The following is a 54,395-nucleotide window of genomic DNA, read 5'->3' on the forward strand; positions in this document are numbered from 1 at the left end:
CCGGCCCGCTCCGAGCCCTGCCCGGCCCCTGCGAGCCCTGCCCGGCCCCTGCGAGCCCTGCCCGGCCCCTGCGGGCGGTACCGCGTTCCCTGAACGCCGAGAGGGAGGCAGGGACGCCTCTAAAACATCTCCACGAGCCTCAGTCCGAAGGGGACGCCGTGGTTTGCTTTTCCCAAGGATGCTTTTTTTTCCCGTGGAGTGTTTCTCAGCCTGGGCTCTGCTCGTTCCCCCTGTGCTGGTTTTACAAGACTGGAGCAATTGAATGGTATTTGCTCTGCTTCGTTGCGTCCTTTAGCTCCACTCATTCCTGGGTGCCCTAAGAGCCTCCTGTGTCTTCTTGCTGCTCTGGTCCAGCAGGGATAGCTTACAGAACCCTGGCAATATTGGGGGTTTGATGTACGGCTTTGTGGATGTGACAATGTCTTTGAGTAGAGACAAGGCCTTGGCACAGCTGAAGAGGCTTAAGAGGAGCAGCTTGGGCTAGAAATTACATTTCTAAACTGACACGCATTTCTTCCAGCTGTAATAACACCTGCTTACATCATCTATTTTCAACGTACAGACACTAAACAGCATAAAAATTATCATTCTGTACCAGCTTTATGGTTCCTCAGGTTAACTCCAGGCCTCTGTTGCTAACTAATGCCCCATCCAAATCCTAACAATGTTGTCTGCTAGGTGTGCTTGTCTCTCCCATCGGCTACAAATGCTCCCTCACAGCACCTGGGTTAGCAGCACTTTCTCTTTCCTTCACAATTCCTTGCACAAACAAGTAGAACACACAAAAAGCAAGGCATTAGTTAGAAATGATCAGCTATATTTAGTCAGTGGGTTAGAGTACACTTTATATGGCATGATGAAATAACTTGTTCCCTTAATCAGATGGTAGGAGACAACTGGGACAAATATCCAGCTGCCATTCCTGAACAGCCGGCTCATTCACATGCTCTCCACTTACCACCTTAATGCCATGTTTTGCTGCACACAGAAATAGGTTGTCGTTTCAAATTGTCCCTATTTCTCAATTAATTTTAACAAAATGTTGTACCCGTTGCTCCCCCTCCTTCCCTGGGCACGTGTGGGCTAGAGGAGAGGCCAGAGACAGAGCCCTGTTAATATCACCTTGATATTAATAATTGAGGCTGGCATTTGGGAAGAGGTGCCTGAGAGATGTATTGCAGAGACTCACAGACTGATGTTATCCACCTGGAAGATCAGTAGGAAGATGTTAGCATGTTACCTCACCTCTGCTTCCAATTCCCAGGGTGCACAGGGATTGAATTTGGGGGAGCAGATGGAGGAAAAGGCCCATCCTAAGAAAATAATCTGGTCCAAGAAGTAAGCAGAGAGTGCCTGCTCCAGAAATAACTGCCCACTAAAGCATTTCCTTCCCTTCAGAATTCCCAGCAATCTGATGCCTTCAGAGGAATGAGATTTTCAGGAAGTTTCTGAAACGTTGCTCCTCTGAAGTGTCACATTGCTGGGTGCAATTACGAGACCAAAATGTAGCAGCTCTCTCCAGTGTCACCAAGTCTGTGCTTGCCTTGGAGCACATGGCCCAGGTTCATGGCCTGGGAAATCCTAACCCAGGCCATTGCCCTCTTGACTGAGGCTGGAGAGCAGATGTCCAGGGCTGGGCCAGCTCCAAGGACAGTGCTTGGCCCAATAAAACCAGCACCAGATTCAGTCAGTTCCTTTGTGAGAAAAAAGCCTTCACTACATTGCAAAACCAAGAGCAAAATAATGATTCTGCAAGGAGTGCGAGATCCTGGGATTTGTCCAGATGACTCCAGCTGACTCCTCCAGCCTGGATTTTCCTACAGGAGCAGCACTGGATGAAAGGCAGCGGTAATGGGAAAACCAAAAAGACAATTGGGCAGGAGATCCATAACCACCACATGAAGGTGAAGCAAGGCCCAAAAATGGCTTTGGGTGCTGAGGCGACCTGAAGGCTTTGGACCTCACACTGGCTGAATGCTGAGCAGTGAGGGAGGAGGAAGAGAAGGAAGCTGGGCTGATGCTGAGCAAGGGATCAGAAGAGAACAAGGGTGTTAACATCAGTGGGTGCAGAAGGAGGCAGTGCCAGCATGTACTGGAGCAAGTTGGCAGAGAAAATCAAGGAAGGAGGACACACTGCCTTGGAGGGACACCTGTGCAATGGATGGAGCAAGGGGCCAAAATGAGCCCTTTTTTGACTCTAGATGAACTGAAGACAAAGAAGGATAGGCAAAAAAGAGTTTATTTCTGTCAAACAGTTAAGAGTCACTGAGAGCACTCTCTGGAGAAAAGCTGTGGACTTGGAGAGGACATGGCAGCAGGTGACAATGGGGAACATGATCCAACAGCATCAGGAGATGGATAGATCCAAGCAGCAACAGTGCTTGGATGTGCCACTGTGCTGCAGGGGCCTCAGCTCAGCATATGCTCACAGTGCTGCTTCTGCCCAGTGTAGGCCTCAGGTGGGCTCTGCCGTGGGCTCTTCCCTGCTCTCACCACTGACCAGAGCTGCACCTACCAGAAACAGTCTTGATGAATGTAGATGTCAGAGATCAGCACAGTCCTGGATACAACAGTGCTGCCATGAAACTGTTCCTTGGCAATGGACCTTGCCTTACAGCACCAGTAGGTTAAACTTACCTGATGCCCATGTCCACATCTGGGCCCACAGCAAATCTCCACGTGTGACACACCAGGACAGTGTGTTCCCACACCTGTACCCATTATGGGCCTTGTGCAAGGACTCACTCCTGCAATTCCACTTTGGCCAGTGCCCAGGGCTGGGTGAGAGCAGTGCTGAGTGGTTCTGTGCTGGCAGGAGCCCACAGCTGAGCTCCCTTCCCTGGGAACCAGCAACAGGTCTCTTTCCCAGGCAAGAGCCTTGTCTCAGAGGTTCCCTTTCCCCTGGGAAGCTTCAGTATTGGGGAAAACTGTATAGGGAAAAACATATAGGCAATGAAGGAATGGGACAATACAAGAGAAATGACCACATACATACAGAGTCCAGCTGAGGGCCTTCAGACAGAATTTCAAGTGGTGCATTATTACCTAAGACCAGAGCCCAGCTTGGCCAACAACCATTATTGCAGCCAGACTCTCCTGAGCACTGCCAGTTAAGGACCACATCTGAGAGGAATTCCTGCAATGCAGTGGCCCTTGGGCAGGTCCTCCTGACTCACAGTTTTGCAGTCACGGTGCTGAGGAGGAGGAGGAGAGCGTGAGCCCAAGAAAGAGGAAGAGATGGGAGCTCCAATGGTTCAGAGACAGCGCCATGCCCAAGCCCCCCCCACAAGGCTGGAAAAAGCAGGTATCAGCATTAGCACTCAGGCCACCACCAAGGCAGGCACCTTCAGAAGAGTGTGGGGGTCTAAGGAGGGAAAGGAGAAATACCTCCAAAGGTGGCAAGTGGCTCCTTTACATCTCTCCACACTGATTTTGTATGATTTTCTCTTGCTCTCCTCACCCAGCCTGTCCTAGCCGGGCACAGGGAACAGCTCACTCTACCAGCACTCACCAGCTCCCTCCCCACTGAATACTCCTCCTTGCATGCTTCTTTTAAAACTTTTATTCAACAATATAGAATTCTTTTAATTATAGTATAGAACTGTCCATCACGATACTACATCCCCTGCAACCCCCATGTCCTGGAAGAGACAGGCACAAGCTGGCTAACCATGGTCCATCAGAGGTTGGGGGGGAACAGCCGGAACAGAGGAAGGAACAACTAACCAACAACTGCTTTGCACACCCTTCACATTTCCACGCTTTCTGGGTCAGGAAGAGCTCAACAAGGAAACAGAGGCAGAAGAACCTTTAACACTCGGAGGGAAGGGCTGCGGTCATGGCGAGGCGAGTGCCGTCCAGCCAGGCGTGTGCCCCGCTCTGAGCCCTGCCCGCGCCGCGCAGTCTGCCCGCCGTCGCTCTACCGCGCCGATGGGATGTTTGATTTGGTTCTCATTCTGCTTATGGAAAATTGGGAGCAACAGCATCGGACCTGAGGAGAGACGGGAGGAGGGAAGTGAGCGTCACGGGGCACTGCCGGCTCAGCACGGAGCTCCTCCAGCGCCGTGATGAGGCCCTGGCTGGGCACGCTGCCCCTGTCTGCCAGCCCACCCCCAGCCAGGCCCAGGCTCACCCTCCATGGCCCTCTGGATGTGGGGACAGCAGGGAAACCTCAGCCTGCTTTGGAAGGGGTGAGAAAGGAAGACAGGCCTGAGCAAGGCAAGAGAGAGATGCAGTGCAGCAAAGCAGAAGTGTCACGGACAGCCAGACACGTTTGGACTTTTTTCCATGACCTACTGTTTTGAACTTCCCTCCACTACCACAAACACCTCCCATAATTCCACTGAAAGCTCCCATCATGCCCAGCACACTTGTAACAGACAAGCTGGCAAAGCTGCTTGCTGCATCCATTTCCCACTGCATCCCTCAGTGGCTGCTGGGGCTCAGTTTTGAGCCTTTCCTCTTACAAGGCACTCAGCCAAACCCCTGCTAGAAGGCTGGAGCCAGGCCAGCTTAAAGGCCAGGAACATGCACTAGGACTCTAATAACTTTCTCCAGGAGAAAGATGAAGATGCATGTTCCCCAGTCCTCCTAACTTCCTAGGGACAAAGCACTCTTCCCCAGCTCCTGGCTGCCCCTGAAGTCAGGAGAATGCTTTGCTAAGGTCAGGAGAGAAGGATTTCCTGCTCTGAGTGCTGGAAGAGCCACTGGCTGCAGGGATAAACTGGCACAAGCTGCATCAAACGTCCCAGTGGGGATCAGGAGTCTCCACACCTTCCTCACACCTAGACTAATCTTGCTCAGCTGCTGTTTCCCTTCAGGATGAATCTGTCACTGCTCATCCTACCCTAGAGCTGGGTAGGGATGTGGGGAGATAAGGGGCAGGTTGTTCCAGCCTCTCTGCTTACTGCAACCAGGGAAAGCCATTTCAGTCTCTGGAAAAGCAACTCTCTTCCTCTGCTTGAGAGTACCAGGAAAGAATTCCTGACTCAGGTTTACAGAACAGATACTTTCCCAAGTGCCACCTTGAAATTTTCACTATCAGGTTCAGACACTATCAAGCATTTATACGCAGCACACTCATACACCTTGGTCAACAGTGTTCACCAATCAAAGTTCCCCCACTCAACCCGTTTTTCTTCTCTCCACCTCTTCTGCCTTGCCCCTCCAGAAGCTGGGAATGCCAGCACACAAGAGCTGGAAAACAGACAAGCTTCTCCCATAGCAACCTGGACAGGCCATGAGAAACATCCACTTCTCAATGGAGTAATTCAATAGATACTTAAAATCAGTGCAAAACTCCATATTAAAACCCCAAACCAATCCTGCTGGTAGTGGCACAGTGTAAGAGCACAAGAGACTCCCCTGCCCCTTAGGCCAGGCAGCCAGGATGGTCCCCATGTCCCCAGATGCAAAGAAACAGCTACTCCCTACTCAGCACATCTTTAGACAAAGCCATCCACCCAGGCTGAAAGCAGATGAGCATGGGGGTACAAGTGGAGAACCCTGATTTCCAGCTGTGCATTGGGGACCTGGTCTGACCCACCAGGTAACAGCAGTCAGGTCTGTCCCTCAGGCAGTGCCTGTGTGAGGCCAGTGGAGCACAAGAGCTGAGCCCCACACTGTGCCCAAACCCTCGCACCTCCTCTGTGGCCCTGTGGCAGCGGAGACAATCTGCCACAGAAAAACTCTCAGGGCTGGCAGCAGGAGAACTGCAACCAAAGACTTGAGTGAGAGATCCCAAAAAAACACAGACAAGAGGAGCTGGAAGAGCTGACCTGCCCTCCTGGAGGAGACAAGGCCTCCAGTTCTCAGGCCTTCTGGCTATCCCATAGATTTGAGACGGCAGACGTTCAGACGTATAGATATTTATTGGTTTCAGTGAATTATACAAATGGATTGACCTGCTGTCGATGCCAATAGAACTTTATTGGAATATGGAATGTAAACAGATGTTTCAAATAGAAACATTGCAACCTTATAAAAAATTAACTATTTCAACAATGCCGCAGAAGGAAATTCTGTGTTTAGGTGCTGGTGGGAAAACACTATCTCCAGCGTCTAGGTTTGAGTGTCACCAGAACCACTTGATGAAGTTACACACAGAACAAGTAGAGGAGGCAACTGTGAATTGTGGGGCTATAAAGCCATCGAGGGATCTGATGAAAGAACCCATAAGACGAACCCCCCACCCCCCAACAGGATCGGCACCCCAGAATTCAACAAATGGCTGACTTTGTTAAAACACTGCGTGGGATCCCAAGGCCTGGATCAGTAGCTGCACAGCCCCCGCCCTGCCGCCGCTGTTTGTCGATCCTCCCCCCTCCCTGTGCTCTCCTCCCTGGCCTCTTCTCCACTCCTCCATCCTGCGGTGCTGGATTGAACCGCTCCAGAGCTGTGCTCTGGCACAAGTCTGCGTCTGGCACGAATTCTCATGGGAGCCACGTCATGAGGTACGTGGTTGCACACCTATCACAAGAAATCTTGCAACACTGACTTTCCTGAGCTCAGTGGGAAAGTCTGGATAGTCCCTCCCCTCTCCTGCCACAAGAGCAGCCCTCACATTCACAAGTTTCCAAAGCAGGTCTATTGAGTTTCTTCTCAGAGCGAGCCTTTGTCAAACACACTGGAGGGGGGATCTCCTCTCCCCAGCAACTCGGATCAGTGCCTTTGTTTTAATGCTCCAAACCAATCCTGAGATGCTGCTGGGTTTGTGGGTTGTTTTTTGTCGAACTCCCCCTCCCTCCCCCCCAACCACCCCGGCATTCACAATTGAAACTGGAATTCAAGGGCCAAATTCAAGCCCAGAGTGAGCAGTAAAGACTTGGACCTCAAAACAGAGTTGCACCTGCTGACCCCCAGCCTGAATTTGGTTCATTCAGAGTCTACAAGTCAGAAAGGCAAGTTCAGAAAGAGGCATGCTAAGGGCTGATGGTGGAACGACCAATTTGTCCCCACCAGCGTGGTGGGGAAGGCTGGACTGAGAAGGAAGAGAAGGATCCAGAGATGTGAACCAGAATCAGTTGTGTGGAGCCCTGGGGATATCACTACATATTTAGCTCTTGCAAGACCATTTGCCCAGGGCTTTGGTACCACAGGGTTAGAGTTACATTAACCACAACCACCAGAGAGGAACTGAGGTTTAAGACCCCCCCCAAGGTTAGATTTCTGCCGAGTATAAAGGGGAGGGGAAGGAGGGGGGGGTCCTTGGTTCTTTTCCCTTCACTGTGTGACCGAAGGTTTTGCTTTTATTTGTAAACATCTTGAATTACCCGTCGTTTTCCAGTCCTCATCGTGCTGTTGTCATGCCACTGGAGAGCACAGCGTTTTCTGAGCTGGGCTGGGACTGCTCCTTCACCACTGGATCTGCAGGAGACAGACCAGGCAGGAAAAGGAAACAGTATTTAATAAAGAGGAAACTCCACCCAGGCAAATCCTTCCAGAAAAACTGCCCTCAAAACCCAAAGAGCTGCTAAGGCTTTCGCAAAGTGGGGAGCCAAAATTTGCCCTTGCAACTCCATCCCTGCTGGCCCCAGCTACTCCACAGACTCACAGAAATAGGGGTGATCCATGGCCTCCTTGGCAGTCAGCCTCTGTTGATGGTCATATCGCAGCAGCTTGTCCAGGAGGTCAAGGACTTCAGGACTGACCAGGTGTCTGTTCTCACTGTGGATGAAGTTCTCCCAGCGCTTCCGGGAATGCCTGCAAAGGGTCCAGCTGTCACTGCACTGCACTACCCCCATGTCCCATGGTAATCACCTGCCACCAGCCACTTCTGAGCATAGGTGGCTGTGATAAACAGCCCACAGCTCTTTCTTACACAAACTACTGCCCAGCAAACACCTGCCAAAGGTGGAAAATCCTCTTGTTTATGTACACAATTGTATGGGATCTCCTGTGCCAGGAAAGGCACAACATTGCACATTCTCTTCTGTCTACAACAACTCGACAACAGCATGTAGCAGGCAGGGTGATACCCTTGGGACTAGAACTGCTCTGCTTGCCAGCCAGCCTCACAGAAGCTGTCCTCACTATTCCATCCATTCCACTTGTCCTTTTCAGAAATCTCAACTGTAAGACTCTGAGCCACTCAGCCCACACTTAACTGCAGTGTCTACACCCTGCACTTTAAGGATGTGAAGAAGCAGGAGAGAAGAAATAGGGGATGGCTCATGAATCATGGGAGAGACAAAAGGAAAGAGCCTGCCTTTCAGTGACTTCCTGAGATGACATGAGCAGCTAGATGTGAAGCCTGCAAGCAGCATTGTTATCCAGATCGAGCAGGCTTTTGCTGAGAATGCCTTAAGGGTATAGACATCAGTTTATCTCCCTCTTTGTGCTTACAAGGAAAAAAGGCAGCATTTCACTGCTCCACTTACTGGCCCAAGATGTCGTTGAAGTGTGGGTCCAGTTCTATGTGGTACTTCTTGAGATACCCATACAGCTCATCTGTGCCCAGGACCTTTGCAATGCGAACCAGCTGGAACGAAAGGCGTGTTCAGAGAGCAGAAGTGCAGCCCACCACTCTTTTGCAGAGGCAGAGCTGCCCAAATCTAAGAGCTCTCCTTCTGGAAACATCCCAGACAGGAGTTTCTCCCTTGAAACTTGCTTTTGCAACATGTGCAGAAAACAAGTTTCCTACACATGGCAGCAAAATCATAGATGGCTTAACCAAAGATGTAGCAGCATCCTCCCAGCCTGGTAGTCCCATCCCCAGAGTCTCCCCACTATACACACAGAGATGAACTCGGGACAAACTTTTCACAAAGTAAGCCAGGTAGCAATGTCTTTACTTGGTCATAATTGTCCTGGCCGTGGAAGAAGGGCTCCTTTCGGAAGATCATGCTTGCCAGCATACAGCCTAAACTCCACATGTCTAAGCTGTAGTCATACATCTGAGGGAGAAAAGGAGAAGCTGTCAGAAAAAGCACACTCACCACAGCCTGGTTCCCCACCAGCACAGGCAGCCTCAGCCTTTGCACTTCACAGCCAGCCTCTCTCCAACCCAGGCAATGCCCTGACAGGCAAAACCAGACAACCCAAAGGTGGCTACAGTGCAGCCACAAGTGTTATCACTGGATAGCAAGGAGGAGACAGACTCTTACTTGGTAGTCCACAAGGAGCTCTGGTCCTTTGAAGTACCTAGAGGCCACACGGACATTGTATTCCTGAGCTGGATGGTAGAATTCAGCCAGACCCCAGTCTATGAGCCGCAGCTGAACATGCAATAGAGACACAGAGTCATCAGCCAGGCAGGTCAAGCCACACTGGCCAGGCCTCAATCCCTTGATGCAAGTGTGGAGCCCAGGGTGGAGGGAAGCCCTCTGTAGACAGCAGATGCTCTCAGCAGTTCTCTGATCAGGTTTTTCCCTTTTCCCTAACATCAGCTGGTGGGGCAAAGCCCAGCTTAGAAAGCTCCACTGCCTTCTGAGTCCAGGCACATTGTTACTGCTGGGCAGCTGGCTTCTTACCAGCACCACCAGGTCCTTGTGTACCAGGAAACAGGGAAAAAGTCTTATCCCACTGTTTAGAAGGGCTGGGCTGAAGGCAGTGTTGATTTTACCTGGAGACTGAGAGCAGAAAATGGGGCAGGAGGGTCTCAGCACATCCTCCAAGGCAGACCATCTCCACAGCTGCAGGGATGGACAACCTGCTTACTAGAGAAGGACTCCAGTAAGAGATTCCCTTCTTTATACACCTTGCCTTGCCTGTACAGCCACTGCAGATTGACAGAGAGGGACCTGTGAACCAGCAACTAGCTCCTTGACAGAAATTGCAGGTCCCTGGGGCAGGCACACACAGCACTCAATGGGATACAAGTACCATCATGGGGTGGGGTATGCCCCTGTGCTGCCCATTTCCTGAGGTGCTCCCCTGTGGGATTTTGACCATCTTCTGGTGCTGGCACAGGTGGAGGGGAGCCAGTAAGGAAAGGTTAGAAGGGTATGTGCAGCTGCCAGGGCTATGGGAACAGAGGCAGCAGAGTTTCAAGTTTCCCTGGAAAACCCCTGCTTGTAAGCCCTGGTGTCACAGTACCTTTTTCTGTTGGTGGTCTATCATGACGTTGTGGGGTTTGACATCCCTGTGCATGATTCCCATGCTGTGACAGTAATCCAGGGCCTGGCAGACACACACACACACACACATTAGACATGGCTGTAACCACGGGCACAGCATTACCAATGTAATAGAGTTCTCAGCCAGAAGCCAGAGTTCACAGGAAGTGCCATAACCCTGGCACATGAAACGAGCAGTTTCAGCTCTTATGCTGCACATGATAACGTGACAAGCGGGCAACAAGACTGGACCTCATGTCCTACTGCAGTCACAGGTCCTGGAACTGAGTTCCCTGCACAGCTGTTGAAGAACACAATGCACAGAAGTGTCCCATCTGGTGACAAGCCCAGTGCTCCAACCTGGATAGCCCTGTGCTTCCTAGGTCAGGCTCTCTTCCCTAGAAAGGGAATGATTCCTATATGCATGCAGTTTTATGGCCTTCCAGTTGTGCTTTCCACTTGGGTCCCAAAACACACTCAAGCTAGAAAGTCACCTCTGCCCTGCTCATTTAAGTCAAACTGCACTTAAAAAAGGCAAGTGATAGCACATGAGGGAGAGCAAAGCTGCTTCAAGCTTCTAGGCAGGAGCACATATAAACTCCCCAGCTCCATGACCTTGCACCACTTGCCCCCCAACGCAGCTGTTCCCTTGAGCAAGAGGTGAGAATGTTGTTTTCTCATCTCCAAGGGGAGGGAGATCCATCCATCAACATCTCTCAGATGCTATGACATCTCCAGCAGCACAGAAAGAGGGTACAGCCTGTAGTCATTCAATATCCAAGACATCACTGCCAGGGAAGCAACGGTGTCCTTGGGCCAGTGCCACAGTGGGAAGCAAGGAGGCAACAGCTTCCATCACAGCCAGGCCTCAGAGAACAGCCCTGCAGTGGCCTCACAGCAAGCAGTGCTCCTGGATCTCCAGTCCAGGAGATCTGTGACAGGTTACAGCTTTCAGGGATGAAGCTCTTCTAGTGTCTTGTGTTGCCAAGGCTCAAGGATCATCTAAACTTCATCACTCCTCCCATCCTAATCCCAGCCTGCCTCAGGCTCACTCCCAACATCCAGTAGGAAGGTCTTTCCCTTGCAGACAGGTGGGCAAATGTGGGGATGCAGAGAAGAAAGCCTCCTTTGAGGCCACTAGATCTGTTTCAGGAAGTCTCTTTCAGTCATCATGTCCTGAAGCAGGGCTTTCCTAGTCTGTCCCACTCATTTCCAGAGGCATGGGAGCTGCAAAGTGCCAGCCCAGAAGCGCCAAGGCCCTGCTAGGACCTGACACAGCCAAGCTGCTGCTCCAGCAGATGAGCACAGAACAGCCCTGGGATCAGTCAAACCTGTCAGCTGTACTTTGTGCCCTGCTGCCTCCCCTGTCCTGCAGCTGGAGACCCCCAAGAGCCAGTACAGCACATCCCACAGCCTGCCATGGCTCCTTGAGGGAATTTCCATGGGGAAGTGCAAGCTAGGCTGGTTAAGGGGAGGTATTTAGGGCACTCCTTACCTTTTCATCAGAGGGGCAAGGAAAGCTTTGGCTGGGAGGTGTCAAAGGAAGATACTGATATTACCTGTAACAACTGGCATAACTAGTGGGCAGAATTCACCTTCTGGGGCTGCATTTGAATACTGCAGCAGAGGAAAGCCTGGAGCTGCCAATCCCTCTCTTCCACTGTCCCTAGCATCATAGTTCCCCAGCCCTGCCTCAAGGGCCTTGTCCTGGCTCTGGCTGTTTTCCTGGGAGTTGATTTTCCTCACAGCAGCACAATGGTGCAGGAGACACAGGGAGACCAAGCACAGCTCTACCTGGTGACACAGTCACAAACACTTCAGACCTCAGAGAATCACAGGCTCTTTGGAGGTGGCCAAAGACCCCCAGTTTGGCTGCAATACCTCACAGCAACAAGCCAGGTAACCTGATCTCTTCCCAAACCTTCCCAGGTTATAAGACTTGGTTTGTGCAGTGAACACAAGAGAAGTAATCTCTTAGCAACAGTGCCCCATGAGCCCCACTACTGGCACTCTTGTTCCTGGTCTCCCCATCCAGACTGTCATGTGCAATGCCACTCACCTTAAGCAGCTCATACATATAAAACCGAATATCAAAGTCTGTCAGGATCTGGTACAGTTGCTGAAACAGATTTGGGGAGGGAGGGAAAAAAAAGAGAGAAAAAATAAATACTCAAAATTTGGATTTAGTTTCATTTCATGCACCCCACCTGCCTCCAATCATTGACTCCATTCCAGATTCCCTATGAATGCTACCACTCCTGAGGGCTCTCCTGGTCTCAGACCTGCCAGGAAGTCTAGAAAGGATGCAAGAGCTCCTGTGAAATGCTACTGACATCATTCAGGCTTGTCACAACTTTCCAGCAGGAGATGGGCAGGCTGTCTGTCCAAGGAGGAGAGAGCAAAAGCTCTGGAAGAGGCACAGACAATTGTGACTTTCTTTCTGTTGTCAAGTCATTGTGATGACTTTGTATGTCAGCAATGACAACAGCATTCAGAGCAGGCAGGCTGGGAACACATGGGAAGGTGTCCAAGTGTTCAGGGTGTGACAGGGAGAGGAAAACACCAATCTAAAGGAGCATGGGGTTGGGAAGCACAAAGAGGAGAGCCAGCCTTAGAGCTGCACAGGCTCTCCTCTATCCCAGAGTAAAGGTTAATGCAACTGAAGAGCACAGGAATGCTTGAGGGACCAAGCAGAGCACAACTTGAGTTGTGGGGAAATGTTCAGTGCCACCACTCTCCTCTGTCCTTCTGTGGCTGCTCATGTGGAAGTGACAGAGCTCCAGGGGGCACTTGTAACTGCCCTGTGCCACCAGCACCCTCACAGAAAACTCATCACCCTGCTGCTCCCAGACCAGGTCACAGCTGGCCCCAAATTTGCCTTCTGTTCTGTATCTGTCACAGGCTCCGGAATCAGCCCAACCTTGTTGAGCTGTTTTCTCTTCCAGGGAAAGCAAGGCAAAATGCCAGGGCAGGGCAAGGAAGGACACTCACAGGGCAGCAGTGGGACCAAACCTCTCTGCCCTTTCTTACAAACAAGGATCATCACATAGCTGAGACAAATCACCAATTGCATCAGCACTGGAGCCCGCTGTCCATCACAGGCACCACTTGGCAGCTTAATGAAAAATCCCAGAGCAAGGGATTGAAATTCACATTCCGAAAAAGCAGCTCTGGCCCTGGATCCCCTCCAGGCCCATGCTGAGATCCTCAGGTTCCTGCCTTACTGAGGGCTATCTCCAAATAGGCCCCACCCAGCCCCAAAATCAGAAATCATGTGACAACATACAAGTGTCACTTACACACACAGAGCTCTAACAGCCTCCAGGACACAACTGCATTGTATTCTCGTGAGCTGGGATGATCCTAACGCTTTGGAGCAACCCAGTGAAGCAGACAAGTGAGCAGGGAGCAAAAAAGACATAGCCACAAGCTACAGAGCCATAGCAGGGATGGATTTCCTGACTTGTGCACAACTGATGCAGGACGCAGGGCCAGCAGAGGACAGCTGAGTCCTTCCAGAAGTCTGTTTAAATGGCTTCCTAGGTTACAAACACTGTGGGAAATGTGTAAAACATGTCTTCCTGGTATTCACTGCCCTGCTCAACTTCACCTGGCAACATCAATGCACCTGGGGAAAGGAGGAGGGCAGGAAAGGCAGTGGCATTACAAGACTACATCTCATTTTCCCTATTCCCTGGCTCTCTGCCTCTTGCTGCCTGTAAGTGGGAAGGGGATAGAAGGGAGGTCACCAATGTCTTTCTTCTCAGACCTCCAATGCTATTGCTTCTCTGGCCCATGGCCTTCAGGACTGAGCCATGATAAGCCCAAACACTATTGGGCAAATAGCATTCAATAGATTCCCCTAGAAGAGCTGCCTGTGAAACCCAGCCCCTCTGAACTCTGTCAGTGCCAAGGCCAGCAGTGTGGCCAGCAGGGCCCAGCTCTGCTCACCACAGGAACAGTCCCTGCAGGAGCCTGCTCAACCCTGCAGGCAGCCAGTGAACACAGACAGCTTTGAAGGAAGAGCCAAGGCTTCCACTGCAAGTGGGTCCTGCACAGCAGCTGCTTCAAGCAGGCTTTGACAGTGGGCTCCAAATCCCCTTTGCCCAGCCTAGCAGGGCAAGACAGACACCTCCTTTGCAGACATGCCCCATACTCTGTTCCTACAGCTGTCTCTGTTGAGTAGCATTGTCAGAAACATCACTGTGGGGATCACTCAGACCCAGCTCAAACATCTGCTCAGCACTCAGAATCCCACAGGGCCCAGAGACCTGGGCTGGTCTCCTTTCTCCATAGAGAGCACTAGGAAAGGCCAAACCCACCCATAGGCAACCACTACCCCTCTCTCCAGCTTTGGGTGATATTTTGGCACACATCACATAACCAATCATAAACGAATGCTGTTAGTGCCTGAGGAGGCAGAGACATGCTTTCCCCACCATGGGGCTGACAGGAGTTAAATGCTCACTCCTCTCCCTTGAGTGAGCAACACAGCTGGCTACATGCAGGAAGCAGCATCTGCAGAGCAACAGGGTGGCTGTGAGGAGAGAAACTGCTTTGGGGTGCAGGGCAGCAGCAGTAACCAAAAAAATTTCCCAAAGCATCCAGTCTTGGCAGCCACACAAGGGAGGAGAATCTTTTATACTTCTGCATTGCTTATGCAGGGCAACAAACATTTTTTAAACAAACCCTGGATGTACAAGGATAAAACCCATGCACATATTTCCCTCACAGTAACTGGGCCTGAAAATTCACAAAAGTGCAGGTGAAGTGGAAGACTTGACTCAAAGGCCCACTGTACCCACAAGTCCAGCAGGCTGAATGTCCTGAAGCAACCTTCCATTGCTCACCTTTCTTGCCCATCTCCAGCTGCAAACCTTCTACAGCAAACCCAATCCAGAATTGCTCCTTGAGACCTGTCTCTGTGCCCTTCTTTCCTAAGGGATTTGCCTCTTTGGAGCAATGAAAGGCACAGTACCAGGTACACTTACAAAACACATGACAGCTGACAGTGGCTGAAGTGCTGGCGCCTCATTTCTAGTTTGAAACCAATTAGCAAAAGACATTTAATTTCACTGATGGTTCCTCAGTTGCATGTGGCTCTGCAGTGCAGCTTTCATTTAAGGCAAATTACTGTGGGGAGCTTGAATGTTCTCAGATGACAAGTAATGCAGCAGGTCTGAAGAGAAACACTAACCCTGTACATAAGCTGCTGTCCTCACACAGCAGAGTACATATCCAGTCTGGCTCCAGCTCATCCTCCCGGCAAGTACAGTGCTGCCACTTCCAGAAGGGAACCAGACAGGTAATTTAAGAAAATGTAATCAGCTCTGGGGAGGTATCACCTAAGAGTCCTGTTTATACCATCATTTAAGAATAGTGAAATAAAAGCTTGTGCTTCTGATCTGGGATCATCCACAGTCACAGGTTAAATCTCACAGAACTGCAGCTTCTGCCCAGGCACAGAGAGCTGAGGAAACCCAGCAGCCACTTTCATGGGTGCACTGACATCAACAGTGTTCTGCCATTTGAACAGGCAAAGGGGTCAAAGTGTTAGCATCAAAGCAAAAAATAATAATGCTGGAGGAAAGGAACTTCCAGAAAGGAGACAACTGAGCAGACATCCAAGCTTGTGAGCAACTAGTGCAAACAGGACAGAGAAAAATGAAATCCTGTGAAGTGGTCAGCAACCACCCACTGCCTACAAAATGTATCACCAGGAGCTAAGGCCTCACAGGAGGAAGGTCAGCCAGGACTGCCAACACTGCAGCAGCATTTCCCCTCCAGGGCTGCCAGCAGGCCAGGAGTCACAGCCCTCAGCCACACAAGCTGCCCTGGGAACCTCTCACACACCCCGAAGGTGATTTGCCAGTTCTCATCAGTGCTGCTGAATCCAGATGTTAACACAGATGGGAACATCAGCAGCAGCCACATCCAAACAAAGAGAAGAGGTCCCCGTCACCTGGATTAGCTCATGTGGCACTTTACTCCAGCAGAACTTGGCTGCCCAGGGAGATAAGGACTATGGAGCAGAGGGGAAAATGACAGGGTGCTCTCCAGCTGCTTCATGTATAAAGGTAGAGAGCAAGCTGAGACCTCCAACACAAGTGGTCTCACGTACTCTGTACTCTCTGCTTGGCACTTCAGAGCAAGGGAAGAGACATCTTGGGAGTTTCTATAGAGAAGACACCCACAGGCACCCTCAGTAGAAGCAGCTCTATAATCTGCAATTAGTTGCAGTCCCAAGAACCTACTCAAACAGGCAGACAGCTCATGGGAGTGGAGCATCAAACAACCCACACACCCCATACACAGCTAGGGAAATTCAGGTTACAAATAAGCTCTGAACACAGGAAGCCACACTGCATGCCCTGGGGACACACTTGCATTCCCAAGACAAGTTATTCCTGCCTTGTACCAATCAGCATCAAAAGCATCAATACTTTCTGTCTTGGACTTGTACAGCTGTGAATTTGGACTTCCCTGAGGAGCCAGGCCTTCTCCCAGGAGCTTAGAAAAGCCTGCTGCAAGCTCATGTAGTTGTTTCTAATGCAGCAGCCAGAGCTAAGCACTGTCACTTCTGCAGTGGCCACTCCAATGCTCCTCACTGGCTGCAGCAGTGCCTAGCCTGGCTCTCCGTGTGGCCAGGATGGCCAAAGAACCATGGACTCCGAGCCCAGCATTTTTCAGTTAAGAGTCCCTGCTGGCCATCAGCCTCAAGGTACTGCTGAACACTCCATAGACACATGTCAGTTTCTGGGGGATATCCTTCAGGATAACTTCTTCCTCTAAGGACACAACAGAGTGGTGTAATCACATTTGGACTTGGACACACACAAAGCAATCCTCAGCAATGTGTTCCACTGCCTGAGCAATGTAGCTTATCTCAAGTCATATATTAAAAACAAAAATCAATGAAATAATTAGAAAAAATCTCTAAATAGAAAGTTAAAAACTTCTAGAACCAGTCTTACAAGGAGGCTGTGGGTCACAGGAGAAGCACAGGGGCACATTCCCAACACACAAGGCACTGGCACAGCCCAGCTGATGTCAAACAAAGCCCAGGCAAACCAAACTTGCTTTAATTAGCCCTGAAAGGTCACCACAGAGCATTCCTCTCATGGCTGTTTACTTGATGGAGGCAATACTCCTCTCCCCGCCCAGAGGTGTCAGGGCAGATGCTGCTGCAAGTTGCTGTTATTGTAGCTCCTGCAGTGTATCTCTACATGAGATTAAAGAGCACTCAGACCCCCACTGCAGCATGGCTGGAGCTCTGGCTGCACACACACATCTCACCCAGCGGCATCCAGCTCGCCAGGCCCACCCCAGAGGGACAGAAACTGCATGTGCTGCCCCTCAGCATGCAGGGCTGTAGGAGCTGGTCTGTGAGCCAGCTGCCTCCTTTAAAACCAACACCAGCCCAAGATTCTTCTCTGGGTGTTTGGTACATCTGCTTCTACAAAACCTGTACCTACATAATGATCCAGGACAGATAGGAAGACAAAAACACCATCTCACAGCATGGAATGAAAGAGATCCCTGAATGGTGCAGGAGGGATGACTGCTGGCTTTCTAATAGCAACTGCTCAATTAACTCTCCACCACTGACTTAGTGACTTAGGGTAAAGGCTCACATGGGGGAAGCAAAGATACCATTAAAATAGGTGTGGCTGCTAATGATAGATCCCTTTTGTCTGGAAGCATTTTGGAAGCAAAGGCAGTTGTAGCTGCATTCAGACAGAAGGACCCTCATTTTGGGAAGAGTAATATCCCTTGGAGCCCCCAGACATCAAAAGAACCAAGGAATATACTGCAGCTTCAGACAAGAAAAAAAAGCCCTTAAGATGTATTCAGGAATGTTCAATCCCCCACTACCAGGCCCACTGGCAGTGGGAGATGAGCTCTCCAGCCTCTGGCACCCCAGAGTCCCCAGGTGTGAAGGATTCCAGAACAACTCAGTGTCACCAGGTCCATCAACTGCACTGCTGTAAACAGAGCACTACAGCTGAGGGATTAACTTGAGCTGAATATATAGCACAGCAGTGATTACTAAATTGAGAGGGGAGTAAGAATATCTAACCTGTTGACCTTACTCCTCAGAGTTGGGAGTTCAGCACAGAAACCTTTTATGCCTTTTCATCTAGAGCCCATTAACAGATTTCTGATTTACATGGAGAAAGAAAAGTGAAGCTGGCAATTGTGAAAACTCTATAAATTGCCCCCACAGCTCTTGAGGATTATCTGAAAATCACAGCACTTTACAGAAATAGGAAGCCTCCCTCCTCCACACTCAGGCGAACTCACCTTAAAATCTGTGTTATTGATGTACTCAAACACCAGAGCAGGGGTCTTTGACTGCAAGAGAGAGAAAGTCATGGTTTAGAATATGCTCTTGACCTTTCTTTGGCTCCAAGAGACCTGAGAAAGCCTTTGCTTCCTGCATAGCCCTCACTAGGGAGAGCAAGGTGGGAGCAGGGCATGGAAAGTGCAGCCCTGCATATACCCCACACACAGGGCACCAACTGGGCATTTTGGCCAGCGCTGCTCCCCCCACGCCATGGAACAGAGAGAGCACCAGGAGCTCAGACCTCCCAGGAGGAAGGTCAGCCAGGATTACCAACACTGCAGCAGTGTTTCCTCTCCAGGGCTGCCAGCAGGCCAGGAGTCACAGCCCTCAGCCAGCTGCCAGTCAGAGAAAACTCCCCAGGAACGGGGTAATTGTGGCAGTGCAGATCATGACATGACCACTGATCACTGGGTAGGACAGCAACCAGAAGGATTAAAGTGCTTAACATCCAGTACCCTCACTGGTACCTAGGTTCCAGATGCCAGACAGAGGATAGAAGGTTACAGGCTCTACTTTCTTACAGATAATTCTTAGGACTTCAAAACTTTCCCCCATCAGAGGACACAGAATGGGGGTTGAAGAGTCTGGGGAATATGGAAAGGAAGAGCAACCCATCCAAACCAACCAGCCCATGCTTTCAGCTGGTGGGAAGGCAATCCCAGCACACCTCCCCAACACAGGCACCTACCACTGGATCCTTGACAGTATCAATCAGATTAATGATGTTGGTGCCACCACGGAGATTCTCCAGAATCTTAACCTCGCGTTTTATCTTCTTTTTCTTCACTGGCTTAAATAGACAAAAGAAATTAGAAGTGAGAGTCCTTTCAGAAATTAACATTGATTCTTGCCACTGATTTAGACTGGAACACATCACCTCCCCTTGTCTCTGCTCCCACCCTCATATGGGACCATTTCTAGCACCAAAGAGGAGACAGACACCTTGCATGAACTAGGATTTCCCCCTCCTCCATGAAACCTTCCCACTCATCAGGGGACAATCAAACCACTCCAGACAAACACTACTGTGACTCCAGTAACCGTGGTTAAAAGCGCCTTGGACTGCTATGTGGTAACCTCAGCATACTGATTCATGTTGTGCACTCAGAGCCACAGGACAAGCATGGTGGACCTACCTCTGCTTTTGTTTACCAGCCCTAACGAGTCTTTCACTTTTCAGCCTGTTTCCCAACGAGACTTTAATCCCATGTAACGATAACCTGAGAGTCTCCAACACCAAGATGACTCGTAAGCTCAGACACTGCTGTGCCTCACTTGTAACCATCTCAAATGCACAGAGCCAACTACACTGCATGTCACTGCACCCATAACCATGATTATTTTTAAAGCCTAAAGACATTTTAAACAGTTTTGACTCGTTCTCTAATCTGCTCAGTCTCAGGAGCCCTCTTTGCAAAAGTAAGCTTTTCTCTGGACATCACCCTGTGAAGAGTGACAAAGAACAGCTGCTCCCAAGGCAGAGGCTCAGAGCTTGGGTTGGCTTTTACACTCTGCTGATCCAGTGGTTCACTTCAATGCAAATGATCGTTTCTGTAACTCATCCACTCCCAGGACAACACTAGCTCTGTGCCTGCTAGAAAGGAAAGGCAGTTTAGAGCAGGTAAGAGGTGAGACTTTTTTAATGAGCCTTGGCTATTGACCAGTGTGGGCAGCACCAGCTGCAAGTCGCCAAGTCTAGTCTTCATTCCAGAGCTGGAACATCCCCTCCTGCCCCACCAGTACCGCTAAAAAGAGCTGCAGATATATCTTGCAGGGACTGGTAAAGCCCTTTGCTGGTAAAGCCCCACCTCTGAGGCTGCTGATGAAAACATTCCTCTCTAGACTTTTAACTTTCCAAAACATTCATCATCTGGCACTGAGTCTGGTGCATGTGGAGGGGTATGATGAGGAATGGCAAAGGTATGAGGCACCTTCCCAAAGTAACACACATTAGCAGATGTCTGTGTGAAGGACAAGGAGCCACAGGTGCTCAACAGCTCATGCTCACCACCTCACCTCTGCCACAGCCTCCCACTTCTATGATGGCCACAGAGTGCTGATGGGACAACTCACACTCCCCCTTACAGGCAAATCCAAAGCAATCCCTGTTTTCAGACCCCTGGCAGAAATGCATGAGCAGACAGGAGAAGGAACAGAAGGTTTTATATAGTGGGAAAATATGGCATTTATGTAAGTGATAAAATATGCTGTCTTCCCAGGCTCTTCAGGTGGCTGAAACCTTCAGATTCAAATCCTGCTCTTCTCCTCTTGCAAGTTAAAAGGCATGAGCTAGACTTTAAAGCCAAAAGATGAGAATCTCAGCCTGAAGCTAAGTGCCAAAAATAACACCAATGCCAGCACAGGGAGCGTCAGCACCTCATAAAGCCACTGTAGAAAATGGCAGCAAGGCCACAGCAGCTGTCAGAGCTGGAGCCATGCGGGGCAGGGCTTGCTGGGGAGTGGGCGACCAACAGCCCCAGGGCATTCCCAGTGAATACTGGAGCTCCTGGGAGCTTGGATAGAAAGGGAGAATCAGCCAGAACAGGGGCATGTAAACCAGCAAGAGGGCTACATTTTGGAACCTGAGAGGAGGATGCTTCATTAGGAACTAATTTAATTTATGTCAGCATGGAGACGAACACCGCCCTTGTGTCACCCACATGCACAGATCTTACCAGAAGGCCAAGATGGAATTAGAGGATGTAATTTGGTTACTCTGCTTGTCCAGTGAGGCAGATACACACACAAGCTGTTTTCCAAGGAACTTCAAAGGGGAACTGAGGCACTGACATCCTGAAGGTGCTCCCTGAATGGCCTGGCTATGACAGACATGCCTTACAGCCTCTCTGCTGCAACACCCACACCTGATTGGGAGCTGAAACAGTCCCTGAACACAACAGCCAAGAGGACCCAGTGCCCGCTCTGAAACACCTTTTCCTTTGTACTGTAATTATTTCAGGGGTCTTTTGCATCAGCTAGGTAGGGGAGCATATCCCTCCAAGATTTCCTTTTCTCCTTTCATAGCAACCACTGCTCCCACTGGGGCAGAAGTTGTCTTCCAGTCACTTCCACGTGTTTCTTTCACCTTTTGTAGGATGGGAAAATGATGCTCTACGTTATCTCCATCAGAAATCTATCTTTACCCACCACACACTAAAACACCAGAGCAGACAAAATCAGTGACTTTTAGAAAAAAGGAGGAAAGAAAGTTGGTCTTTTTTTAATGAAATACCTGCAGATAATCACCACCAGCAGCATCTCTGACATCACCAAGGGAAGACACTCGGGTGAACACTGTCTCAGCAAGAGGGAAAGCTAAAAGCCACTCACTGTTTGCACTTTTTCCTGCTAAGCTGCAGGACTGCAGAGCTCTGGCCAGGCTGGTCACACCATCCCCACATCAACTGTGAGCTGGGATGAGGGCCACACAAGCCTCCAGGCAGGGCTGGGAAGCCCTGTCAGTGCAGGGCTGTAAGCAGCACATCCTCAGATGCTCTCCCCACTCGCAGCCAGCGCTCAGTGGGGTTTTCCACCACTAGGTAAACAACGATGATGCAAAAGAAATGCCATGGGCTGAAGTCATTTTAGAGGAAAAGCTATTGCCTAGGAGTGTCCTCAGAGAGAGCAATGTGGGGGAACAGTTTCCCCATTTCAGTGGTGACTGCTGGCCTACACCCCATCCTGCACAGCTTTCACTTACCCAGCCTAACGCCACCTCCTCCCCACATGTCCCAGCCCACTGCTCCAGCCACAGCTGCAAACACCATGTGTTATCCAAGGACACATCACTGGGGCTCCATTTTTGCCCAGTAACCAACTCCAAGCCCAAGCTCTTGCATCTGGCAAGTCAAACACCCAGCACTGCACTGGGGATAACTGTTCAAACCAGAGAAACTCTGCTGGCTGCCCTCATGTCCCAGAGACCAGCACTGCTGAAACCCCAGGCCAGCAGCAGCCCATCAGCCACACACCGGGATTAAGCCTGGGTTGCTACAACTGTCTCTCAGAGTCACCCGATCTGTCTCTCCAAGGATGTTGACTCCAAACACACATGGATTAAATGTGAACTGAAGCTATTATGGCCTCCAACCATCTGCCTCTCCCAGCAGGGATAGCTTCTAAAACACCAGCCCTTGCAACCAGAGTATTTTTAACAACACTCATTTAAGGCTATTTTATCAAACCAGGCTATGAACAGCAGTATTTCAGGTTGTGCTTCCTACACAGGCCAGTCCTCCTGCACTGGGAGGGGGATTTCCAGCAGAGGAAAGGAGCAGGCACCTCGACAAAATTAACTGCTCCTGAGTTTGATCTGCCTGTGTTTGCAAGGCAATGTTTTACACAGGTACAGCCTCCAACTCCATCTGTTCCCACACCAGAGGCACTTCAAAGCTTTCCTCCATGCTGGGATTCTCCAGTGACCAGTATGGGTCAAAGCTTTTCCCTCTGAAAGGGGCTCCAACACAGTCCCTCTGCTCTGTGCAAACACCTACTTCCATGAAATCTGTACAAACTTGACAGCTTGGAGACTTCTGTCGCATTTGGTTGAAATTGGCCAACCAGTGCAAAAACTACTGGGGGGAGGAGGGGGAGAAAGGCTGACAGACAGCAGGATTGCATAAGACTCGTTTCCATAGGAAACCAGGCTAAAAGACATGTCTCAGTTTAACTGTGTCTACACTGGGAGGGGTTTAATTACTTCAACTGCATCAGTACCCTTAGAACAACATTACTGTCTAGCACAAGCCAGTTTTCCAGTTTCCCAGAAAATTGTTTCCTTCCTCAGGCAAACTGGAAGTGAGGTGGTTGTAGATTGTGGAGACAAAACACACAGCTCACAGCTGTCCACTACGCTGAGTGCCCAGAGCAAAGGGACAAGATCACCTCCAGCCACAGGAGGATGGTCTCTGCTGGACCCAGCAGCTCTATCCCAGCCACCTATCCTTTGGTGACTGCAGGTTTCCCACCCTACCAGCCAAATGGATAAGGATGCTTCAGTCCACTTGCAAGTTGGGCAGAAGAGGCAGTGACAGTGGCCAAAGCTATCCCAACTCTCTTTGTCCAAAGACTGGGGAGCATCATGCAAAGCTATCCCTCTGCAGAGGTGAAAAATGTCACACAATAAGCTTTGCAGTCAGGTAGATTCAGAAGAAAACACCTCTTTGTGACCAAGAGAACAGATCCGGGGTCATTTTCCACAGGATCATGTAAACTTGTAAGCAGGGAAGGAGTCCAGCTGCAGCAAACACCAGCTGGGAAAATTAACATTGTTTGCTAAAATAAACCTTTAAATAAAGACTGCAACCATCACTTCCTGTCTTGAATTAATTAATGGCTGCCTGGTTAAACATCTTTTTTGCTTGGTTTCTAAAGCAATGGGAGTATACTCTTCTGTCAGATTCTCCAGTTCCAGCCTTCCCCAGCAACCTGGGGACCCACTGCTTGAATTCAAGCAAAGAAAGAAATTAGATTTGTTATCCAAAGTTCTCTAAGCATTTTCACACTGTGAAAGAAAAACAGTGACCAGGAAGGCATGTGAAATACGAGTTAAGTCCAAAGCATAAAAATCATTTTACATTAGCCCAGAGCAGGCAGCCCGGCAGTGCACACACGCTGCCAGCTCAGGAGCACACGTGCTGCTCTGAAGGAATCCCAGAAGGTGCTGGGTTTTGCCCAGCAGGTGCTCTGAAACAAAACTGGGGTTAGCACAGCAGGAAAGAAGGTTTAGCAGTCAAAAGATACAAATCCATGAGAAACTAATGTATTCCATCACCCCATAAAAAATTAAAAAATCAATTCTTTGCTCACCAAGCCTGAATAGCCTGGAAATACAACGATGCTTCCAGTGAACAAGCAGGATCTGAATACACACCATCCAGGACCACTGAAAGGCTTGAGCAGCATCCCTATCACAGGCTTTAAACATTTAAAAGCTGGCACTAGAAGCTCATTTGTCTCTAGCAAGTATTATCAAAAGGATCACAATAATCAGCCTATAAAGCCCGACGCCAATTGCTCAATAGGAAAATTGGCTTCAGAGCAGCTCTGCTTATTTTGCCAGACATCAGCTGGGAAACCAAATAATCGTATTCCAAAGAGCTACAAAATCAAGGAGCCCACTTACGTTAACATTCTGTTGGTTGTTTGCATTTTACTGCTTCCATTGTGGGAATTTAAACTTTTGTGAGCTGCTCTTGAACTTCAGGGAAGAGGGGGGAAAAACATACCTTGAAACTATAAAAGTACTACTGCTTTTTTAGTTAAATAAAATATAGTTAAGTTTGGTAGAATATCCCAGCATGTGTTCTGAAGGCAGTTTCATTCTTTCCTTCAGAATCCTTTTCGTTCCAACATGGCACACCCCAACACACCCTCCTGGGCTTCAGAACTGCCCGTGATACATCAGGAATTCTGCAGTCAACTAAAAGGGTGACACGTGAGGACCAAGCCCTGATCCCCACCACCACCATTCCATGGGATGGGAATCATTCCTTCAGGCTCCTGCAAACAGACACAATGCTCCATCTCACCCTCCTCCACATAGGAGCTGCAGCTTTGCAGCTCATCAGTTCCTTGGTGTTACACCATCACCACCACGGGAGTCACCAGCTGCATCTGCAGGCCTCTGAGGCACCCACTACTGTCCCAGTTGGTCTCAACTCACACAAGGCTGGACTCCAGCAGCCAACTCTGCCAAGCTCTTTGTGGGCAACTGGTGTTTAAAAGAGAAGAGCTGTGTACCCATCCCTCTTGCAAAAGGGCTCATTTCAAGACTGCCAGAGGAGGAAGTGGGCCAGGGGGAGTTGATTCAGTGCATGCAAACGCAGGAGGAGCAGGCATTGAACGCTTTGGGGGAAGGTCACCGATGCAGTCAAAAGCTCCAGCCTGAGGGACCAACAGCATCCAATCCTATTTCCCTGTGCAATCCCTTCTGCACACCAGCATGAGAGTCATTTCAGCTCCCCTCTAGGACAAGCTGATGCATGAGGGCTCTAAAGCTTCTAGAGACAGAAGAAAACTTACCAGAGCCATCATCCCAACTTGGTTCTCTAGTTACTAGAGTGATAATTGGAGTTCAACAGTGGCAGGACCTTCCAGGAGTGCCTGGTATGAGCAGCAGTTCTGGAGGGTTCACGCAGCCCAAATGGGGGAACAGGGGAAAAACAAAGCCAAACAAACAAGAATGCACTTGTGAAACAGTGCACATAGTTGAAATTTCCAGTGCATGGACTCAGCACAGAGGGACAAAAGCCATCAATGGAGAAAAAGGCTATTTCATCACTGCTGCAGGACCTCCATCTCACTGGTTCTTGCATCTGCATTCTTCCCCTACCTCCACTCATGTTGTGCCTATGCAGAGTAACCACACAAGGAGACAAAACACCCTCTTTCTGATGGGTTTAATGTTTTGCAGGCAAGTAGAGCATGCATGGACACACAGGTGCATCAGGAAAGCAAGATGACTCCTGATTCCTGTAGAGACCTGCCAACAGGGATGCTGTAATCTCCACCCCTAGTGCACACTGGGATGGAGGCTGTACAGGAGACCGGGAGGTGAAGGACACAGCGGTAAGGCCGACACTCAGTGCCAGCACTAACTGCAGGTAACTCATTATAACAGCATCCTCCTCAGTACAAGGTATCACCTGTAGCAGTTACAAGCAATGTGGAAAGTTAGCCTTTGTCTTTTAGAGTGGCAACTTGCAACACTGTTCACATCCTCTAGGAACACTGTTACCCCAGAACTGAGGATTCACTTTAAAGGCATGCTGGGAGACATTTTGGAGCTGCATTACCGGAAAACAAAATGAGGAGCTCATCAAAGAGCCAGCACAGACCGACCTCAGTGGTCCACCAAAAACACCTTTGCAGTAAGATATGGAAGAGCAGAACTGTGCTTTAGATACCTGCATTGGATGTAGACAACCCACAACTCATTGGCAACAAGGATGCCTTAAACCCCCTTTGTACATGCTGAGGAATGACAGGCCTCATCCTGGGAGTTAAACCTCAGCATCAGATTTAAGCAAGACATGAAAGCACGTACAGAACACTCCCCCTTCCTGGTGTGGGCTGCCCCAAGGCAGGCAGGAAGCAGGGCCACAGCTGTACCCAGTCCAGCCAGATCAAAAAGCCCACAGGAACCTCCAACACCAGCCAGGGACTGCGGGAGCACAGCTGCTGCCTGAATCCATGTCCTACTAACCTGAGAGGCAGGAAGGTCAGTGCAGAGTCCCCACACTTCAGACCCTTCTCACCCTTTGCTCCCTGAATACATTGAAAAGGGAGGGAGTTGTCCTCTGCCTCACTGCTCAAGATAAAAGCTTCTGGAGAATGTTGGGCAGGGGGTGTCTGTGTGGCAATCCAGGCTCCTGCCCCACTGCTTTGTACACACTATCCTACACAGTGGATCCTGATGTCCTGCTGCAGTGGAGTGAGAAGCAACCTGTTTGCTTTGTTTGCCCTTTTTAAAGAAAAAGCTGCAGAATTTTCCCAGGAAAAGTGACATTAAGGGCATTGTATTTGTAAGGCAATTGATCCAGGAAATGGTAATGCCATAGTCATTTGCATGATCTTAATTCTCCTCCTCTGCTGATACACATTATGACCACAACTAGCAACATCCCATTCTCTTGCAGGATTAGGCTGGGTCCTGCACTTGGGGTAGCAGAACTGAAAGAAATGCTGGGTACTGGCCAGGGAAACAGGACACCTCGCTTTATGCAAGCCCAAAAGGCCGAGGGCACTGTGGTACCAACCAGAGCCCTCAACCCCTTAGCCCTGTCCAAAGCTAAAGTCTTCACTTACAAACAAACCAAGTGAGTGGCTGCCCAGAGGAAGAGCAGTTATCTCCCTCATGCAGCACTAAACCAGGACCTATGCTCTCATCTCAGCTTTGTTGAGGCTAAGGGACTTGCCCAAAATCACACAGGAAATCTCTGTGGCTCAGTTCTGCATCAAAGAGTGATAAAATTTCCTGACCTCTGTGGAGGATGGTACAAAATGTTCAGGTAGTACAACACCAAAGCAGGGGAAGTACTTGCTATGTGCTAGCTTGAGCTCAGTAGGGACAAGCTGCTTCAAAGAGCAAAGGCTAGGAAGACATGCCAGTGACTTCCCATGAAACTGAGATATTAAAACAGTGACTCTTGCTAAACTCACTCCAACACCTAACATAAACTGTACTCTCAAGAAATGTTAGAGAAAGGAGTAACTCTGCCAAAAAGCTAAACAGCATCCATTGCCCAACCACGGTACTTCTCTTTAACCCATCCTTGCATGACACAAAAACCTGAAGATTTTTGGTTGCATCTCTCATCTCACAGAATCCGAATTTTTCCCCAGTTAGGAGGAGCAGAGGCACCCAGCCCTTTGGCTAAGGCTCTACTGTAGATACATGCAATTACACTTGCAATGAAGTTTTGAGTCTAGTTACAGGAAACCAGAGGCACTTTCCACAGATCAGAGTGATGTTATTGCCACACTTCACAGGTTTTCATAATGTACACACAACGTGGTGCTCTGAAACTCCCTTTTCACTGACCCAGTTTCCACTGAGGAGAAAGTTCATCTTTATTTATCTGGACCTTCTGCTTTTCCTTGCTCACTCACAGGAATGCTGTCTGCATGTTAATGCAAGTGGGGAGAGCCAGGGAAACCAGTGGCAACACCACCCGCTTCAAATCTGGGACAATTCAGTCTCCTGCTTGCAGGGCATTAAGGCAACACATTCAGGCCCCAAGGAGAAGGAGCACCCAGCTGCCCTCAGATGACTCTTGCCAGCTGACTCACCGTCCAGGGCTGACAGGCTCCCTAGACGTGACAGAGTTCAGCTGCCACAGGGAGAGCAGCATCGCTCCGGGGGAGACTCTTTGGACAGGGAAGAGGCAAGGAGCAGGGGTTCTGATGACTTTCCCTGCAGCCTCCTCTCGGCCTCGTGGTGCCTTTCTGTGTGGGACAAGACCTAGGATCTCAATAAACCACAGCAGTCCTGAAGAGGCCATCAAGGGCTCCGGAGCAGCACGCACAAGTGCACAGTCTCCTCAGGCCAGCCACAAGGCATCTTGCTGTAAAATCCAGCTCTGTACTTGCCACTTGTGGCTACTGTCTCACAGCAAAAGCTCCTGTCTGCATCTGCTTTAAAAAAGGCAAAACCCCAAACCACAAAAAGCATCCAAAGGAGGGGGAGGGCCAAACAGCATGCCAGAGGAACCTGGCTTGGCAAGGACACGTGAACCTCACCACTCTGCCCTGACGTCAGGCTCAGCCACAGAGGCTCTCCCAAATAGCTCACCTGGCCACCTCCAAAACCACAGCCAAAGCTGGGGTTTGTCTGCCTCCTCCCAGAAGCAGATGGAAGATCATACCTTTCCCAGGAGTGCTGGATGGACAAACCATGACAAGTTCTTTGAGAAGCTAAGGCAGATCCCAAGGAAGCAGGCACAGTGAGAGAGTGGGAATGACAGCAGAGACAACCAGACATGCTATCTGAGTGGATCTAGTGAATGCCTTAAGGCTACAGCCCTGCAGAGATGCATGTCCTGGGAAGCTGCTGTTCTCAGTGGCTGCAGGGGCACATTAAGCTCAGACCCCTCTGCACACTGTGGATGAATGTGTGCTCAAATTCTTAGAACACCCATGGTCAAACACTGGCTCCCACATGCTCTTGGGGAACAAGTGACAAGTGTTGCTGGTCCAACAAGTGACAGCCACAAGTGTCAGCCAAGCCAGAACCAAACAGACTGCAACTCTAACCTTTCATCTCTGTCTTAACTCCCCTGCCTGCCCAGAGATCACCAACACAGAGTGCTGCTAGGACAGTTAGGACAGCTCACTGTGAGCTGTTGCTTCAGTGTCAAACATGGTAAGACATGCCCTGCGGTGTATAACCCGTGCACAGCCATCCCAAACTGCAACCTCCCACTGCTGCACAAAGACCCCCACAACCCAACCCCATCAGGGTCAACATACCAGCACACAGGCCACCAACACTGCCCAACTTTGGTAGGTCTCCTTGAGCCCCCTCAAGTTCCATAGTGTTTATAGTCTGACTGTGATGAAGTTCTTTTCCACATCAGATCATCTAAAGGACTGAATATAAAATATAGCTGCTTTTTTAACAGCCAAGCATCCCACAGCCTGGCTCTGAAAAGGCCACATGCCGGCTGTCTAGAGGTTAACAGAAGGATTCTCCCCTCCAGGCTTCACATTCCTGTTGAAATGGCAGTCCCTGGGCTGTTTTAGACAGGCATTGCCAGATACAATTTGCTAAACACAGGCAGAACACGCAACGCTGTTCAAATGTCAGGACTCACAGCTCTCCCTCACCGGAGGAACTCTCAGCCCTGAGCTATGCTGGACAAGGAGGGGTGGAGACATCAAAACATCACTACAGCACGCAAGACACCAAATCCATTTCCAAATACACCATCCCAATGTCCTTAACGAGAAAACAGGAGCTTTGGGGTGAATAAAGAGATCCAACAGTTCTCTGGCCCCACCAACCCAGCTCCTCTCCCTCTTGCTCCCAGCCGCCACAAGCCTCTACATCATCAACGGGATACTCACCTTGAGGATCTTCACGACGACCCTCTCGTTGTTGGTGATGTTGATGGCCTCAAAGACCTCGCTGTACTTCCCTCGGCCGAGCTTTCGAACCAGCTGGTAGTCGTCCTGATTGCTGCGGGCACCAAGAGGAGAGAGGCGGTGGTGGGGGAAGAGTGGATAACTAACAGGGCGGCAGGCCGGGGGAGGGGGGTGCTCTCCCGGCCTCTCCCCGTCCGCAGCCCCCCGGGGACTGCCCAGCACGGGAGCGGGGGAATCAGGAAACCCTCCCCACGGGCCGAGGCCCTCCCGCGGGAGGGAGGGCGGGTCCCCGCGCGGCGCTTTACCCCCAGCTCGGGACGTGCGACTCATAGTCCCAGTACTCGCGGCTCCTCAGGCTGTTCACCTCCGCGTACACCCGCGCCCGGCTGCCGGCGGCCGGGCCGGGCATGGCGGCGCCGGGCGGCGGCTGCAGCAGGAGGAGGAGGAGGGCGCGGGGCCGGCGCGGGAGGCCGGCGAGGCGGGGCGCGGCGCGCAGGAGGGCGGCGGCGGCGGGCGGCAGGGCCAGGCCGGAGCGGGGCCGGGGCGGGGCGGGGCCGGCCCGGGGGCGGCGGGCGCGGGGCCCGCGTTGCTGCCGAGGCCCGGGCCCGGTGCCGGCGGCTGCAGGCGGGGCCGCCCCGAGCGCCGCGCAGCCAACCCGGAAACGGCGCCGCCGCCGCCGCGCCCGCCCAGCGCCGCGCAGCGCCCCCCGGCGGCGCGGAGGTCCGGCCCCGTGGCCGCTCCCGCCATCGCTCCCTTCAGGCGCCGGGTCCCGCCGCGCCAACCTCCCCGCCGCCTGTCACCTGTCCCGTGTCACCGCCCCGCCGCGCTCTGACACCCCTCTGCAGCCGTGTCACCCGCCCAGCCTCCTCCTGCCTGCTCCATCGCAGCCTGTGACACGCCCGCCACACCCTGACGCCCTGGCCGGCCCCTCACGCCGTGGCAGACACTGTGACCTCTGCCGCCCTCACACCCACCTCAGCCTGCTCACGGCCCTGCTTCACTGTCAGCCCATTGCCACCTCTAGTCGTGCTCCCTCGGTATTCCTGTCACCTCATCACCTCTTTCCAGCCCCAGAGAGGGACCTGGGGTGAACAAAAGGCTCCATGTTCCTCTGGAGGAGCCCACAGAGCTCCTGGCTGAGGTGAGGCAGCTCTGGAGGTCACCTGGTGCAAGCCCTGCTCCAGCAGGGTCACCCAGGGCTGGCTGTCCAGGATCGTGTCCAGACAGCTGCCGGACTCCTCTAAGGATGAAGGCTCCATAACCTCCCTGGCTGGCTGTGCCGGTGCTCGTGGTCGTACTCACAATGAAAAAGTGTTTCCTGAAGTTCAGAGGGAGCTCCCTGTGTTCAGCATGTGCCTGTGGCCTCTGGTGCTGGGCACCACTGGGAAGAGCCTGGCTCCCTCTGCTTTGCACTGTCCCTCCAGTCCCTCACTCACCTTCGTGTCCCTTCACTGGCCTCTCCCCATTATGTCCCCATTATCTCCCTGGCACTGAGGAGCCCAGCACTGGACACAAGGCTCGTGGGGTGACCACCATGGCCGAGCACAGGGGGAGCATCTTCTCTCTTCACCTCCTGGCAATGTTTTAACTAAAGCAATGCAGGACACCCTTAGTCTTCTCTGTGGCTTATGTTCAGTTTGGTGCCTGCCAAGACCCTCAGATCCTTTTCAGGAAAGCTACTTCCCACCAGAACTGGATGTGGTTTTGACCCCTGGGATGGTGCAGCTAGAGTTTGCGCTGCTAATCACCACATTCTGGGCCGGTTTTCAATCCACCTCACCTCCCTGAGTCCCAGGGGAGCTGCCAACTCCAGCTGTTCCTCAAGCCCATGTGATCTGGGTGCAGCCAGACCTCATCCCCAGCCACCAGCCTGAGGTGTCAGAGCAGAGCTTGGGACATGGGTTGCTTAGTTGTCCTCTGGGGCTGCTCATGGGTGTCCTCAAAACATCAGCTTAGGCTCAGGGGGAAATCAGCCTTGAGTCCAAAGTACCCCTGGAAAGATAAGCACGTGGATTGAACCAAACACTGCAGAACCCAGTGGGCTTTCCATGTGCCTGAGGCTGAATGATGAAAAAACCCAAGAGGACTTTATAATTTCATACTTTGAGCCCTGACTGAATGCAGTCCAGGCAAGACTTTCACAGGATCTTTAGAAAACAAGGAGGATGTGTTCATGATGCTTGTTCTTCTGAGCACTCAGGCCTGGAGAGAAAAGGCAGACGTGACACCCACTCCTGCTAAACCTGTCTTAACAAAGCAACAGGGAGATCAGCTGTCCTTCAGAAAGGCTGCCCCATTCGGAGCCCAGCTGACTGGCCCTTCCTACCAGGAGTGCAGACTGAAGATGAACATCATCTCCTAGGCCCTGGAGGAGATGTACAAATGCATAAGCAAAGCAGTCAGGCCCTGCATAAACTGGAGTTCATGGCAGATATGCAAAGGCCAACGCCTGAGTCACTGGTTAAAGTGGCGCCATGATCTGCAGGTGGCTGTTTTGCAGAGTGAGGTGGCTGGAGCTGCCCTGCTACACAGCTGAGATGTTCATCTCTCATTGCAAATTCTGCATGGGACCACAGCAAAATCCTGTGTTAAAAGGGAATATGCCACCCACAGGGTGCTACTATTGGGGCAGAGATGCTCAAGCATAGAGTTGGCAGGTTTTTTTTCTGATGGATAATTTTCCTGCAAGAGTACACTGGGTTGTCAGCAATTTCATCATTGGTGATGTCTTCCTTGATGCTTTCCAGTGGGACACAGGCAGGCTGTTGAACTGGCTTGCCAGGCTGATTCCTGGCAGGAAATCTGGCCAGTGTGCTGCCAGCTCCTCCAGCTGGCACCTGGCTGCCTGCTGCCTTCTAATGCTGCCCAGCACTGCCCACAGCAAAAAGCCCTGTTTGCAGTTACAGGAAGTTTGCCAAGCTTTACCTACTTTCACCGAAATGCTAGAGAGCTGTTTTCACTATTATTATTATTATTATTTTCAAATTCAGCCATAAAAGCCCAACTGTTTCACAGAAGAAAGTCAGGGAAAAAGTTTTGTTCAGCCATTAAAACATCACCTTCTCTGAAAAAAAGATCTCTGGAGTCTCATGTTTAGCAAGGGACAAATCTTCTGGCAGAGATGTTCTGGGTCTCCTGCTGACCTTTGAAAAGCTTTGTGTGGCTGGACAGAGCTAATAAACTTCTTAAAAATCTGCATCCCACATTCCTGCATCTGCAAAACCTCTTGGCTGTCCAGTGATGCCATTCTTGCTCTGCATCCCATCATGGCTCTGCTGAGCCACTCAGCAGCCTCTCCCCAACCTACTGAAACGTGGCCTGTCTCAGGTTGAAGCATCACAGCCACGGGCTGGTGCAGAGATCTGGTGTTGGAGTTATCTTTGCAGTCCTAATCAGCCAACATATACAAGCACTGCTTTGAAGGCAGCTTTTAATTTGTGTCCTCATGTTCAGCTTTTTCATGGGATCCCCATCCCACCTTGCATACAAAGAGGAACTCCAGGCCCCATGCATGCTTACTCAATTTCTGGTATTGAGTTCTGTATGTGATGAAGATCCCACAATGAAGGATGTTCATCTCTGCACTCAACAAGGCCAGGAAGCAAGGTTCCTCCCATGAATTGGATGTGGTTATGACTCAAGATGCATTTTGAAGATGAGTTTTGACATGTTCTAGCCAGAAATAGGACTGGCTTTGCCAGGGCATTGATTTTTCTCATGTATATATCATTATACTGACTTGTATCCCTCATTCCAAAAAAGCTGTGGCAAAGCATCACTGGCTGCATCATGAACTTTTGGGGGAGACAAGCATATTTAAACAGACCTGCTACCCACTGCCATTGGCCCTGAGCATCTAGCATGGAGAAGTCTGAGCACATTGCTGTGCCATGGTCTGGATCTAGCAACAGGGAGACTTACAGATGATTCCCCACATCCTCATGAAGCTCCTAAAACTAGGCATGCCTGTGGGGACAGTGCCTTCAGGACTGGTGCTACTGTTCCCCCAGAGTTACAGCCGGATTGTGACAAAGCAGAGTCTGTAAGAGGAAGATTGCAGTGTCATGGACACCCCATCATGGTGCAAATGCACCTCAGATGTGAGCAGGGGGTCAGTGTCTGCCTGCATCCCTCTGGAGTCTTCACTACCCAGCTCTTGGACTGAGTTCTGTCTGGCACAGCTGGTGATGGGAAGCCTGAAGGCAGCGCATAATCAGGAGCTTCTGGGAGCTGACACTGCAGGAGTGGGAGTGATGTGCACCCCAGGAGACCCTTGGGAGGGATATCCTTTGCTATCACACCCCCTGTCACTGCAGCCAGTCCTCCACAGATGCGTTTGTACTGCATCTGATCAGTTTCCAGTTCTGCATGTGTACCTCCACCAGAGCAGTTCACCTTGGAGACCAGGTGCTGGTGGAACCATGCCCAGCCCATGTCCTTGACCCACGGGCCATGGGTTCCCCCAGCTTTGTGGCTCTCCGAGGAGGTCAGCACTGCCAAAGAGGCATGACCCCCATGGCAGCTCTCACAGGCAGCATGGGATTCCTTTCTGAGACCAGCACAAACCTCTTCCTTTGTCCAAAGGCCTGGCTGCCTCCTTGGCAATGCTGCTGGGAGACAGGCACTTCTCACAAGGAACTGTGGCCTCCCAGCAGCCTGGCCGTAACCTTGGAAATAATGAGTTTTCGGCTCTGTGGAGAACCAAGCCAGCCTGACTCTGCATGGAGACAAAGCCTGAAGCCTGCTGCCAGTTCTGCCCACAGCAAGATGAACACGGCTCTTCTGTGAGCTCACACAAAGCCTCCCTTGTGCAGGAAAGGATCCAGCCAAACAAATGATCTCCTTGGCTGCATGTCTCCTGGTGCTCCATCATTTTTACTATTTGCTGGATTGTTCCCACAACCAAGGAGAATTTAACAAGTAAAAGCATCTGATAAAAATCTATCAACCACAGTAAAGCACCAACCCAGACAAACCAGTCTGTACAGCACAGCCCTCACAGCCTTCAGGACACGTCCATTCAATTTACCACCCAGAAAAACAAATGCTATGTGGTACTTGCAATTTCACCAGTGTGGAGTCTTTGAGCACAGCTCGTGTTACCAAAACACAGTGAGATGTTTGAAGGCTGCTTCCTTCCCCAAGCCTGGTTCCCTGTTGTGCAGAGACAAGTTCTTATGTCATTTCCTTGGCATTTTGTCCTTCTCCTGTTGTGTTTCCGGCCCATGCTGCTCCCCTTGCTGCTGGCCTTAGCACTGAGGTCCTGACTCTGGGTGACAGCCCTCCTGGCCAGGTTCCTGGCAGGAATGATGCACCTTGTCTTTGCTGAGGAACTCTGCAAGAAAACAGCTTTTGGCCACTGGTGCCTTCAAGTCTCACAGTGTTACTCACAGATGGTTCAAATCTTGCCTTGGAGACAAATCTCAAGGCAAGTTTTCACTCCAAGACAAAATTTGAACCACCTGTGAGTAATCCTGGACGACTTCCAGTGCTGTGATGGATGGTGTTGGTTCTGTGCTGGAGGCAGCAGCTGGAACAGAGACTGCCGTGGCAAAGGCATGCACAGTCTGGATGGGTCAGGTACCAGCAGAATGAGGCCACCAGCGTGTTTGTCTTGGTTGAATTCCTTTCAGCAGATGTCAAGCAAACCCATCTACCACCCAGAGGCACTGGTGTTTGCCATCCTCAGCGAAGGTTCTGGGACTGTGTGCCCAGCAGGGAGTTACTCCAGGCAGGCAGAGCAATTTCACAGGAGTTCTGCTGTACAGCTCACTTAGCCAGCTCCTGGAATACACCTCTGGATGGGAGCCTTGCTTTTTTATCAAAGCACATATAGAGGATCTCCAGGGTGCTGCCTGCAGCAGCTGTGGCAGGGTGCTATTCCCTGGTGTGACCCACAGTGGTCCAATGCATGGCAGTCATTTGTCTGGAGTTTGCATGGAGCATCCTGGTCATGGAGAGGGCACCAAGAGACATTTTGTGAAGTGACTCAATACCTTTTGCTGGACACTGGAATCAGTGGACCATTAAAATTCCTTTTAGTCCAGTCCCACATGAAATCCCTCCTTCCCAATAAGAAGAGGATATCAAATCAAAATAGAGAAGGCATTAAGAAAGCCAAGGCAGAAGAGGATGTGACTGAGGAGGCCTTTGTCCACTGTCATAGCAATGGTACAAAGAGCTTATCCAGGATAAGCACATCTTCACTAAGGACGGACAACAACCTGAAATTCTTCATTTTTCTCTGTAGCCAGATGGAAGTTTTACAGCCTCTGTATGCTCTCCCATGTTAAGGAGAAGAGTATTTCAAACCTGGGGTTGTATTGCTACATTTTGTTTAGAAGAGAAGGCAGAAAGTAGAGGCTAAGTAGATTCTGGGCAGGGCAAATGGTCTTCAAGCTGAATCTTTCTTGCAGTGGATGATGCAGCAGTCCTGGAAGTAGCAGGACAGTTAGAGGGGTCCCAGGACCAGGCTGATCCTACACATTACTGTAGCAGCCATGAATAAGCCGTTTCCATAGGCAGGACAGTAGGATCTGTTGGGAAAAGCAAACAGTGGTTACAAGCAGAAGTCTGGTCAGTTGGTAAAACCATTCTCTGAGGGATGTGCATGCCCTTAACTGGAGGACAGATCCATACTGAATTAGCTTTTCTATTATAAGGATGATGACTCAATTTATTTCTACAGGGTGCCCTTGCCAAAGGGTATTGTGTCTGTGTAGTTCATAATAAAACAATTAAAAACCTCATTAATGCTAAAATCTTACCAGGCTAGCACAGAAAGGGTCTTTCCCTTCCCACAGAGCCAAGAGCTGCCATATTTACAGGTCTCATGGGTATGGAAAGAGTATGGAATTATTTTTGAAGGCTGGAAGAGGCTACATGGGAGGGATTACAGGGGGTCACAGGTTTTGCACTCAGAAATCATTGCTGTTTGACAGATTGTTACAGTGAGGAAATCTGTGTGATCATGTCTTGTATTGGCTCTGTACAATAGCAGGTGAGGTGTAGTTGAGGAAGCATGAAGGATCCAATATTAGTGGGAATTCATTGAGTTAATTTTGAAGGGAAACTTAAGTTAAAATTAATCTGAAAAAGGGAAAGAAAGCTTTGAGATTCACAGCTTCTGCCAGGCCTCCAGTCTATGGCACTGTTCCCACTAAGTGGAGCAAAACTGAGCTGGCCAGCCAGCACAGCTGTCCCAAGTAAAAAATTTCCAGCTTTGCTCATCTGTTTTCCTGATGGTTGTATCACTTTAGTCTAAGCAGCGAGAATCAAGAGAATACAAAGAAAAGTCTCCTTAACACTCCATTCCTGCCTTGGATTGGGGCACCACTGGCTTCCCCAGAGCAATATCTGGAAGTCACAAAGCAATGTTCTCGGTATAAGTGACAGTAAAATCTGTGCTACAAATTCTTCTGTCAGAGAAGCAGGAGATGCCATGCTCAATGGCTCATCCACTTTCTGCCTCTATTCCTGCCTACATCCAGCTATCCCAACTCACCAGTGTGAGGATATGAAAGTTCCCTACATTTTTTTGTGTGACCTATCCCTAATCCCTGTGGAACTTGGCTGTTCTAACATCTGCAAAGCTGTAGGATGCTTGAAGACATGAGTGACTGATGGAGCACCCAATGATTGATGAAATGGTTTCCACAGCAGAACAGGGTCAGACTTAATGGTCTGTGACAAAAAGCTGGTCAGGGCCAAAATGCAGGGGACAGGCACATCTCTGCCTGTTAGGTATTGGATCCTTTGCAGTGGGAGGCAGAGCCTGGCACAGCCACATTTGCTAAATTGCCAGTGTGCCACTTTCCTCCAGGCATACTTACCTTTAACTGACTCTTTTCCCCAGCCATTGTGTCCTAAGTCCTGGGAAACTAAAAATTTTCTTGGAAGAGGAGCTAAAGGTCTCACCTTTAACCATTGAAACTTCTAGCTTAATCCAAAATTTACTCTGAACCCAAGTTAGCAGATTGTCAGCATAGGTGGAAGATCAGGAACAGCAAGCCATCAAGTTACTAAGGTATTGGGGCTTGGCCACTCAGCAGTGCCAGTACAAACATGCTGGAGTGCAATCTGGGAAGTTCGAGTGTTATTCTGCAGTGATTCCTCTCACTAAAACTCATACCGGCATTTAAAACCATTTTCTAGCTCATTCCCACCCCCAAACCTTACTCCTTTGGTCTACATGTGGTTGCAGCTCAAGGCAAGTTTGGGGTCTGCAGGCAACTAAAGCAAAGCACATGGTTTGATCTGCTGCACATAAAACTGGGGTTTTCATGCATGAGAGGCGGTGGCTGTGACCAGGATGGCTGTTCCTGTGACCAGGATGGCTGTTCCTGTGACCTCCTTTGCTGAAACACAGGGAGAAGGAATGCAGCCAGCTGGGGCTGCCATTTGCCATAACCATGGTGCAGGAAGGGCTTGTAGATGTGTTTGTTTACAGAGCACGGAAAAACTGGAAAAATTTTGATAGACACTATTAGTCACTAATATCAGGATTAATCACACATGGCAGGATAATGTGGTTTGTATGAGTCAGCCCCAAAATGCCAAGGAGCTGCTCCAGGTGCACAAACACCTGAGTGAGGGGAGCATCTCACGCAGCAGCTAAGGCTTCTGCTGGAAATGTGGTTGGTTTCCAAGACCTCGGCATTGAGTGATGGATCTTGGTAGGAGGGTACCCTGAGCTGCTTAAACAAAGTCTAAACCTTCACACACTGCCTAGCCCTGTGTGCTTTGATACAGGATCTGTTTTAACCCCTCCTTGGCATCTTTTACTGTGCACCCATCAGAAATCTAGTGACATAGTAGGAGGAGAGCTTAAAACATGAACTTCTTAAGTTAGGCTCTCTGTCTATACTGAGTATTGAGGAATACATCTAGTCCAGGTAGCTCAGCTTGCAAACTGCAGATCGAGATGCAGCTTGAACTCTGGGTAGGGGCCCGAGACAAGAGGCTGTGAATTGCCACCTTTTGGGATAACAAAGGGCGTGAGGACAGGTGATGCCAGCCAGGTGAAGGGACGTTGAGGGACACATCTGGAGCTGAGCCAGGAATTGCCAGGCTTTTGGAGATGAGGAGGGGTGACACCAGCCAGGTGGATGCACACAGTGACGGGGACTCAGGAGGAAGAGCAAGACTTGTGTGCCGGTAGAGTGTGAGGTTATAAAAGCTGAGGTTCCTTTGTTGAGGGTCCTCCTTGGAGGAATAAATGGCTTTATGAAACCAGACATAAGACTCTGAGATGGGTTAAACTGGGAAGGAAACCCGATCTGGCTGCCTGTGCAGGGAGTCCAGTGGGACACCCTTCAGCTCACTGGATCCACCCGCTGTGAAGGGGCCTCTTGCCAGCAATGGAAGTCTGGTGCTGGGAGTGTGACTTCCAGAGAGTCTCGTGAATGGGCAGACTGGGAAGTTTCCTCAACACTGAAACCACAGCTTGTGTCTGCTTTTCCTGAGTGTTCAGTACTTATTGGATGCCATGAACAGAGCTGAGGACCTTTATTTGTCTTCTGATTTATTGGCCTTGGGAACTTGATTTCATGAACTATTTTTTAAACTGGGCAAGAGCTCTTATCACCAAGAGATTGACACAAGAGTGCTCCACAAAATGCTTGTGACTTTGTAGGGGCTGAGTCATCGTCACAGATGCTGCAAGTCCTGACCTCTTCACTGAAAAGTCTTGGTATTAGCACTGTTGCCTTTTCAACACCCTTCAAGCACTAAAATGGCAGCAATCCTGACTTGTGAACCCACTCCCTGGCTGGCGCTGGGTGACAGGTGCCCGAGCCTCTCTCCTGGAGGCTTTTGGGCTAAAATACATCACCATTTTATACTTTTCTGAGTCTGAATATGGCGATGAGTAGACTCCTAGGGGTACTGATGGAAATAAACATATTCTGGCTATTTATCAATGTAAAAAAGATCCAGTTTCCAGATGAAGTACTAAGCAGTGGTTTGATTTCTGCTCCCTTCCTAGGCAACTCCTGGAGATGCTCACAGTCTTGGCTTCCTGGACCGTCCCAAGATATTGAGGTGAAGGAGCAGAGATGGTGATGTAAGATATATTCCCTGATGGGGAACGCTAACTCTGGCCCTCAGTTTCCTGCAGTTGGACTCCCCTCTTTGATCCCTCCTTAGAGAAGGGCTGGGTTTTTGATTGCTGGGGCTACAGTGCTATTTCTGAAGATCTTGTTGCCAACAGTATGAACCACGTGCTTACAGGAACTTTGACACTTTTAAATTAACATATTTCATTTTTATCAGCACCCTGCTGTTGCTTTGAGAATATGCTAAAATGTAGACTGCTTCTTAATTACTTCAAATGCCAAGGTTTAATTACAATGCCTCTGAGTTAAATTTCAAGCCAGCCAAACTTTCAGAGCCATGTAGGAGACAGACACACATACCCATAGCAAGTTCATCCTTCAAAAAAGATGAAAATGGTTAATGTTACTGTTTTCCCAGCACCAGTATTTCCTCTTTCAAACACAGAACATGTTAAGTGGAGCATTCAGCGCCTGTCTAACCATCTCTGGGCTTGGGTATTCCATCTGGACCACAGCTGCAAGAGTGAGTCTGCATTCCTGCAAGAAGAAGAGTTAAACCAGGCTTCATTACCCAGCTCCAGAAAAAACACACACCCATCCTATTGGGTGGGCATCCTTCCCCATGGGCAAGGTAAAGGTGCATTAAAAAACAAATTAAATGTGGGCTGGTTTTTACAGCTCAGCTGAAACCTTCCTGTGAGCAGCTGGATTCCTGGCCACCCTTGAATCCAGGAATGCAGACAATATTTGCTGTTTGCTGTGAGCCATGCTACATTTCAATAGCAGTATCCCATTGTATTTTCCAGCTGTAGAGTTTAGAGACCATGACCTCGAACACAACAGCTGCAGAGTTTGTGTGGTAAATCAACTAACTTAAGGATGATAAGTATTTTTGCCCTTGACAGACAAGAAGGTGTATCAGGCTTAGTTCCAAAAGCATGTCTGAAGTCATAGGCACCAAGAGAAAGCTTCCAAAAACATCAACTTCAGATTTTGGCAAAATCAGGTGCTGGAAAATATTCTGGAAATTATCTGCCAGCAGTAGATATTTCCCAGGAGGAGAAAAGGAAACACCTCTCTGCAGGCTCCACACCTGGCTGATGCACACCTGAGCCATGAGCACATCCAGTGCTGCTGCTGTGGAGCTGAAGGTGTCTGAGCCTGTAATTCAAACAGCTTCAGTGCCAGTTTCCCTTTTAAAGCTGTGGCAGTGAGGGAGAACTGGAATGGTTGGTCAGTCAGACAAACATCTGCTAGATGAGAGGTACCAGCACTCGCTGCCTTGTCTCTGACTCTGCCAGAATACTGAAGTTTCATCTTTGCTTCAATGCTTTCAGCAGTGAATGAGGATGAAGCATCCAAAGAAAGCATCTTCTGATTGTACTCTGGGGACTGTAATCTTGCAGTTCTCTTAGATGCTGTGTCTGTGTCAGAAACTTACAATGAATTTATATTGCCTTTAAAATTAACAGTCAGGATTTAAAAGACTGTGGAATGTTTTTGTATTGCAATATTTACTGATTTCCTCAGAGCCCAAGGTCTGAAGGCACATTTCATCAGGGGAAAAACATCTAGTACTTTTTTAAAACTTGAAAACCGTTAAGAATTAGACATCATAACCATAATAATGTAAAAAAATAAATCTGAGATCTGCTGAAAAATACCCAAAACCTTTGACTTTTAGGACAGCTTCATGACTTTTAGGGACCATAGCATTATTTTCTAAAATATATTGTTGTCAAAGCTGTGATTTAGCTCATAAAAGTCTTTGTTGCTTAGGGATAATAACACATCCTGGGGTTAATGGATTCTGTAACCTTCTGAGTTTGGATTATTTCTAAGAAGCAGGCACTGGCAGCTGGCTGGAGAGCACTTTATTAGCCAGCATCCCCAGAGAGCAGACACTACGACACTTGATATCTTTTTGGCTTAGAGGATATGGCAAGGACACAAAGCTCCTCACAGCACCTTGGAAAATGAGAGAGCAGCAATGACACAGCCGAAAACGTGCTGTGCATCCCACTGACCAGGGCTGCCTTGGAACAGGGATTCTGCCATCCCTGCCTGCCCTATCCCACTGCCACCACAGCTGGGGAATGGGGCTTGTCTGACCTGCACCCTGCCCTGATGTAGCATGTGTAAATAATTTCTGGTTTTAATATAAAAGAATACTATAATATCTACATTAAGCATTAAAATTTTTGATTTGTCATAAATTTAATATGTAATAATAATGTATATATATAATATATACATTATATAATATATAATAACATAATGTATATATATAAATAACAAATTTATTTTACACATTTTAAGAATCTAATGATGTTTGAAAACAAAGTCATATTCTTGACTAATATGACACTACTTGAGAGATCATAATCAAATTTTTAAACATCAGATAAATAAATTACATAAATTCTCTCTCTCTCTCTCTCTTTATCAGATCAAGCCCCATTCCTTTAAGGCATTGCAGATCCTGTTTCCCTTCTTGGTAAATACGTGTTGCTGTTCTCTTTGGAAATCCACATTTGAATTTCTGGGCATTCAACATTTAAATTTTTAATATTTTTTCCAGAGAATAATTAGTGATATATATAGTAAATAAATATCTAATGAAAATATAAATACATAATGCATATCTATATATATACAGGTAATTAGTATTAACAGGTATTAGAGGGTTTTACTGACTAAAGTATGTAAGTGCAATGAATTCATCTACCCCTAAAGAGGATAAGTCTTCATTTGAAAATGAAATATTTCAAAATCAAACAGACAGAATGCAGGTTTTTTCTGATAAAACCTCATCTCACATTTAAAAAAAATGCTGTTGATCAGAAGTGTTCTGTCTCAATGGGAAGTACAGCAGCTTTTGAAAGACTTCAGCTCTAGTCAAGGAATCTGTAGTTGGACATACACATTTTTGTTTAGCTGCTGACTCCTTGTCATCTGTTAGTGATATCAAGGTGTCCTCCACAATATCAATGACAATCTAAATGTGAGATACACCAAGGCTTTGAGTTTTGGTGGTGATTTTTTTTTTTTTTTCGTGGAAGTCTTATCTTGCTTTCATCAAACCTGTATTATGCACTGAACCCAACTTGTTGGATTCTGTCATGCCAGAGATCTGTCAAATTAGACCTGTGCCAGTGTTCTAGTTTGAAAACTGATTTACAGTTCTTAACAAACCCAAATCATGTTGTCTGACAGTCTGATTTCAAATGAAGCAGCAGCACATTTTTCGCAAGAGGTGAAAAACATCTTACCTGAAAGACATTGGTCTCAGTAAAATTGCCAGTCTCCAAATCACAGTAACTCTGCAATCAAAGCAGGAGAGAAAATGCCAATAAAAAAATGAGCCAGATGAAATGATGTGTCGTTTACAGGAGAAACAGGCAATAAAAATCATATTTCCCTCTTGGTTCAATTCCATTCCTTCAGCACAGTTTGAATATAATCTAATATAAATGTTCCCTTTCCACGGCAGCTGTTCTTATAGAGAGATATACCTCATCTTGGTTTCAAGTATCCATTTGCAGGTCAAGCATCATGAGAAGCTTTGAAATACGACATTAAAAAGACAACAAATAAAAATGTTTCAGATATAAATAAGTTCACAGACCAAAGGAGGGCAAGGTACTAAGAGTATACTGCAAAGCTATGTGGGTCTATGCTGTGTAATGAGATAATTTTGGAATAGAGAGCATGAAAAACAGCCCTTAAGGACACACGGCTGAGACAGCTTTGGTCTGTGCTCGTATTCCTCAGCCTCCTTCTCCAGGCATGGATGAAGGGGATGCCCTGTGGTGATGGCAAACATGTGCAATTTGTTATTTTAAGAAGAAAAGCCTTCATTAAGAGACCAGGGTGTCAACAAACACATCTACTCAGAACTTTTGGTTCACAAATTCTTGTTTATGAAACACAATGTTACTTCCAGTGGTGTTGCCAGCCTGAACATTGCCTGCACACTGCAGCTGTAGCCTGTTAATGATCATGAACCACACCAATGTTACTCTCCAATCATGAGGGCTCTTACAAGAGCCTCTTACAAGACTAAAGACACGACTTATAGCTCAGTATTGTGATAAAAGCAGGGGAATATGAGAAATAGTATAAACTCCATTTTATGAATACTTTCACTGAAACAGAAAATGGAAGTGTTGAGCCTTTCGAGGAATTCACAGTCATTCCCCTGACACACCTCTGGATCGGACAGGAATTGCCTGGGCAGTTTTGGGAATCTTTTGAGAGCCTGCCCATGCTCAGACAGTGGCCTGAGCTTGTACACAGGCCACCTTCTGCCTGGGAGTTGTGGAGCCAGGGAAGAGTGGCAACGAATCACAGAATAATTTGGATGTCACTGGGCTGGGCATCCTACCCAAAGCAGGGCAAATTTTGAAGGTATGGCCAGTCTGAGCCAAGAGGTGGCTTGAGCCTGAGCTCAGCTTTGTGTAATGCAGGATTAGCTGGAACTGGGTGTCTGGAGGCCTCAGGCACGGCTGGGGCAGGTGTGGCGTTGTCTGCACCTCACTGTGTTGATATCACTGTTATCTCCTATGGCTTCTCACTGAAAGGTTTCACAATTTTCTGCTCCCGGGCTAAACAGGGAACGATCATGGCTTTGGCACTGAAAAAAAAAAGCTGAGGGACAAAAAAGATTATTCTAACACAAGATACCTGTTCTAAGGTGCAAGAGTCTAATGCCATAAATGCCATGTTAAACTACTAATGTGGAAAATTACTTTAGCAGCCATTCATCCTGGAACAAACAAACAAACAAAGTGAAAGATGCAATTAAAAGATAAAACTCCGAGGAACTGCAAGGAAGCAAACAAGGAGAGATACTGAAAACTTGGCATGATTAGAAGAGTGATAAAGACCAGCTAGTTTTTCCAGCAGAAACTTGGGCTCAGGAAAATCTTTCAGACAAGGAATAAGTGACAGTGAAATCAGACTGCAACACTTGGAAGGGTGTTGGACTTTGTGGGGCCAGGCAGGGTCCTATGCTGAATGTCCCCTCCAGAGTAAAGGAAGACACTGAACTACATCTAAGGAAAAATCTGGTAAATTGCAGACAGAAAATATCCACCATACCCTCACTGTAAGGCTGATAGTTCAAGAAAGCAACAAATGTAAAAAGCTGCTCCTCACAGCCCTCAGAAAAGAGAGTTTTAGACATCTTTTCTATCACAATTTACTCCAGTGAGTGCTGAGACTTTGTGTATGGGCAAGGAAAATAACACACCAGGGTGGAAGGCCAAGATGCACTTTGCACTGTTGAAGTAAATGTGCACTCAGGTAGATGCTGTAAGAGAAACACTGATGTCAAACAAGGTCCTCTCATGTCTTGTGTGACACCCTGAGGGACTATAGGACACAGCAGCACTTGGCTCAGCTGTCCTATGTGGAAGGTCTGGAGTTTGTTGCCATTATCATTCTCTGGATGTGCACAGCCTGAAAGGGAGGCAGCAGCAAAGGGAGTCAGATGAATCCAAGCTGGGAAAACATAGGTATAATGAGAATCTCAGCTTTGAATCCTGTCTGCACATTAGTGCACAGAAACACAAATCAATCCTCATGTTTTGACAGCAGTAGGACAAGGTAGAGGGCAAAAACACACAAGCCATCCTGGCAGCTGCCTCTCCAAGATTAACAAGACTTGTTAATTGAAAATCTACAGCTATCCACAGCAAACTTTCAGTGCTATTTATTTGTGTCTTCACATCTGGGTGTAAAGGCTGGAAGAGTCAGGACAAATATGCAAGGGCTTTATCCAGGCCACCTATAAATTAGTCCTCCCAGTGTTTTATGTTGCAGTGGGATAGCAGCTGATGGAGGCTTATCCAGAGAGCCTGCCACATTAAAAGTGGACATTCTATCCCTGGAAGTGTTCAAGGCCGGGTTGGATGGGGCTCTGAGCAACCTGGTCTAGAGAAAGGTGTCCCTGTCCATAGCAGGGCAATGGAACTTAAACATCTTTAAGGTACCTTCCAAAAAAACATTCCAAGATTTTACGAGTCTCTGAAGTCAGTCTCTGGCAGCTCTACAGACCATGCAGTCTGAATGCCATCCTAGAAGCCTTCAAAGCTAGTCCCTGAGCAGAATCCTAGCTATTAATACTCTTCCTCAAATATCACGGAATTTAACAACCTGAAGGGTGTGCAAAGAGCACTGTGCAACAGGCAGAGACAGCAGAGCTATGCTCAGTCCCTGTACACTTTAAATAGAATGGAAAAGGTTCAGATACGTAAAAGAGCAATGAATGAATCACAAGACAGAAATCCCACTAAAGTCAACATGAATGTTGCAGCCCATTAATTTCAGCAGGAGGTTCAGGGATTAAATTGGTTGTTGAGTCTGGGCCCAAGTCCACTTAAAATAATACGGATTATTGAGAGGGCAATAACTCGCTCTAAAGGTCAGCAGGGCTCTGAGGTGCAGGAGCAAAAGACTCCCTGCTCCTCCAGAGCAGCAGCTTTGCTCATAAATTCCCATGTAGTGGTTGCAGACCCCCTGAAGTGGGTCAGGGCCAGTGGATGGAAAACTGGGGAGATGGTTTGCCTGGGAATGTCACATGGCTGAAGTGGGCAGAATGAAACAACTCATGGTTCCCTCAGATATGGGATGGTTCTTCCTGCACAAGTGTTTGGAAAAGGGACATGGCTGCTTAATAGTGCTGGGATTTTCACTTCAGCTCTAAAAAGTCTGTTTCTTGTTCTCAGCCCAGGCTCTGTGTCCCTCTGTTCCTGGCTGTGTCACCACAAGTCACTGTATGAAGCTGGCTGTGAAAGCAGAGCATGTGCTCCAGCCAGCACAGGCTGCCATTGCCCAGCTCACACACAGCCATTCACTGCCTCCTTCCTTAGGATCAACGGGATGCACAAAATGCTGCTAAATCAGATCCCACACTTCGATCCCCAAATCACCAAACTGTTACACTGCCAGGAGACAACAGCCCAAAAGTAAGCCAGGAAAGAGCTGGAAATGAAATACTCTCCAGGTAGTGGATTAAGTTCCAGGAGGGTTTAAAAAATACTGTAAAAAACTCTTCTCCAAAAAAGCCTTTCTACTGCAAAGTACAGATATTTCTTCAAGCCTCATAAAAACTGATGAAAGAGCCTACACCAAATGATGATTTCCACAAGAGACCCTACACAGATGCTCCAGGAGATCTACTGCTTTTGATATTGGTATTTTGTGTGAAGGTGTTTCAGTGACACCACCATGAAGGGCAATGAATGGAATTTGACAGCATTTAGAAGGGAACAGAATTCACGTGCTTGCATTCCCTGACCTCCTTTGTTCTACAGTGCAAGGTGAACTCTGTAACAAACACATCAGAGCAGCTGTTCAACAAAAACCTTGCAGATTGACCTTACTGCTAATTTCAGATGTATCCTGTAAGAAAGAAATACTCAATTTCCAGAATAAAAACAAACAAATAAAACAGACTAGAACGTCATCTCTAGCAATGACACAAAGTAGAATATGCTTAAAGAAAATAAACTGGCACTATTTGCTTACATCTATTAGCTTTGCTGATTCATGTATATTTGGTAAAATGCACTGAAAGGAAAAACAGAGAGGAATTAAGGTACACACAGTTTTGATTGGAAGGCCCTGCAAACTGTCTCATTATTTAGTGTCTGCTCTGGTGAGAAAACACAGCTGCAGAGCCTGGTGCATGAAAGTCCATACAGACTGACAAAGTCCATGCTGGCACTGACAAAGAGAGGAGGAGGATGGCTGTAAAGCCATCATCACTGAAGCCCTCCTGTGCAGGCAGCACAGGCCAAGGGCAGCAGGACAAAGTCCTCCAGTCTTCTCTATCTGAGATAGAAAGGCACAAAAAAGTTCTGTTGGGATGGCTTAACAGCCAAGAGCATCCACAGCAAATCCCCCAGTGTGAGCAGCTTGCAGGGGAAGCTATTTTAAGTGCTTCAATACAGCAATGGCTTTATTACAACCATATCATACTTATACTGGCATAAAAATATACTTTATGTCCCCTATTAATTTTTGAAAAAATATTCTTTTTACTATTTTCAGCTGCCCACATTGTTGGCAGAAAAAGGGTTCTGGAGAAATTCTGCCAGAGATCCTGCGCAAAGCCAGTGACAGCTTCTGGAAGAGTGCCACAGGAAGCATGGAAAAGAATTATTTGTATTCATGCAGCTAAAAAGCTTTTTTTTCTTTTTTTTCTTTTTTTTTTTCTTTTTTTTTTTTTTTTCCTGTGGATCCAAAAGTACCTTAAAAAGCCACAGTCTTTCACAGAGAAGAGAAAACATCCAGAGATCATCTAGTAGCCCATAAAATGAGACAGATCGCACCCGTGATCCCAGTGTCCTCCCTTTCCTTTCTCTGCACTGAGTAGGCTCTGGAATGATCACCTGTGGGGCAGCCTCTGTGTTTTGGGGAGATGAGGATAGGTACAGTCATGATAAAGTGGGCAAGTCCTGCAGGACACCAGCACTAAGGTGTTGCAGAGGAGGTTTGGAGAACTCAGTGATGCAGGTCAGCGCTAACTTTCCTCTAATGTCAGAGGTTAAGAACTACATCCAGCAGCTCTTGTTGTATGTGACAAAGGATCCATGAGTTTTAACATTAAACAAAAAACCAACACCTGTCAAAAAGAACCTAGCATGAGATCAAAGAGAAATATCTGCAAAGAAAACAAGACTTCAAAGCCCTTCATTGATTCTGTCACACTAAAGTCACCATGTCCTGAGGCATCGCTCTGCATCTCCGTCTATTTTGTGTTTAGACACCACAACCACCACAGTGTCTTCAAGTGTAATTAACTGACACTGAAATTGCTTATGCTGCTTGCCTTCCCATGAAGGTCTCAGAGGCTGGCACACATCCCAGCACATTACTCACTCTAACATAAGATGTCAACATCTCAGGGCAAGGACTCCTCTCACTGTCAGAGTTTCAGAGCTCTCACCATGCATGTTGCCTGCACTGGCAGTGGACCACGTTCAGTCTTGCCTGTGATGAGCTGCTAGACCAGAGGGCTTAATCTAGGCTGCTTCACTGGCAGGAGGTGAAAGCCCCACATGCTTCATATCATGTCTGTGAAATCATCAGACCCTACAAGGGCCCTTTAAAAGGTTAACCCTTGACAACCAAATAGTAACTTTCATTCAGATATCCTAAAAAAGGGAAGAGGGATTAGAAAAGGATGAGTAAAATCGCCACGAAAAGCAAAATACCACTGTGTAATGTCTGAAATTGTCATTATTTCACAGCAAAATTGCATCATGATTGGACACAAGGAGAGGAGTGCCAGACAGCCCTGGTGATGGCTGCATTTCTAGTAGTCTGTAGGACATGTGTTTACTCCTTCAGGGCCCAGCAGAGTTAAGAAAATAGTCCTTCAATCTCAGAAATAGCTCCCCTCTTTTTGCCAGACAGCAGAAGATATATGCCTGTGTGATAGGGCAGTGTTTGACACACAGTTGTAATGTCAGTATCCCAGGGAGCATTTGGAATGAATCTCTTGGCTCAACACAAGAGCTGTTACCATCCTGAGTCTCTGAAGTGGATAGGGATAAATACAGTCTCATTTTCTCACTACTTCCAGGAGCCTTTTAATGATACAGCTGTGTTTGCCCCGTGAAATTCTTGGAAAATTCAAGTAATAGCAAAGTGTGGGGTCTAGCAGAAAGTAGTACGAATTTGGGAAAAAAGAAGGGAAATATCACATTGTTTTTTAAATCAAAGATCTAGTGTAAAACTGTTCTGCTCTGACATTCAAGCTGTTCTGTGGAGCTCTGGGTGCTGTATCAGTGTATACCTGGTCATGGTTTCATTAACTGTAGCTGGGAAATAGATGGGAGTCACCATGTTGTTGAAAGTCATGTAAATATACAAATCCTAAGCAGAGCCTTGGGCTTTTGGAGACCATTCCAGCCCTGAGAATGGGGCATGTGCCTGCACAGAACCAAGACCAGCACATCACCAAATCCCTACATTAAACTGACCTCAAGTGAAAAGAAGAATAGGGACTTTAAGCTACCCTTCAGGAGTAATAATGTGGCACTAAACAGAATGGTGCCAAGCTCAAGACTGCAACATTGATGGGATAACACTGAATGACACAGAGAAATTATCTGCACTGTAATGGCATAGGGTGATTGCTGGTTTGTTGAGGTCACTAAGAATATTCTTGATGTTAAAGGATGGGGCAGTGAAGGATTTGTTCTCCATTTTTGCAAGTCCTAAATGACAAAAAGCTCATTGGGCTCACAGCCTTGATCTAAGGACAAAGGTGAAAGAGCCTCCTAAACCCCAGTTGCAGCTCATGGCAGGTAAAATCCACTGTATTCATCCTTTGGACTGAGCGCAGCCCTGCCAGGGCCAGCACAGAACCCCCTGCACAGGGCAGGGGTACAGCACCCCAGGGCCTTGTGTTGAAAAGCTGGTATGATGTTTGTTCAGAGAAATTGAGCAGGCACAGAGCTCTACTCTCATAAATGAGAGGACCCATCAAAGAGAGCTCCTAAGGTAAATACATCCTCTTAGCAGGGCCTTATCTCTGCCCAGCAGATCAAAGAGCACTCCTGCACTGCTGGGCAGGCACTATCACCAGTGCTCTGCAGAACAGGCTGCCTGGCTTGATGACTTGCAGGCCTGTGACACATGCATCACACGTGGAACTCGTGATGATGAGTTTGGGGCTTTTCAATAAACAGATATCTAATGTTAGACTGCCATTTGGGAACCTAAGCTAACACCCTGACCTTCAGAACACAGGAAGCTTCACAGCACCCAAGGAGTCCAAGTGAAGGGACTTTTCAAAGATGCAAATTAATTTTATCAGCCACCAAAAAGGGATAATTCAAAAATGTGTTTGAAAATGTTCTCAGGACCTGCATGTGCCCCGAAATATTCACTAGCCACCAACACTTGTGATTTTCTAAAAATGCTTTCCATTTGAACTTTTTTTCTCTGTCTCCACTGCCTGTTGAAAGACACATACACACAAAACAGACCAGGCAGGAGGAGGTGGCAGAACTTCTTATACCCAAAGTGCTGTCAAATATACAACACCAAGCTTGAAGCTGGCAATCTCAGGTCACTTCTAAAACCAGTAATTTCCAACGAAGGTTAGATTTTGAAGGCATAATGTCACATCTAAGGGATTATGAAAGGTATAGTTATTCCTTTGGAAAGAAGAAGGTACACACTTGCTGGCCTATTTCAGCAACTTGGGGTAGGATTTGTTAAAAAAAAATCCTACTCTGCTAACAGAGAAGAGGGTAACCACTGGAAAAGGGTGGTTAGTTACCTTTCCCTTTCAGGTTCACTGGGTATGTGATCTGCTCTGACTGCCCTCTTTCATCCTTCCTGGGGCAATGGCTGGAATGTTCTGCTGCCAACAAAATGCATAAAAGGGATCAAATGAATCTGAGGCCACAAATGAGTTACGTAACCAGGAATGGCTGATCCTGCACTACTCAGCTTCTCATGACGTCAAGGTGATGGTATCAGCAGGAATATTGCACCCCTTCTGCTTTTGCTTTCACCCCTGGGCAGTTTCCAGCAAACTGGGTTAGGGATCCCTCTCCTCTGTCTTCTGGGATTCACTGGGGCCTTTGACCATGCCAGACTCAGAGCACCCACAGTCTCTAACTGGTGCCCCTGCTTACCCCAACACTGCTGCCTCAAGGTACAAATGGGGCACAGTGAACAGCCAGACCACTGCAAAAATTATTCATTGTGTCTCTTTGTGTTTTGGCACTTGACTATGAGCTCCTCCACAGCATCAGTTCCTCTTGTCTCTAAGGTTTCAGCTGTGAGCTGTGCCTCTGGTACAAATGATTTCTTCATTGCCACACACAGACAACATGGGAAGCCTGAATCCATCGCTGCCATTCTTGGACTACTTTAAAAAGGAGACCCTGTAAATGAAAAATTTCCACTTTGAGGTTGTGTGCTTCACAAAATACCAGTAGTATACCCAGAAAACATTGTGTACTACACTAAAAAGATTCATATGTTTTAAGAAGAGAAGAGCAGAGAAGTTAAAAAGCAGAATAAATAAGACTTTGACTAAAAAGTAGCACGCAGTGTAGTATTCAAAACAAACCCCTAGCATCAGCATAACACTGCTTTCAAATTTGTCAAAGGCAGAGAGTAACTGAAATAATTTTAGCCATTATTCCCCATACACTCATGGCAAAAAAGGCATGTTTTACACTGAATTAGCTGCAAGACTGAGTCAGGCACATTGTATACACTCTTTACTTATATGATTCCATGTCTGTCTTCCACAGAGGCTCTGCTTCACTCAGTCCACGACACAGAGATGGAAAGGAACTTTTTCTGACTCATCAGATCAGCTGAACCCCATTAGCTTCAAGTCAAGAGCACAGAATGAACCAAAGTGCCTTTTTCAAGCAGAAGAGTGCTGCTAGAAAGAACAGTGGGAACAAACAAAACTCAGGAGAAAGCTGAGCCTGAAGACTGAGCAGGAATATTAAGTGAATAAGAAAAGCCAACAGAGAGGTTTGAGGGGAAAGAATTTATGAATCAACTTGCACTGTCACTGTGGGGTTTGCCCACTTGTAGGCACTTGGATCATAGTTCTCCTCCCTTCAAAAGCAATGATAAAACCTCTCTTTATGCACTGGTGCAGGGTCTGGCCCTTCATGGCAATTTATGACTTCAAATGTAGGTCAATTAATCCTTCCAGTCTTGGTGAGGCAAGAGATATCTCCATGGCTCAAAGACGCTCTCTGACTGGAAAGTGAAAGGGAGAGATCTGACTTTCCTCAAGTCACAAAGTACATCCTTGGCAGAGCTGGGAGGAGTTCAGAAAACTGTAGGGTGCAGAAATCCCAGTTCTGAGCTCAGGCCATGCATAAACAGATTGCAGTTTTTAATGGCTGCTGCCAGCCGTGCTGACAAAGGGTTTTGAGGTCAGCTGTCTTTGTGTCCTGGCAGTTCCTCTTACAGGCTCTGTGCATTGATTCACCTGGTAGTGGGGGGAACAGTTTCAGGGCAATGATGAGATACACAAACAAGGCCAGCTGCTCTCCAACTACAAGGAAGGAGAGAAAAACAATTACACTGAAGCAGGAGCTCACACACTGAGTGACCACAGCCTCCCGAGGTCAGACAGTGCAAGAAACTCCCCTCTGCTTGCTAATCTGACTGCAGATATCTCTGTTCATGCAGTCTGCCACATGCACTCAAAACAGACACCTAAAACCATCCTCTTGTCTAAAACAAGATACAGTGGCACTCAGCTGTGCAGGTATGGTTTTATTTTAGACATTTTTGGAACTAAACTCAGCCCAGCTTCTTGTGAGCACACTCACAGCTCCTGCTGTGAGGGGCCTCCCAGAAGTGAAGGGAGCAGCCAGCCTTGTCCTGGCTGGAATTTGTTCAGCAGTGAGACACAGGGACCCTAACGAGAAACAAGCCCTGCACTGGAAAGGACAACCAGGACAAGCTGTCAGTGAGGACATCAGAAACACCACTGGAAAGCAATCATTTGGCAGCACGTGAACCCAGCAGTGCCAGAAGAGCTGTCATCTGCCGCAGTATTTAGAATAGGAAGTGACTATGGGAGGGTTTGTTTGTATTTTTTAATAGCAGCCAGTATAGATGGTTAAAAACAGAGAACACAACAGGAAAACCTGCTACCCACACTGTAATACCTTTCTCTCTTCCCAGATATCACTGTACCATTTAGATTGTGCCATTAAATCCCTATTTGCACGCATTAACCCATACACAACAGCCCATATAAAACCAGGAACACTGAGAAAGTGGCTTCACCCACTATCATTTATTATTCCACTTGACTGAATATTAGCCACGTGCCTGTCAGACCCACTGCTCCACAGGGACACACAGAGAAACTACAGTATGTCCTGAGTCCATTCTGAAATTGAACACCCTAGACACAGAAACACAGAGGGGATGAATAGTACAGACCCCAGGAGAAAAAAAAAAAAATAAAAAAAATCCCATTTGCTGCAACTTTTTGAAGCTCCCAGTGATTTAGTTGTTTCAGCAGATGGAGCCATTGCAGTATTCACCATGGATTGCAAACTAGGCCAGTTCTGCCTGTTCAAAGGGAAAAAACCTGCCTACTCTGAGGACAATTTCAAAAGAATCCTCGGCTGTATCCAGGCAAGTGTGTGTCACTTAGGCAACTACATGCTCTTTTAACAAATGGACTGGCTTGCCCAGAATGTCCTAGGACTGATTTTTAGATCTATAGGATCATTAGTAATTATACATTAGTATCACCACTGAAGTTTATGGTTTTAATGTGCATTTCAAAGCTGGTCGGTCACCAAATCAAGCCCACTCAGTAATTCTGGT

At 48.3% G+C, this 54,395-nt stretch overlaps 1 protein-coding gene across 2 annotated transcripts; it reads right to left on the reverse strand.

The window, feature by feature from the left end:
• Positions 1 to 3,557: 3,557 nt before the first annotated feature.
• On the reverse strand, positions 3,558 to 30,403 carry CSNK2A2 (casein kinase 2 alpha 2). 2 transcript variants are annotated; one of them, XM_083870122.1, is made up of 12 exons: positions 30,294 to 30,403; positions 29,971 to 30,082; positions 19,091 to 19,192; positions 18,360 to 18,410; positions 12,115 to 12,174; positions 10,036 to 10,119; positions 9,105 to 9,215; positions 8,793 to 8,894; positions 8,379 to 8,479; positions 7,553 to 7,701; positions 7,272 to 7,365; positions 3,558 to 3,991 (listed from the first exon to the last, which is right to left on the reverse strand). In XM_083870122.1, the coding sequence occupies exons 1-11, from the start codon at positions 30,395 to 30,397 to the stop codon at positions 7,289 to 7,291; spliced, it is 1,053 nt and encodes a 350-aa protein (XP_083726248.1). In that variant the 5' UTR covers positions 30,398 to 30,403; the 3' UTR covers positions 3,558 to 3,991; positions 7,272 to 7,288. The 2 variants fall into 2 exon arrangements, with proteins under 2 accessions (XP_083726248.1, XP_083726247.1); XM_083870121.1 differs by lacking the exon at positions 3,558 to 3,991 and having other exon boundaries at positions 5,852 to 7,365.
• Positions 30,404 to 54,395: the final 23,992 nt, after the last annotated feature.

The sequence above is a fragment of the Zosterops lateralis genome (genome assembly GCF_965231275.1).
Source record: "Zosterops lateralis genome assembly, chromosome: 12".
NCBI lineage: Eukaryota > Metazoa > Chordata > Aves > Passeriformes > Zosteropidae > Zosterops > Zosterops lateralis.

Coding starts and splice junctions, on each gene's coding strand:
- CSNK2A2 (XM_083870122.1), bottom strand. CDS start 30,397: ATGCCCGGCCCGGCCGCCGGCAGCCGGGCGCGGGTGTACGCGGAGGTG. Junction 8,895..9,104: donor AGCTCCTTGTGGACTACCAA/GTAAGAGTCTGT, acceptor TTTCTCCCTCAG/ATGTATGACTACAGCTTAGA. Junction 7,702..8,378: donor TTCAACGACATCTTGGGCCA/GTAAGTGGAGCA, acceptor GACCCTTTGCAG/GCATTCCCGGAAGCGCTGGG.